Source organism: Coccinella septempunctata, chromosome 8, assembly GCF_907165205.1.
Source record: "Coccinella septempunctata chromosome 8, icCocSept1.1, whole genome shotgun sequence".
Classification (NCBI taxonomy): Eukaryota; Metazoa; Arthropoda; class Insecta; order Coleoptera; family Coccinellidae; genus Coccinella; species Coccinella septempunctata.
This window is the reverse complement of record NC_058196.1, coordinates 2,113,202-2,185,002: the sequence shown is the minus strand read 5'-3', so window position 1 is coordinate 2,185,002 and position 71,801 is coordinate 2,113,202. Positions and strand designations below refer to the sequence as shown.

General features: G+C 39.5%; 7 protein-coding genes and 1 long non-coding RNA gene across 8 annotated transcripts; 4 read left to right on the top strand and 4 right to left on the bottom strand.

The window, feature by feature from the left end:
* Window positions 1-8,326: 8,326 nt before the first annotated feature.
* On the bottom strand, window positions 8,327-9,692 carry LOC123319236. The gene is made up of 2 exons (XM_044906107.1): window positions 9,531-9,692; window positions 8,327-9,243 (listed from the first exon to the last, which is right to left on the bottom strand). The coding sequence occupies exons 1-2, from the start codon at window positions 9,690-9,692 to the stop codon at window positions 8,539-8,541; spliced, it is 867 nt and encodes a 288-aa protein (XP_044762042.1). The 3' UTR covers window positions 8,327-8,538.
* A 45,474-nt stretch (window positions 9,693-55,166) lies between these two features.
* Window positions 55,167-56,372, bottom strand: LOC123318996. The gene is made up of 2 exons (XM_044905788.1): window positions 55,352-56,372; window positions 55,167-55,245 (listed from the first exon to the last, which is right to left on the bottom strand). Exon 1 carries the CDS (start codon window positions 56,293-56,295, stop codon window positions 55,591-55,593), a length of 705 nt encoding a protein of 234 aa, XP_044761723.1. The 5' UTR covers window positions 56,296-56,372; the 3' UTR covers window positions 55,167-55,245; window positions 55,352-55,590.
* A 273-nt stretch (window positions 56,373-56,645) lies between these two features.
* On the bottom strand, window positions 56,646-58,596 carry LOC123319233. Its single transcript, XM_044906102.1, has 3 exons — window positions 58,259-58,596; window positions 56,827-58,152; window positions 56,646-56,711 (listed from the first exon to the last, which is right to left on the bottom strand). Exons 2-3 carry the CDS (start codon window positions 58,027-58,029, stop codon window positions 56,646-56,648), a joined length of 1,269 nt encoding a protein of 422 aa, XP_044762037.1. The 5' UTR covers window positions 58,030-58,152; window positions 58,259-58,596.
* Window positions 58,597-61,042: 2,446 nt separating this feature from the next.
* On the top strand, window positions 61,043-62,248 carry LOC123318990. The gene is made up of 2 exons (XM_044905781.1): window positions 61,043-62,063; window positions 62,170-62,248. Exon 1 carries the CDS (start codon window positions 61,120-61,122, stop codon window positions 61,822-61,824), a length of 705 nt encoding a protein of 234 aa, XP_044761716.1. The 5' UTR covers window positions 61,043-61,119; the 3' UTR covers window positions 61,825-62,063; window positions 62,170-62,248.
* Window positions 62,249-62,599: 351 nt separating this feature from the next.
* Window positions 62,600-63,411, top strand: LOC123319004. The gene is made up of 2 exons (XR_006538438.1): window positions 62,600-62,950; window positions 63,030-63,411. It is a non-coding gene; the product is annotated as an uncharacterized LOC123319004 (long non-coding RNA).
* A 536-nt stretch (window positions 63,412-63,947) lies between these two features.
* LOC123319232 (craniofacial development protein 2-like) lies at window positions 63,948-64,580 on the top strand. The gene has a single exon (XM_044906100.1). It carries the CDS (start codon window positions 63,948-63,950, stop codon window positions 64,578-64,580), a length of 633 nt encoding a protein of 210 aa, XP_044762035.1.
* Window positions 64,581-64,727: 147 nt separating this feature from the next.
* LOC123319231 lies at window positions 64,728-65,690 on the top strand. The gene has a single exon (XM_044906099.1). The coding sequence runs from the start codon at window positions 64,728-64,730 to the stop codon at window positions 65,688-65,690; it is 963 nt and encodes a 320-aa protein (XP_044762034.1).
* Window positions 65,691-67,958: 2,268 nt separating this feature from the next.
* LOC123319229 lies at window positions 67,959-70,487 on the bottom strand. The gene is made up of 3 exons (XM_044906098.1): window positions 70,476-70,487; window positions 68,037-69,300; window positions 67,959-67,978 (listed from the first exon to the last, which is right to left on the bottom strand). Exons 1-3 carry the CDS (start codon window positions 70,485-70,487, stop codon window positions 67,959-67,961), a joined length of 1,296 nt encoding a protein of 431 aa, XP_044762033.1.
* Window positions 70,488-71,801: the final 1,314 nt, after the last annotated feature.

Below are 71,801 nucleotides of genomic sequence, written 5' to 3'. Positions count from 1 at the left end.
ATATTTTGTAATGTTTCTGTAGTCGTCCACAGTCGAGGCTACGATCCTAATTCCGTCTTTTACGACGGTTGCTCTGTTGTAGCTGAATTTCTTCATGTAGAGAGCTTTTGAGATCTCTACCCAAACGGCTGTACCCATCGTCGTGATGGGTGTAATTTTATCTTTTTTAGGTAACTCCGTTGCTTTTTTGCGGTCTCTTCGTCTGAAGATGAACTTTCTTTACGCGCGCGTTTTGTGGGCAGCGCGTTCTGGGTTTTTGCAACTTGAGTTGCAAAATTTTTCTTCTTTTCCGGTTCTGGAGCTACTTCCTCTTTGGAGGAATTTTTGGGGACCGCTACCGGCTTTGCAATTTCTGCAAATGTGGGGAATTTCTGTGCCGTAATCTGTTTTTCAATTTCAGCAAAACTAAGGGATTGAGGCGCTTTATTAAGATAAGATAAAATAAGATATTTCTTTATTTCAGATGAATTCGCAAAAAAAAAATTAGTTCACTCAGTAGCTTCAAAATAGTCCCTGAGGTTGTATGGTTCCAATGCAATCAGTAGATTTTTAACTTTATTTCTGAACGCTTCATAGTTGCGTTTTACATCATTTGGTAACTTATTGAAAGCTCTGATGCTCATATAAGCAGCGCTCTTCTCAGTTAATGTTAATCTATGGGTTGGAAACATTATATTTAAATTTCTTTTTGTTGGAGAAAGAATCAATTTTTGCAGTGCGAGATGCCCTTCAATATGGAATATTTCAGCTTATTTCGTGAACAATTACAATCCACTACACTCACGGGGAGAAAGGGTTTTTTTACTGAGGTTTTTCCCTAAGCTCTTGTATCATACACCAATTTGTATGGTACCCCGTTACGCTAACCTCTGCTAAAACTGTATCTCATACACATGCTATAATTATTGTTTGGTGTTCAAGATTGTAATGCTCTATATCAAAAGAATATATATATATATATATATATATATATATATATATATATAACTATTCACATTCTCAGATATGAAACTACTCCTATTTTTATGTAAGAACATAAGGCATTCCAACAAATACAGGCCATAAACAGTGAAAATTCCTCTAAGTCTAAAAGTTCCTCTACATGATTCCCTAAATTTCATTTTGTAAATTATTCGAATTGCTCTCTTCTGAATTAGGAATATTTCCTCTAAGTTTTCATTTGTTCCCCAGAAAATTATTCCATATTTGTAGGTAGATTCAAAGTTTCCAAAGTATACTGTTCTTAAGGTTTTCTCATTCATATATTGGGCTATTGATCTTAGTGCAAAGCATATTTTACTCAACTTCACTGAAATGATTTCTGTGTGTTGACGCCAATTGAGGAATTGATCAATGTAGACTCCCAGAAATCTGACGTAGTTTGATAGTTGGTAGTTACAGTGGGATAAGGTTACTGAATCTGATTTTCCCTTGCTTGACCTACTTGTGTCAAAAAGAATGATTTTTGATTTGTCATCATTTAGAACTAGGTTATTTTGGTTGAACCATGTTCTTGATTTCAAGAAGATGTGGTTTGCTTGTCTCGAGAGCTCTTCAAAATCCTCGGCACTGGTTAATAGATTTGTGTCGTCGACAAAATTCACCATGTTTCCTTCATCTTGCAGTACTATGTGGCCTAGATCGTTCAGGTATACTGAATATAGAATACGAGTGTGCCGATGACGCTTCCTTGGTCGATTCCTATTGTTCTTATTAATATTTTTGACTTTGATTGATTTTTATTTTGTGTGATGGTAACTCTTTGTTTTCTATAAGTCATGAATGAATCAAGCCATTTAATTGTGTTTCCTCTCACTCCATAAAACTCTTATTTCTGAAGAAGGTATTCTTCGTTTAATGAGTCATAGGCTTTAGAGAGGTCTAGGAAAATACCCAGAGCCATCTTACTGTCCTCAAGTGACTCCAAAATGTACTGCAAGAATTCAGAGATAGCTGTCTGTGTTGAGCGTCCATGTAGAAATCCATGTTGGGTATGTGAAAAAAGGTTGTTTTCTTTAAAGTATTCAGTTAGTCTTGTCGAGACTAGTAATTCAAAAATTCTGGAGAATGCTGGTAGTAAACTTATGGGTCTGTAGTTGTTGAGAAGTTCTGGGTTGCCTGTTTTGAATATTGGTTTTATGAGAGTAGTTTCAAGGAATCTGGAAATATACCATGTTTGAATTATTTATGATGTATGATAGTATTTCGCTGACTGTTGGTAATGATAACTTGACTATCATAATAGGAATTTCGTCATCTCCGCTGCTGAATTTGTTTTTGATGGTTTTTGTTAAGTTCTCTATTCCGGAAGGTGTTGTTGGTCTCAAGTAGAAGGACTTCTCTATATGCTTCATGTGAGAATAATCTATAGGTGTTGTAGATATGTTATTTAGGAGGGTGTTTACTGTGCTGTTGAAGTGATCGTTGAAATTTTCTGCTATTTCTTCTGGTGTCCCTTCCAATTGCCAATCTTCAGTGGATCTTGTTGTGCCAGTGATCTCTTTGCATATTTGCCACATAGTTTTACCTTTATTGTCTGACTTGATTATTCTTTCCTCATATGTTTTGGTTCTCTGGTTTTTCAATGCATTGTCATATTCTTTTTTTGTTTTTTGGTAAAGATCAAGATGTTGTTGGTTCACTCTACTTAAGACTAAGAGGATGTCTTATTCGTTTTTAATTTTTTCAATTTCAGGCGTTTTGTGAATATAGGCTCGCTTTTTGTTTAGAGATAGTTTTTTGGGAAAATTCTCTTTGAATATATTTATGAATTCAGACATGAAAACATCCCATTGTCTATTCACTTCGGATCTATCTATCTCTCGCACAAGGTTCCAGTTTTGGTTAAATAGTTTTTCCAAAAAATGCATCTTTTTCTTGCTGGCCATAAAATCTTCGGAAATAGATGGTATTTATCCTTACTTCTTCTGTAGCAAAAATAATTTTTTGTGCTGTGTGATCTGACATATGTATATTAATGACCGAACTTTCCCAATGTTGGATATTTGTGAAGATATTATCGATAGATGAGCTTGTTTTATTCGTTATTCTAGTATCCTGATTTATGACATGTTTGAGGTTGAAAGATCTCATAAGGTTTATCAGTTCTATTCCATCTCTATTTGTTTTTCGTAATTCTATGTTGAAATCACCAGCTACTATTATTTGTTTGTTTTCAGGTATTATTTTGCCAAAATGGTTATATTTCCTCTCTTTCTGATCCATTCACCTGCAGCGCATTCAAACTCTCCAATTTGAGAAAACTTTTGTAATTTGGTTCTTGTAATACTTTTAAGTCTTTTGTGAAAATATAGTGCTGAACCTCCATGTTTTCCTTCAGGTCTGCAGAAGCTTCCTACTATATTGAAATTTCGTATAGTGAATGTGGGTAGTTGTTCGTATGATTTCCAGTGTTCTGTTATGCATAATATTTTGCACTCTTTATGTTCATTCAGTCCATATTCTAATTTATTCAAAGCATTTCCTATAGATAGGGTATTTTAGTGGATAAGGTTTATTTTAGGGGGGCTGTTACACAGAAACTTTTCAGTTGTCCTGGTTTTGTTTGTAGTTCGGTTACTGTTATATTCTCATTTTCGAAGCCAGGTTGTTTTTTGATATGCTCTTGAACCATTTCACTTGTCACATGATTGTTTACTCTATATATATTTAGCCAAACTTTTCTTTCAGGGCCTGCGAAACCAGATTCAATAACTTCGTCGGAGGCTTTTCCCGTTCCTAACCTTTTTTTTGTGTGGCGTTTTCTTTTATGTACTTCTATGAAGTCTGATTCATGTTGTGTATTTGTTTCTCTATTAGATTCGGATCTGTTGTTCAATTGTTCTTTTAATAATTTATTATTTTCTTCAAGAATTAAGTTATATTCTTTCAGTATTTCGTATTCTTTCGTATTCTTGTTAACTTCCTCTCTCAAGAGGCGGATCTCCCCGACCAACTGAGACACGGTTTTAGTCAGTTTATTTATTTGAGCCTTCAACTGCCCATTCTCTTCTTTGAGCCTTACAAGCTCCTCTGCTTCTCCATCGATGAATTATTCGGTGTCCGTAGCTTCCATGTAGGAGCTCTTATTGTCTGAGACCTCAAACATGGCTTTTTGTCCGTATTGAACTAAATGAGGTATTTCGGAATAATAATGAATATTGGAAATCCTCACTACTATGTTACCATAATATTAAGCTATGTGGCTAAGTTATATATTTTCTATTCTATCAGAAAAATAAATCGACTCACCAGTGATATCCGTAGAACCAGCGATCTTGGAAATGATCTGGACTCTGACACTGAATACACTGAATTTGAACGAATTTCCGCTCTATAACACATACACTTATAGAACTCACAAAAAACTTCGGAAGTTTCATGGAATCAAAAATTCCGTAGCTTCGCTAGTGTACACTCTCCCTTCGACTTTCTCTTCCACTTTCTCTTTTACAACACGTCCGCTTTTGTCGAGTTCTCACGCAACAATTCCTATACAGACGCTGACACGTCCTGAACAGGTGGGCCCGTTCTTGGACCCGATTAAGGACCCGCCTCGGGTCTCTGCCTGATGTTCGGGCGGTCTCTGCTTCCTCCGACGGATACCTGTGGAAACAGATACCGCAGAGAGGCGTCAACCTCTCATCTGACCTGCTCTCTGGAACCACTGATATTTGGTACTTGACTCAGCCCATACAAGACCTCGTCATTCTCCGACCTTCCACCTTGGTCATGCCAGTAGTCATGAAGGAAACGGGATGTAGCACCTCGTGTCTGCGGAACGAACTCAGCCGCGTCTGGGTTCATAGGCCCACGATTGAACGAGGCCGGAGCGACTAGCTCCTCCTCAACCAGAGTTCCCGCGGGCAGGACTTGGTTGTCCCTAGAGGTGACCAGCAGCGCTACCGACTCGCTCATCCCCGAAATACTTCGAAAGCCTCGCGAGAAGTTCCGCTTACGCCTTCGTCGCGGAGCCTCTGTAGGATCTCCCTATACCGGAGCGTTCTCCGACCGACGGTTCTTGATGAAATCAAGATTCCGATCGGGGTAGAAAGGCATGAGAAACTGGTTCACATGCCTCCCGGAATAGGTGAGTTCCCGCCGAGCAAGCTCGACGTAGTCCTCATCCGTCCAGGGCTCCCCTCTCCGGTTACCCTCGTACCTGTCCTCCAACTCTCGGTTAAAGGAGTCAGGGTGTGCCCTTCTCATATGCAGCCTCATACCAGTGTAAGTACTGAAATCAGCCGCGCAGATTGGACACGTACCCGCGTTGTCGGAGGGAGGCCCGCGACATCGACGCCTCCTGATGTGAGTCCTTAGATTGGCGTCGGAGGAGAACTCCTTGCCGCATTGGCAGAGTACCATCGCACCTCAGCGCAACCCACTAACTCTAGTATGGTGTGGATCACTAGTGGAATATAAAAAACTTACCAGCTGTGTAAAAAGGAAACGCAATCCACACCCAAAATGCGTCGATCCGTGACTCTGCTAATCTGGATCGACGAAGCTCGGTACCCCCTAATACTCAGGCGTGGAGGTGGGCCAACGGTATACCAGACCTTTATATACCGCCGATGTGTGAGCCACTTAATGCCTGACCTGAGTGCGCGCCTACCCGTTAGCCGATCCAAGACCGTTACCGGGGTTCACCACTGGGAGGTGGGTAAGCACTTGCCGATAGACTCGTTGGAAACACCCACGAGTCGAACACAGTAAGAAAAACGCTCGCCCAAACGCTCGAAGATCTCACAGGAAGACTCAGGATGCAACCGCAGGGTTTCTCGACCAACGAACCCACGAAGTGAGCAAATTTTACTCACGCCGTTTACCAAAAAAAGGTGCCCGGGGGCACGTTTATTTCACTAAAGAGCACCAAATTGGGTGCTTGATATACAGGCATTCAAGATTACAGATAAGATTATATAATTGTAAGAGAGAATAAAAGATAATTATGTATAGAGTGGTTAGAGAGAACAAAAGTCAACATAAGTGGGCATCGTAAACAATTTCCTAAACACTGAGAGGATTATTGTCGCAAGGTGTTAATCACTCGAAGGTGCCACAATACACAGACACTTGGCACGCTTCATTACCTGCTCAGGCCGCTACTGTCTCCGTCGATAAACAGGTAGTTAAACAGGTTTTTATTGAGGCGGCACGTTTAGGAATCCATGTCGGTTAATTGTTCACACATCGCACACAATTGTTTATTGTCCGAGTACACATTAACACATTTACAGATTGAGAGTTGCAGAGTCGAAGTAGCAACATGTGATCTGGATTTGAAAGGGCCGGTGCTTTTTATCACATGTGTAGCCACGGATATCCTAGATCCAGAGTTCGTTGGACGGATTTGCATCCGATAAAATATTAAATATTTCTAGGTTTTCTAGAAAGGGAATATGCTCCAAGTTTGGCGGCCAGGTGTGTACTTCCTCGTGTATAAGCTCTTGGGCATTCAGGTATTATGGGCAGTCCAATATTCTGTGGCGCGGGTTATCAGATTGGCTGGGACAAACGTCACATTCATCGTTTTCACTTTTTCCAATTCTCTTCAGGTGACAACCGAACTGCCCGTGTCCGGTAAGCACCTGGGTTTTATTAAAGTGGATTGCGGGTGTTACTATATTTACATCTGGCAGAAAATCGTGGATGATGCGTCCCTTGTCCGAAGTATCCCATCTTTGTTGCCATATATCTTCGGCCTTAAGTTTTAGATATATGGACGCGTGCCGGAGAGTGTCGAATTGTCCTGGGAAGATCGTTTCGCCTTGGAAAGTTGATACACGCTCTCGTCGCAGCTCGCTAAGGCAGTTCCTCATTTCCAGTTCCAGGTCGAGCGGTAGAATTCCGGCGATTACTCCTGCGGCTTCCGCGGAGACTGACACGTAGCTCTGCGAGATTAACCGCGAAACTGTGCCGTATATGGACCTGTATTTCCTATTAATTTTGGAGAACGGCATCCGGTTCATCCACACCCGGGATGCATAGCCCAATATCGGAAGAAGTGCTCCGCGCTAAAATGTTCTTATGGCGGCCTCGGTGCTCTGTCCCCAGTTCCTACTAGCTTTTTTCCAGATTGCCATGCAAATACGCCTCGCCTTTGTCACAGAGTAAGCCGCGTTCTTCTCAAAATTGAGCATTGGATCTATGATTACACCAAGATACTAGTACTCGTCAACTTTCTTGATTATAGATCCGTTGATGTTCAATCGAATATCTCTGTGGTGCACACGCGGTGGCGATTTGTTTAACATGACAACCGTTTTGTCTTCCGATATTCGCAGTTTGTTAGAGCAAGCCCAGGCAACTATTGTGTTTATTGCGTTCTGCACGAGTATTTTGAATTCTTTTCTGCGGTGGGACTCAATTATAATGACAAAGTCATCCGGATATGCTAATATGGTGATTCCATCCGGCCATTCCATGTTCAGCAGTTCGTCCAGAGTCAGGTCCCAGAGGATTGGTCCCAATACAGAGCCCTGTGGACATCCTTTAGTTGTGCGTTTCCGCACCATGCACGTTTTCTGGGTAAAGATAACCTCACGTTCCGACAGGTAACTTTTGATGAGCGCAATCAGACTGTGGGGTGCATTCCGATTCCGGAGTATCCGAATAAGCGCCGGCCACCACACGTTATCAAGAGCCCCTTTAATATCCACAAATATTGACATGATGTATTTCGCGTCAGAGTCCTTAATTTTGTCCCGGTATCTGGTTAGCGCGTCGGTCGTGGACCTTCCAGGGACAAAACCGAATTGATTATCACTGTGCAGCGGGATGAGGGTTCTTTGTATTCTCCGCTGCTCCATGTTTTGGATGACATTATTCACCTCGGGATTGTCGTCCGGAAATATAGTGTTGACTATATGTGTCATTGTGCTCTCTGGTGTTAGGGTAATTTTACCATCTTCTTGTTTGAAAGAGCTGAGTACACCAGTACGATGGAATTTTTCAGCCGCGATCTTATAAACTACGCCCCAGGGATTCTGTTTCAGGTCGTTTTCGGCGAAAATAAACCAGCTCCGCTCCCTTGCCTGCTGAAGTTTCTTTTTGAACCGCCGCTTCATTTCCGCCATCTTATCATGAAGATTCGTCGTGTATTCGTTAAACCGGTTTCGGTAGAAAAGGTCTTTGGTTTTGAGATAAACCTTCCGATGCCTTTCTACCTCATCCGTCCACCAGTCCGGGCGATTTGGGTATCTTTTTCTCTTCGCGGCTTTCTTGAGAACACTTTCGCGGATTCCGTTTTGGAGCCGGTCAATCGCAGAGTCTATAGCACTACATGAATTTAGGTCCGGCACTGTACAGTTAATGGTTTCAACCAATTGCAACATATCTTCACTAATAATATCCTCCTTAATGCGGCTTACGTCCACTATATATCGCGGTTGATTGTCAGGATCACCTTTCTGGCTGGTGATTTCATATGTGATGGCTCTATGATCTGACGTTATAAGATCAATATGAACGTTCCAATCACATATGAAATTTTCCATATTCTCCGAGGTTAAGGTTAGGTCAATGTAACTGGCGCCATTAACCGTGCCTATGTTTGTAGATCGGGCAGCAATCCTGGGCAGTGTGATGATTCACCTCTTTCGCGCCACCACGGACACAATTCGCGCACTTATGTTTAGCGGGATTATCGCGAACATCACAATCCCGGTTCTCATGTTCCGTTGAGGCGCAGTATCCACACTGTTTGGTGGATTTACAGTATTTTGATATGTGCCCAAACCGTTGGCATTGGAAGCAGCGGGATACTAGGAGGAAGTCGCGAATGCCGTGTGATCTCCAGGCCGTGAAGATTCTCCTTACTTTTGCGAAGTGACTCCTCGCCGCTGGGTGCAATTCCACGATCCAGGAAGTTGTTGAGTTCCCCTGTTTCCGGCCATATTTAAACATCTTCCCGACAAAATCCTCGGGCACTGATTCGGGAAGTGGTTTTATGTCCAGGTCTCTCGCGAGTTCTTCCGCGGTCTTGGATTCCGGAACATCTAGTATTTGCATTCGAGGCCAGTTTTTATTGACGCGACTGGCCTTGAGATTTAAAGATTTTAGTAACGCGGAGTCAGCCAGTTTTAAAACAGAGGGGCATGTGGATTCCACCAGGATGGTGATTCGATCGACGCGGACATTAAAATCCTGCGGTTTTTTGGACATAAGCAATTTTTTAGTGTCCTCTGCACATTTTATTCCGGTACACTCGGCGGTGGGTTTTATAATTACTTTGTGCTTTTTCTGCGTTGCCGTCGAACGCACTATTTTGGCGGTCGATTTCACATTCCTTGAGGCCACTTCACTGAACGACGGTGCCGGTGTCGGCGTTGGCGCGGAAATGCCCGGTTTTCAGCTAGCGCGGATTTCACTAGTTCAGTAATTCGTTCTGCGTCAATATAACTTGCGGAATTGGCGGAAGGTGCAGTTAGGAGGAACTGTAGGCCTCGTTGGAGTAAGTCCACTGTCATAAGGCAGTTTTGTTTTTTACCGACGCTTTCTTTACACGAGATCAAAAAGTCCCGAATCACCGTCAGATTTTGGGTGCAAACGTCCACTATCTTTCGCGGATCTTCCTCGTCACTCTCAGTAAATTTAACTGGCGTACCCAGCACGGTCGCGACACTTTCCTCGGATCTCGAGGCCGTAGAGATTCTCCTGCTTTTCGCACTGGCACTCGCAGCACTGGCCATTTTTCGCGAAATCCTTTTCAGGATAAAGCACTATTCACTAAAGTCACTGTCTTTTGAGTTGATTGAAATCCACTGTCGGAAGAACTTAACTTCACTTTATGAACTTAGGAAGGCACACCACACTAGTTTTCACTCGGAGCGATCTACCTGGGATGTTACCAGCTCGGTTGCCGAAACACGACTGACGCCGTTTACCAGCGCGTATTTACATCGCCTATATTGAGTGAATTCTAATCTCGTCGTTCAATCGCTGGTATTCACATCGTCTATATTAAGTGAGCGAATTCTACTCACGCCGTTTACCCGCGCGTATTTACATCGTCTATATTAAGTGAGTGAAATCTACTCCCACCGTTTATCCGCGGGTATTCACATCGCCTATATTGAGTGAATTCTAATCTTGCCGTTTAACCGCTGGTATTAACATCGTCTATATTGAGTTAGTGAATTCTACTCAAGTCGTTTACCCTCGCGTATTTACATCTTCTATATTAAGTGAGTGAATGTCTTCTTCCACCGTTAATCCGCGGGTATTTACATTGTCTATATTCAGTGAATTCTAATATCGCCGTTTACGCGCTTATATTTACATCGTCTATATTAAGTGAGTAAATTCTACTCTCACCGTTTACCCTCGCGAATTTACATCCCCTATATTGAGTGAATTATAATCTCGACGTTTAACCGCTGGTATCAACATCGTCTATAAAACTCTCTTTATTCAAAAAGGTACAGCTTGCTGGGCCATATAAAAGTACATAGGGGCCGCCCTGCTCAGCCCATTATGATCATTATAATAGAAAAATTAGACTTAACTTTATCAAATAACAATAACAATCAGAAACATAAGAAACACAAAGAACAAAAGAAACACGAAAGCCAGGCGAAAACGAACACAGCTTCACGCACCCCGCGCACAGCAAGGGAGATGTTGCCTCTGCGTTATTCGCCAGAGGTAGCACAGAGGGACAAAACCCGCGCACTGTCGGCACTTAACAACGAACAATATTAACTCCACACCCTCCTCATGAAGTCCCCGTGGATGTACCAACTCCCACGCATAATGGTCTGCACCAACTCTCTCCTGAGACTGACGTTGTTCACACCCAGCTCCTCCAAATATTCAGTGCTCTGGCGACACCACATACCCCGGGCTCCAATAACGGAGGGAAGGATCTTGATAGTTCTCTCTGGGTATCTCGTCTCAAGGGCAGCTCTGAATTCAGGTTGCTCGTACACCAACCTCTTGAACTCCCACGACTCGCTTAAATCGCGCGGCGTCTCCCACGATACGGAAACATCAATCACAACCACCTTCTCGTGATTCGAGAAAACCAAGTCAGGTTTGTTGTGGACCCCACGGGTGTTCCTAATGTGGGGCTCCAATTCAACGCACCATCCCCTCTTTAGTTCCGCGGTTTTTATTCTGGTGGCAACGTGGTTATGCCGTTGCATTATAGCACCATTAACGATCGAACATCTCTGGAGGATATGTGACAAACTCTCGGCGCGGCCACATCCGGTCCTGCACATCCTTTCTTCAGGGGGTTTATAGGGTAACGCCCTAGTTACCCTAGAAAATTGTTAGTCCGAAGTTGTATGGACTTGATATAATCTTGTCCGGACCAATACTTGGGGGGGTTATCTATGACATATTTGGAGGCAGAGTCTTTTTGAAATTGTAGTGTGCCTCCCCTATAGTATGATTGATTGAAGGTAATCCCATTCTTCCTATCAATCTGCTCCTTGGTCGTCGCATCGGGCTTGATCATCTTGTTAATCCTGGCGGGTCCAATCCCTGGCTTCGTCTAACAGGTATTTAAAATCAGTAGATTCTCTAGACACCGACAGCCATCTGTTTTTGATTATGACTGGGATTTTTTCAACGAAGGAGAACACACCAAGACCTCCCATCTTAGCTGGCGAGTATATTGCAGAGTCGATGATGTCTAGTGGATGATGTGTCCAAGTGTCCTCTCTTCGTGGCCAATTCATCTAAAAGCTCATCGAGCACCGCGTTGAAGACGATGGGAGAGAGAGGATCACCTTGCTTCAGACCTCTTTTGATAGGGTACGTGGCAACCTCCTGACCTAAACACGATATTATGGTCTCACATCCATTCAAGTTGTTCATGACGTAGTTGATCGTTTTTTCGTCGACTCTGAGTCTCTGCAGGGCCCTCTTTACAGAGTGATGTGAGACAGTGTCGAAGGCCTTTCTGAGATCAAGGGTTAACAATACCACGCTCCTGCCTGTCATGCGTTTCCTCTTCATAATGGTGTGGACGGTGAGATTATTAGCGAAACACCCGTCAATCTCAGAAAATCCTCTTTGGTTTTCATTGAGTGGGATAACTTTAAGTCGCTCCGCCATCAAACGGTTGAGTGTTCGAAGTAGTATGGATGATATGGAGATGGGTCTCCATCCATTTACCTTTTTAGGGTCGCCTGAATTCTTTGGGATCAGGGTAGTTCTTGATTTCTTCAAGCAGTCGGGGACATGCTGAGTATATATCAGGATGTTGTATAACAGCTCAAGACGGACAGCGGGTATTCTTAATAGGTCGTTTCTTGTCATGCGAATTCTACTCTCGCCGTTTACCCGCGCGTATTCACATCTTCTATATTAAGTGAGTGAATTCTACTCACGCCATTTACCCTCGCGTATTTACATGTGAGTGAATTAACTCACGCCGTTCACCCTCGCGTATTTACATCGCCTATATTGAGTGAATTCAAATCTCGCCTTTTAACCGCTGGCATTAACATCGGCTATCAATTATTTATTATCGTACGAATACATCATAAATAACATTATGCCTGGTAATAAGTACCAGGCAGATAAATAATAATATGCCCGAAAACCTAACTACAATACATTAAAATAAGAATTAATTAAATGAATTGAATAACTGAATAATCCCTAATACAAAGGTTAGATATGACAAAATAAACAATGCATCAAATTCACAAACTCCGCTCCATCCCATAATCCATATAATTTTCATTCCATTTCGGTCGTCGCCAAGCCCATCCGTGTCTCGCACCATACACGTCTTCACCCAATTCCTTGCCGCCGTCTTGCACCACATCTGCCGCTATACATGGATGTTGACTTAGTAAAAGTATTCCAGGCAGCTACGGACCCGACAAGGACCCTGGAGGACACCACGGGAAGATCTCTTCTCTTAATGAAACCTAGGCTTAGAAGATCTTCAGCTGATTGTTTCGACCATACGCCTCTCCAGTTTAGTGTAATGGCGTAGGTGAGTACCAAATCCGACCCATATTTCGATTTGAGTAGAGATCGAGCGAGGTTTTGTGCTCGTTATAGTTGATCTTATTTGAGTTTAGTCGTTCCAAGTTGCTTTGTTCACTCACGACTTGTGCATCAAGTATAAAGCTGGTATTGCCCAGAGTAGCTATTATGTCTGGTTTTCTATTGCCCTCTGATGTTGCGAATGCTGGCTCGCATTCAACTTGGTAGCCCTTGTTGATAAGACTTCGAGCAACGTAGTTGGCAACAGCGTTATGCCTTCTTGCGGATGCCATGTGTTCTCTTACAGACCTGGATGACGTGGTTGTTTGTTTCTGGTAGATTACATCCCGCTCTACATGCTGTGTCTGTGGGTCTGCCTCTTGTTGTTCGAGAGACAGACGGAAATGCGCCAATTCTTGCTTTGTTGCAGTTGACGAAATCTCGCCCCGATAGGAATTTGGTGGGGGAGTTGATCCAGGCGTGCTGACCTCTCACATCAGTTGCGTGTCTTAGTGGACCTCCGTCTATGGACTTATAAAGAATTTCGGCCCACATCTTATCAAGTGCTGCTTTTGATGTTATGGTGGTGTTATTATTTGTTTTGAGCCTTTTGAGCGTGTTTACGGGTATTCTGTTGAATATGTAAATATAAATCTTCGATTTATGAATTATGGAACTAATTAAAGGAAACTTTGTATCAAACTAAATTAAATGATTATAGAGACTCAACAAAATCAAGTCCAATACCTGTCCTCAGAGCACTCAACAATCCATCTACATATAGATTGAAGACTATTGGTGACAGAGGATCGCCTTGCTTCACGCCGTTCACCCTCGCGTATTTACATCGCCTATATTGAGTGAATTCAAATCTCGCCATTTAACCGCTGGTATTAACATCGGCTATATTAAGTGAGTGAATTCTACTCAAGTCGTTTACCCGCGCATATTTACATCGTCTATATACAGTGAGCGAATTCTACTCACGCCGTTTACCCTCGCGAATTCACATCGCCTATATTGAGTGAATTCTAATCTCGCCGTTTAACCGCTGGTATTAAAATCGTCTATATTAAGTTAGTGAATTCTAGTCAAGTCGGTTACCTGCTCGTATTTACATCGTCTATATACAGTGAGTGAATTATATTCTCGCCGTTTACCCGCGCGTATTCACATCTTTATATAATAGGTGAGTGAATTCTACTCTCACCGTTTATCCGCGGGTATTTACATCGCCTATATTGAGTGAATTCTAATCTCGTCGTTTAACCGCTGGTATTAACATCGTCTATATTGAGTTAGTGAATACTACTCAAGTCAAGTATCTGTATTTTGTCCTCCTCATGTCTCGTTATGCGCGTTTGGGTCGCCCGCTAGTACATGTTTCGTTAGATTGTTTCCTGTCTTCAGTATGTATTCGTTCAACCTTTTATTTTCATGACCACCGGGTTCATCGTTCAGTGATGTTATTAGTATGTTATTTTTCTTGTCTTTTTCATCTGTTATTTCCACTGTTGTATAGTTTTGGTCCGTTAAGTCTATTCTGGTGATTATGTTTTTTTATTGTTTTCCTTTTAATGATTTGTGTTTTTGGCTGTGATTGTGTTAATCGTATTCGTATATTTCAATGTGTCTATGGTATGGTTCCTGTATTAGTACTATGTCTACGTCTTCTCCTTTTATTTTCTTTGTCATTAGTGTAGTCGCCTCATGTCCTCGCTCTAGGTTTATTTGTAAAACTTTATATTTCATAAGTGTTGACTCGTTTGTCCATAGTCTATCGTCTGTCTAGTCTGTGTCTCTTTCCTTATATATATTGGACATTTTTTGTCTCTCGCCGAGTGTCTTCTTTGTTCGAGTTTGATTTTGAAAGTTCTGCAATTTGGGCAGTCTAACAATAACGCTTTGCAGTCGGTGCCTGGATGGTTGTCACCGCATTTGTGACATATTGCCTTTTCTTTGCAATATTTCGCGACGTGTCCATACTTGTGACAATTGAAGCATAAAGCCACATTAATTGTCTCCTCTTTTCTTATCTTAACCAAGTCAAGATAAATATATCCTCTCTCTAGCAAGTATTTGGCTATTTCACTACTTGTTTCCACCTTTATATTTTCTTTATATTCATTGCGGCACGTTTTTCTTGCCAGGATCCTTGTTTTCGTTTCGAACTCGCCTTCAAATTTTTGTTTTATTTCTATGTTTTCATCAGCTATTAGTGCTATTATTTCTCGATCCTTTTGGTTGAACAAAAAAAGAAGCCTGGAATTTCAAGCCAGTGTTTTAGGTGCCAAAGGTACGGACATGCAAAATGAAGATTTGGAAGACCTGGTTGAAGAAAATTATGAAGTGTTAAAAATTGGAGTAATTTTTAACCCAACTCTATCACTCGGTGCACAACTCTATCAACTCAGTGACTACGTTTATCGTTACATGCTTCTGTGAACGTAACCTTTAAATCGCTGTCAATCAGCTGTTCAAAAAAACCGGTGGAACCTGTTGAATCTGCTCAATTCAATTAATTCTTCTTAGATTCTTCGTTCGCTGAAGTGAATTGGAACTTGGTCTAAATTCTTAACGTGATATTTAGTGCACTCTCAACTTTTTCAGTCAGCTCAAATCTAATTATATTATTTTATATTATAATAATCAATCGATCAACATCTCAAAAAGGTACAGTACTTTTTTCACTCAACAAAAAATGTAATCATTTTTTTGTATATGTCACGTTATAATGTCATTCTACATAATTTTCCTCTCAACATTCACTCCATCGCTATGCATTTTCTCACAATTACATTTGCAATATTCTGCTCTACATCTCTCTATCATAGTTGCATGTATATTTTCTCAATTTTCTCCAAATCTCTCAATTAACCACGTGCTCAATGTACCTAACTGCCTCAACCTCCTCAAAATGCATCGATATTCCATTCGCTTAAAATCACATCACCACGAAGACCACTCATATTTTAATTTCTCTAATTTTAGCACCAAGTTCACATTTCACACCACTCTATTAGAAGCTTATATAATTGTATTCACTCTCATTTTGTATACATGTCACCTCAGATTAACTTTACACCTCTTACGATCAGACTTCTCAGGCCTCTTAAGTTTCAGGTACCTCTACGCTCAAGTTGGACACTTCGAAGGCTTCTCATAGACCAGATCGAGATCCATCTCACTACACTCAGAACTCTGAATAAAGGAATACACTTAATCAACTCTCTTGGACAGACTGGTTAGTGATAACGCTCGAGGAGGTCCAACCTGATTTCAACTCAATAAGTATAATTTATTATAAACTTTTGCATGACTCTATTACCTGAAAGTTATGATGCCTTATTTCTATTCTCTAACGTTATGAACTGCTCTTCTTGTTTCATCTCAATTATGAATACTACTCATTAATTCTTTCTACGTTTACAATATTTCATTTCTCTACATTGCATTTGTAACACAACTCACCTCAATTTATGTACTCTCATAAAACACCTTCTGCTTTTCTAATAGATTTGCTATTCCTGTAAAAGTTGGTAATCATCTCTCTCATTCTGTCTCATTACACCTATCTCACTACATTACATATCTCTAACTTCTCAATTTGTCACTGCAACCTTCTGTTTTTCTGATAGCGAGACAGTTTATGAAATCGTAAACTCTATCACTGTAAACGTTGTGCTTGCATGATGACACTCACATCAATTCATAACTATCAAGCTCAATTATTATGCAACTCAAAATACATAAACACGTTTTGATGTAGATCTATCCCAATTCTCTCAATTCTTATCAAACACATAATAATTGAACTTGTTACTCGATACATGAAATTCACTCAACCTGCTCTTTCTCTCAAGCAAATACAACGTTGATTTTCTCGTTGAAACATTACTCTCAAATTCTCTCAATATCTTCTCAATACTTGTAAATAGGTTCACTCTGTTTAGATGTTGTATATAATTTTACTTCATGCGAGTGTCTATTTATTATGTGACGTGTTTGATATACAATAAAGATTTTATTTTACCATCTCCAACTCAATCATTTGGTAACAGTCCACTTTCAAGTAATTGCCAAAAATCTCAACACCCAGATTTTTGAACATTTGGTCCTTCGAGCCGGATGGTTGAGTTGGAATAATCATTCATTCATATCACATTCTTCTCAAAAAAGGTCATGTCTCAAAAGTAGGGAAGATCTTCTCCATCTCCAAAAGAGGATGACACTCAACTCCAGGTTCCGCCTACTCGATCATCCAGATCTTCCACATCTTCGCAGCCTGATGTAGGACCTCAAACTAGCTCGGCTGGTCTTCCCACCAACATCAAATTTAAAGTCGCTACTCAAATGAGTAGACTGCAACTCATGAAGGACATCTTCTCCAAGCTGTCCAACGTCTCAACATGGACTGTGCAAGACCTGTCCCACACTCAAGAACAACTGCAAGACCTTCACAAGAACTTCTCAAACACTCATTCGTATTTTGAGTCAGCGTGGCCTGAGTCTTGTCTCGACCACGAATACTTCGCATCCTCAGTCTTCTTCGAGGAATACTCTCTATTCCAATCAGCCATCTCGAAATTAATCCAACTCAATATGTCACTCAATCCTGAGGATTCACAGCCATCCACTTCTGCTCAAGCCCCTCAGTCTTCTCAAACTCGTCCTCGATTGCCTGACATCTCAATTCCCACCTTCTCAGGCGACTTCTCAAAATGGCCTGCATTCCGAGACCTCTTTCAATCACTCGTTATCAATAGCACCTCAATTTCTGACATTGAAAGGTTACATTACCTTCGGACATGTCTCTCTCAAGAACCTCTCGACACCATCTCTAGTCTTCCCTCAACGGAAGTCTCGTTCCCCATAGCTTGGAAGAAGCTTATGGATAAATATGAGAATAAAAGGCTGCTCCTCTCTTCTCAATACGCAAAACTTCTCTCCTTCTCATTGGCGAATCAGAAAAATTCTACCGCCTCATCTCTTCGTCAATTTATTGACAGCATCGTCAATCCTCTCCAAAGTTTGAAAGCTCTAGGTGAAGATCTAGAGCAGAACAACAATCTCTTGGTGTTCCATATCATCAATCGTATGGATCACGCCTCTCGAACTCATTGGGAAACTCTCATCTCCTCTAATACCGAATTTCTCTCCTTCGCTCAGTTGATGGAGTTCCTCCAATCTCGCTCCAGAGCTCTAGAATGGACTGAGTCCAATCAGAGACAGTCATCTCAAGAATCCTCTCGTTCTCGCACAACAGTGCACACAATTTCTCAAAAGGTTACAGCTCAAACTAAACCTACTCCGTCACTCACCTCAAGCAAAACAGCCTCCTCAAGCACTCCACTCTCAAATAAAGCCACTTCTTTTTTTTTGTTCAAAAATCTGGGTGTTGAGATTTTTGGCAATTACTTAAAAGTGGACTGTTACCAAATGATTGAGTTGGAGATGGTAAAATAAAATCTTTATTGTATATCAAACACGTCACATAATAAATAGACACTCGCATGAAGTAAAATTATATACAACATCTAAACAGAGTGAACCTATTTACAAGTATTGAGAAGATATTGAGAGAATTTGAGAGTAATGTTTCAACGAGAAAATCAACGTTGTATTTGCTTGAGAGAAAGAGCAGGTTGAGTGAATTTCATGTATCGAGTAACAAGATCAATTATTATGTGTTTGATAAGAATTGAGATATATTTACATCAAAACGTGTTTATGTATTTTGAGTTGCATAATAATTGAGCTTGATAGTTATGAATTGATGTGAGTGTTATCATGCAAGCACAACGTTTACAGTGATAGAGTTTACGATTTCATAAACTGTCTCGCTATCAGAAAAACAGAAGGTTGCTGTGACAACTTGAGAAGTTAGAGATATGTAATGTAGTGAGACAGGTGTAATGAGACAGAATGAGAGAGATGATTACCAACGCTTACAGGAATAGCAAATCTATTAGAAAAGCAGAAGGTGTTTTATGAGAGTACATAAATTGAGGTGAGTTGTGTTACAAATGCAATGTAGAGAAATGAAAGATTGTAAACGTAGAAAGAATTAATGAATAGTATTCATAATTGAGATGAAACAAGAAGAGCAGTTCATAACGTATCATAACGAAATAAGGTATCATAAGTTTCAGGTAATAGAGTCATGAGAAAGTTTATAATAAATTATACTTATTGAGTTGAAATCAGGTTGGACCTCCTCAAGCGTTATCACAAACCAGTCTGTCCAAGAGAGTTGATTGAGTGTATTCCATTATTCAGAGTTCTGAGTGTAGTGAGATGGATTTCGATCTGGTCTATGAGAAGCCTTCGAAGTGTCCAACTTGAGCGTAGAGGTACCTGAAACTTAAGAGGCCTGAGAAGTCTGATCGTAAGAGGTGTAATGTTAATCTGAGGTGACATGTATACAAAATGAGAGTGAATACAAGTATATAAGCTTCTAATAGAGTGGTGTGAAATGTGAACTTGGTGCTAAAATCAGAGAAATTAAAATGTGAGTGATTGTCGAGGTGATGTGATTCACAGTGAATGAAATATCGATGCATTTTGAGAAGGTTGAAGCAGTTAGATACATTGAGCACGTGGTTGATTGAGAGATTTGGAGAAAATTGAGAAAATATACATGCAAATATGATAGAGAGATGTAGAGCAGAATATTTCGAATGTAATAGTGAGAAAATGCATAGCGATGGAGTGAATGTTGAGAGGAAAATTATGTAGAATGATATTCTAACGTGACACATGCAAAAAAATGATTACCTTTTTTGTTGAGTGAAAAAGTACTGTACCTTTTTGAGATGTTGATCGATTGATAATTATAATATAAAATGATATTATTAGATTTGAGCTGACTGAAAAAGTTGAGAGTGCACTAAAAAATCACGCAGATTCAACAGGTTCCACCAGTTTTTTTGAACAGCTGATTGACAGCGATTTGAAGGTAACGTTCACAGAAGCATGTAACGATAAACGTAGTCACTGAGTTGATAGAGCTGTGCATCGAGTGGTAGAGTTGGGTTAAAAATTCCTCCAATTTTTAACATTCCGGCCGCCATAATTAACGTAGTTGATTATAATCGAGTAGATCTTCGTGAATTATCCGTTGTGAGGAAGTTGAGGCAATCCATCACTCCAGTGTCTGAGCTACTCAATCCACCCATAACTGGAGCGAAAAGACTGCTTTCAATCCTCAGAGTCCACCAGGATTGGTAATATGCATAACTTTGCAACGGGTCGACGTAGAGTTGTAGTGGGAGTCTTTAAGGTGACTACTCTTGTCAGTCCGTCATGCCCAGGGTGCATATCGAGAACTCTTGCCAAAGGTCACTTGCAGGGAGGTGTACGTTCATCTGTAATTAGAACTAAAGAACCAACCTTTACGTCATTGCGAGGATGGCGCCATTTTGAGATGGATAGCTGGCGTTGCAAATATTGTGATGACCATTGTGTCCAAAACTGTTGAGTTCGTTGTTGAACAAATTGCCATCTTGAGAGTCGAGAGGTGGAGAGATGTTCAAGAGATGGTTCTGGAACAGCTGTTAATGGAGCGCCTATGAGGAGATGTCCAGGTGTGAGAGCTACGCAATCGTCAGGGTCGTCACTGAGCGGTTCGAGCGGTCTTGAGTTGAGAATCGCTTCAATTTGAGAAGTTAGAGTCATTATTTCTTCTAATGTGAAGGATACATCCTTGACAGTTCGAATGAAGTGGTGCTTGAATGACTTGACGACAGCCTCCCATTTTCCTCCCATATGAGGAGCTGCTGGGGGGTTGAAACACCATGTAGTGCCTTCGTTGAGGAGTAGATTGGAGAGGGTCTGATTTTGACTGGAAGCCTTTGTGAGAAGATCCTTGAGAGCGTTGTCTGCGCCAATGAAGGTGGATCCACAGTCCGAATATAGAGTGTGACATATTCCTCGTCTTGCTGTGAACCTGCGAAAGACAGCGAGAAAGGAATCAGTTGAATAATCGCTTACAACTTCGAAATGAACTGCTGAGGAGGCAAAGCAGACGAAGACACAAACCCAGCCTTTGTGTGTTTTGGAACCCCTTCCTTTCCATGTCTTGAGAGTGAGTGGACCAGCGTAATCTACACCGGTGTGGAGGAATGGACGAGATGGCTGCACTCGAGATGCTGGTAGCTGTCCCATGAGTTGTTGAGCGCGAATACCACGGTGCCTTGCACACAGAACACATTTCAGTATATGGGATTTAACTGGGGCTCTTCCTCCAATGATCCAATACCTTTGACGTATCGTGGCTAGAGTGAGTTGAGTGCCTCCATGTAGAGTTTTTCGGTGAGTTTCATCTATAACCAAAGAAGTAAATTGAGAGTGTCGAGGAGGAATAATTGGATGCTTGCTATCTGGGTCGAGTTGAGAATGGGAAATTCGTCCGCCTACACGAATTACACCATTGTTGTCGAGGAATGCAGTGAGTCTACTGAATACATGTGAAGAGAGAAGTGGAGTGTGTGATTGAAGAGCCTTGAGTTCATGTGAAAAGTAGACTTTTTGAGTTGCCTTTATCCAGAAAATTCGAAATGCTTCCAAGTCAGTTGAAGTCAGGTGTGTGAAGTGTGCTGGATCCAGCTTGCGTTGGAGTCGTGCGAGAACCTTTGAACAAATAGAGGTGATTCTTAAAAATTTATTCAAACTGGAATACCTGTAGATGAGATCCCATGAGTAGTCTGACGTAGTGGAGGTGAGTATGGAGATGACTGGTCTTGCTTCTGATTCATGGTCGGTTGTCGGTGCCGGCTGACGATTTGGCCATGAATCTTCTGACTTGGAAAGCCATGGTGGTCCCGTCCACCATAGCGAGTGGTTGCGAAGTTGAGATGAAGTTAACCCTCGTGATGCACAGTCAGCAGGATTGTCTTTGCCGGAAATATACCTCCAATGGGCCCTTGGAGTTAGATCTTGGATTGTTGCAACTCTGTTCCGTACAAAGTCCTTCCAACGTGAAGGGTGAGTGTTGATCCAAGCTAGAGTGATTGAGGAGTCCGTCCATAGAGTGGTTAAGTGAATGTTGAGAGCTAAAACATTATGCGCATAATTAACGAGTCAAGAGAGGAGAAGAGCAGCTGATAATTCGAGTCTCGGGATTGTGAGTGGTTTTAAAGGCGATACTTTGGTTTTGGAGCAAAGCATTGTAACTTTGCATTCCTTGGACGGAGTTCGAACGAGAAGATAGAGAACGGCTGAAATGGCGAGTTGAGATGCATCAGAGAAGCCGTGGAGTTGGATGAAAGAACCCTCTTGAGTGTTAATCCATCTTGGAATTGTGATGCTGGCCAGCTTGGAGAGATCTTCACTGATGTCGTACCATTTCTGGCTATTTCGAGAAGTTGATGTTCAGTATCTGCTCCACCACAAATATCATCAACATAACGACCTTTCGTTAATGGAGGAATGGCTAGTGGAAAGTTGTGACCCTCATCTTTGAGAAGTTGGAGAAGAACTCTGATTGCCAAAAAAGGAGCTGATCTAGTTCCGTATGTGACCGTTGTGAGATGGTATGTCTTCACGTTGTTGTTTGAGTCGAGCCAAAGGATGCTTTGAAGATCCCAATCATCAGGATGAACAAGAATCTGTCTGTACATCTTTGTGATATCTGTAGTGAAGACAAATTTAAATTTACGCACCCACATAAGAACATCTATCACGTCGAGTTGCAGTTTCGCTCCGGTGTTCATAATATCGTTGAGAGAAATACCAGTTGAGGTGGGGCTGGAGCCGTTGAAGACTACTCGCAGTTTCGTTGTAGAGCTGTATGTTTTGAGAACACCATGATGAGGAAGAAAATATCTTGAGTTGACCTTTTCTGACGAGACTGGTTGCATGTGCTGGAGGAGTTCATATTCATCGAGAAATTGGTGGTAGAGCAGAGAGTAGTCAGGATCCTTGTCGAATTTCCGAATAAAGGCTTGCAGACATCGGAAGGCTCGTTGTCTGGAAGAACCTAAGACGTCAATAGATGATTTCAATGGTAATCTTACCATGTATTTCCCTGAGGAGAGCCTAGAGTGAGTGGAGACAAAGTGGTTTTCACATTCTTGCTCGTCAGAGGTGAGATGTGACGTAGACGTTGGTTGAATTTCTTCCTGTTCCCAAAACTTAGTGAGGAGATGATGAAGGTCTTCATCTTGAACAGTATGAAACATTGGAGATTGGATTGGAAGGCGTTCCTGTTCTTGACACACAGGGCCTAGGATTAGCCAGCCGAAGATTGAGAGTTGCGCGATTGGAGATGATGGAGGGCCTTTTTTCATCTGAGGAAGAACAACTGAGCCATATACATCAGCACCCAAAATGATGTCGATGGCTCTTGAGATGTGGTATTCTGGATCAGCTAACTTGAGATGCTGGAGATGTAGAGATTGCTGAAAACATGTATAGAAGGAAGGCAAATTAGAGAATGATGATGAAAGAATGTGAGCCTCAATATTTATGGTTTGATGGTCATACGTCGACTTGAGAGTGAGGGCAAGAGATCCTTGTGTCTTAGAAGTCTTTCCATGAATTCCCACAATTACAACATGCGACTTCCTTCTAGAGATGTTGAGTTTTCTGGCTAGATCTTGAGAGATGAAGGTCAGCTCGGATCCACTGTCGATGAGTAGTCGAACCGTGTGTGATCCTGTTGAGGTGATGAGATGGGCGATGGCAGTGGCGAGGAGAGTGTTGAGTCGTGGTTGAGGTAGCTCCCTTTGAGCAGATTTTTGAGATGTGAGAGCTGATTGAGGAAGCACTCGAGGGGGTACCGGTGGAACTTTTCAGTGTGGTTTACTGCTGAGAGGAGCATCATGTAGAAGAGTGTGATGACGACTTCCACAGATTTTGCAGATCTTTGTCGTTCTGCAAGAGTGGCGATGATGTCTACCGAGGCAGTTAGAGCAGAGAATGCGATGTAATACTACATCAGCTTTTTCTTGAGGTGATCGTTTGGAGAAGCGAGGGCAATCTGCTATGAAGTGGTCGTGTCCACAATCATCACAGGTGTAGCTGGGCATAGAAGAGACTTTTGAGATTGGAGTGTTCGAGGAGGCCGATTTGCTTGAGATGAGTGACGGAGAAGGTTTACTTTGAGCTGTAACCTTTTGAGAAATTGTGTGCACTGTTGTGCGAGAGCGAGAGGATTCTTGAGATGACTGTCTCTGGTTGGACTCAGTCCATTCTAGAGCTCTGGAGCGAGATTGGAGGAACTCCATCAACTGTGCGAAGGAGGGAAATTCGGTATTAGAGGAGATGAGAGTTTCCCAATGAGTGCGAGAGGCGTGATCCATACGGTTGATGATATGGAACACCAAGAGATTGTTATTCTGCTCTAGATCTTCACCTAGAGCTTTCAAACTTTGGAGAGGATTGACGATGCTGTCAATAAATTGACGAAGAGATGAGGCGGTAGAATTTTTCTGATTCGCCAATGAGAAGGAGAGAAGTTTTGTGTATTGAGAAGAGAGGAGCAGCCTTTTGTTTTCATATTTGTCCATAAGCTTCTTCCAAGCTATGGGGAACGAGACTTCCGTTAAGGGAAGACTAGAGATGGTGTCGAGAGGTTCGTGAGAGAGACATGTCCGAAGGTAATGTAACCTTTCAATGTCAGAAATTGAGGTGCTATTGATCACGAGTGATTGAAAAAGGTCTCGGAATGCAGGCCATTTTGAGAAGTCGCCTGAGAAGGTGGGAATTGAGATGTCAGGCAATCGAGGACGAGTTTGAGAAGGCTGAGGGGCTTGAGCAGAAGTGGATGGCTGTGAATCCACAGGATTGAGTGACATATTGAGTTGGATTAATTTCGAGATGGCTGATTGGAATAGAGAGTATTCCTCGAAGAAGACTGAGGATGCGAAGTATTCGTGGTCGAGACAAGACTCAGGCCACGCTGACTCAAAATACGAGTGAGTCTTTGAGAAGTTCTTGTGAAGGTCTTGCAGTTGTTCTTGAGTGTGTAACAGATCTTGCACAGTCCATGTTGAGACGTTGGACAGCTTGGAGAAGATGTCCTTCATGAGTTGGAGTCTACTCATTTGAGTAGCGACTTTTAATTTGATGTTGGTGGGAAGACTAGCCGAGCGAGTTTGAGGTCCCACATCAGGCTGCGAAGATGTGGAAGATCTGGACGATCGAGTAGGAGGGACCTGGAGTTGAGTGTCATCCTCTTTTGGAGATGGAGAAGATCTTCCCGACTTTTGAGATAGACCTTTTGAGAAGAATGTGATATGAATGAATAATTATTCCAACTCAATCATCCGGCTCGAAGGACCAAATGTTCAAAAATCTGGGTGTTGAGATTTTTGGCAATTACTTAAAAGTGGACTGTTACCAAATGATTGAGTTGGAGATGGTAAAATAAAATCTTTATTGTATATCAAACACGTCACATAATAAATAGACACTCGCATGAAGTAAAATTATATACAACATCTAAACAGAGTGAACCTATTTACAAGTATTGAGAAGATATTGAGAGAATTTGAGAGTAATGTTTCAACGAGAAAATCAACGTTGTATTTGCTTGAGAGAAAGAGCAGGTTGAGTGAATTTCATGTATCGAGTAACAAGATCAATTATTATGTGTTTGATAAGAATTGAGATATATTTACATCAAAACGTGTTTATGTATTTTGAGTTGCATAATAATTGAGCTTGATAGTTATGAATTGATGTGAGTGTTATCATGCAAGCACAACGTTTACAGTGATAGAGTTTACGATTTCATAAACTGTCTCGCTATCAGAAAAACAGAAGGTTGCTGTGACAACTTGAGAAGTTAGAGATATGTAATGTAGTGAGACAGGTGTAATGAGACAGAATGAGAGAGATGATTACCAACGCTTACAGGAATAGCAAATCTATTAGAAAAGCAGAAGGTGTTTTATGAGAGTACATAAATTGAGGTGAGTTGTGTTACAAATGCAATGTAGAGAAATGAAAGATTGTAAACGTAGAAAGAATTAATGAATAGTATTCATAATTGAGATGAAACAAGAAGAGCAGTTCATAACGTATCATAACGAAATAAGGTATCATAAGTTTCAGGTAATAGAGTCATGAGAAAGTTTATAATAAATTATACTTATTGAGTTGAAATCAGGTTGGACCTCCTCAAGCGTTATCACAAACCAGTCTGTCCAAGAGAGTTGATTGAGTGTATTCCATTATTCAGAGTTCTGAGTGTAGTGAGATGGATTTCGATCTGGTCTATGAGAAGCCTTCGAAGTGTCCAACTTGAGCGTAGAGGTACCTGAAACTTAAGAGGCCTGAGAAGTCTGATCGTAAGAGGTGTAATGTTAATCTGAGGTGACATGTATACAAAATGAGAGTGAATACAAGTATATAAGCTTCTAATAGAGTGGTGTGAAATGTGAACTTGGTGCTAAAATCAAAGAAATTAAAATGTGATTGTCGAGGTGATAAGATTCACAGTGAATGAAATATCGATGCATTTTCAGAAGGTTGAAGCAGTTAGATACATTGAGCACGTGGTTGATTGAGAGATTTGGAGAAAATTGAGAAAATATACATGCAAATATGATAGAGAGATGTAGAGCAAAATATTTCGAATGTAATAGTGAGAAAATGCATAGCGATGGAGTGAATGTTGAGAGGAAAATTATGTAGAATGATATTCTAACGTGACACATGCAAAAAAATGATTACATTTTTTGTTGAGTGAAAAAGTACTGTACCTTTTTGAGATGTTGATCGATTGATATTTATAATATAAAATGATATTATTAGATTTGAGCTGACTGAAAAAGTTGAGAGTGTACTAAAAAATCACGTTAAGAATTTAGACCAAGTTCCAATTCACTTGAGCGAACGAAGAATCTAAAGAGAATGAATTGAATTGAGCAGATTCAACAGGTTTCACCGGTTTTTTTGAACGGCTGATTGACAGCGATTTAAAGGTTACGTTCACAGAAGCATGTAACGATAAACGTAGTCACTGAGTTGATAGAGCTGTGCATCGAGTGGTAGAGTTGGGTTAAAAATTCCTTCAATTTTCAACACCTAGCTACACCTGTGATGATTGTGGACATGACCACTCCATTGCAGATTGCCCTCGCTTCTCCAAACGATCACCTCAAGAAAAAGCTGATGTAGTATTACATGGCATCCTCTGCTCCAACTGCCTCGGTAGACATCATCGCCACTCTTGCAGAACGACAAAGATCTGCAAAATATTTGGAAGTCGTCATCATACCCTTCTACATGATGCTCCCCTCAGCAGTAAACCACACTGCAAAGTTCCACCGGTACCCCCTCGAGTGCTTCCTCAATCAGCTCTCACATCTCAAAAATCTGCTCAAAGGGAGCTACCTCAACCACGACTCAACACTCTCCTCGCCACTGCCATCGCCCATCTCATCACCTCAACAGGCTCAAACACGGTTCGACAACTCATCGACTCTGGATCCGAGCTGACCTTCATCTCTCAAGATCTAGCCTGAAAACTCAACATCCCTAGAAGGAAGTCGCATGTTGTAATTGTGGGAATCCATGGAAAGACTTCTGAGACACAAGGATCTCTTGCCCTCACTCTCAAGTCGACGTATAACCATCAAACCATAAATATTGATGCTCACATTCTTTCATCATCTTTCTCTAATTTGCCTTCCTTCTATACATGTTTTCAGCAATCTCTACATCTCCAGCATCTCAAGTTAGCTGATCCAGAATACCACATCTCAAGAGCCATCGACATCATTTTGGGTGCTGATGTATATGGCTCAGTTGTTCTTCCTCAGATGAAAAAAGGCCCTCCATAATCTCCAATCGCACAACTCTCAATCTTCGGCTGGCTAATTTTAGGCCCTGTGTGTCAAGAACAGGAACGCCTTCCAATTCAATCTCCAATGTTTCACACCATCTCACAACAGTCACATACGGAACTAGATCAGCTCCATTTTTGGCAATCAGAGTTCTTCTCCAACTTCTCAAAGATGAGGGTCACAACTTTCCACTAGCCATTCCTCCATTAACGAAAGGTCGTTATGTTGATGATATTTGTGGTGGAGCAGATACTGAACATCAACTTCTCGAAATTGCCAAACAACTCCAGAACCTTTGCATGGCGGCCGGCCTTCCGCTAGCAAAATGGCAGTCAAACGTCTCAAGTCTATCTCACGACGTTCAAGAGGAAGAATCAACACCCACTCCAATCTCATTCGATGAAGATTCTCACTCAACTAAAGTGTTAGGTCTAATCTGCTACCCTCAAGAAGACTATTTCACTTTTAAAGTCAGCTCCAATCTATCTGGGTCATTGGTCACCAAGCGATCAGTTCTATCTCATATTGCTAAAATATTTGATCCACTCGGTTAAGTCTCCCCTGTTACGATTAGGGCTAAAATGTTGTTGCAGGAATTATGGCTTCAAAAGTTATCATGGGACGAACCTCTAACTCAACTACTCCAACAAAAATGGTACGACATCAGTGAAGATCTCTCCAAGCTGGCCAGCATCACAATTCCAAGATGGATTAACACTCAAGAGGGTTCTTTCATCCAACTCCACGGCTTCTCTGATGCATCTCAACTCGCCATTTCAGCCGTTCTCTACCTTCTCGTTCGAACTCCGTCCAAGGAATGCAAAGTTACAATGCTTTGCTCCAAAACCAAAGTATCGCCTTTAAAACCACTCAAAATCCCGAGACTCGAATTATCAGCTGCTCTTCTCCTCTCTCGACTCGTTAATTATGCGCATAATGTTTTAGCTCTCAACATTCACTCAACCACTCTATGGACGGACTCCTCAATCACTCTAGCTTGGATCAACACTCAGCCTTCACGTTGGAAGGACTTTGTACGGAACAGAGTTGCAACAATCCAAGATCTAACTCCAAGGGCCCATTGTAGGTATATTTCCGGCAAAGACAATCCTGCTGACTGTGCATCACGAGGGTTAACTTCATCTCAACTTCGCAACCACTCGCTATGGTGGACGGGACCACCATGGCTTTCCAAGTCAGAAGATTCATGGCCAAATCGTCAGCCGGCACCGACAACCGACCATGAATCCGAAGCAAGACCAGTCATCTCCATACTCACCTCCACTACGTCAGACTACTCATGGGATCTCATCTACAGGTATTCCAGTTTGAATAAATTGTTGAGAATTACCTCTATTTGTTGTGACGAGGCAGATTTTGCCACGAAAACGAAATTTCTTCACCTATACTTGTGTAATACGACCTATTAACCGAAATATTTTTGAAGAAAACCGTTGTATCATCATAGGGGGTCTTTACCGATTGATATTATGTCATTGTTTTCCACTGACCAGTCCCATATTTGTAGCGGAGACCGTAAATGTCTTTTGTTTTCAGAATTCCTATATTTTATAATTATTTCCGTTCAACCGTACATTTTCTGAGTCGAGAGCGGTCTTTCAACTTGTTCAGTTTTTTTTCCTTCTCTTCAGTTGTTTCTGTTTCTTTCCGAGCCGGCTGAGTGACCGAACAATAGTGGGGCAAGTTTCCCAAGGAGAGGGGAGGTACTTCTTCGGCGCAGGGCGCTGAAGCGGCTGAAGGTCGGGGGAAAATTAGTGGAGATCGAGCTGCCGAGGAAAGTGCGTAAGGTGTTATTACCGTGAGTTGGAAATTACGTCAAGAACTTTGAAACTTTAAGGCAAGTCACTTGTAGTATTATTATTCCTTACGTAGTGCATACCTGAGGGCTATTTTCCGCTTTCTTTAGTCCGTTGGACTGGCTGAAAATACTTACCTACCGTTTTGAACTTGATCTAGTGATCGTAGACTGAGTGTAGTGCCGGCTTCCGCGTCCGTTATCCGACCGCCGTTGGGTCCCAGGAGGACTTGGTGTTCCTACCGTATTTTTGGTGCTTATTTTGTTAATAGATTGCCGACTTCCGACCGATCAAGTTACAGGTTGACAGTTCCTTCCGACCTGCTGTCTGACTGGCAGCCATTTTGAGGACCACAGAGAGAGAGAGAGAGAGAGTTAGAGAGAGGGAGAGAGACAGCACTGCAATTGGACTGAGACCAGCCACGGTACCGATTTCCGCCGACAGAGGGTAACAGAGAGAGAGAGAGAGAGAGACAGGGTGCACTGCCATTCGACTGAGACCAGCCACTGTACCGATTTCCGCCGACAGAAGGAGTGACTTGCCAGGATCTCAACAGACCGTAACTACCGTCTATTTTTGCCGTATTCCTCTGGAGTGACCGTACAAAATTTAACCGTATTTACCGTCTACTTCAACCTTATTTTCCTGGAGAGACCGTGTTTCATCAGCCGCCCCACACTGACCAGGACGCCGGTTGACATCAATATTTGTTGAGACTTGTACATTTCTGTATATAATTTAATCCAGTAGGAATAAAGGACTAAACATTTATTTTGTTGCCAGTTATTTTTGCCAGTGAGAGACAGTTCCCTAAATCAGTTGGAACTTGATTTTCGTCAGAAGAGGTAGGTACTCTTTTTGAACGATTAAAAACCGTCAGAAAGCAGAGACAAAGAAGACGCTACCACCCTAGTTTTCACTGCTACCCTTCTCCACTGATCATTCAAGTCTACCCGGGCTCTCTAATTTTTGGAGATTCTGTGAGAGACGTGGGGTTCCACTGATTGCCCCACTGGCGTCCGAGCAAAGGTAAGGAGCGTCCAGGGTGAGAGAAAAAGCCCATCACATTGTTCAAAGATTCTCGCACGACTCCAACGTAAGCTGGATCCAGCACACCTCACACACCTGACTTCAACTGACTTGGAAGCATCTCGACTTTTCTGCATAAAGGCAACTCAAAAAGTCTACTTTCCACATGAACTCAAGGCTCTTCAATCACAGACTCCACTTCTCTCTTCACATGTATTCAGTGGACTCACTTCATTCCTCGACAACAATGGTGTAATTTCGTATCGGCGGACGAATTTCCCATTCTCAGCTCGACCCAGATAGCAAGCATCCAATTATTCTTCCTCAACACTCTCAATTCACTTCTTTGGTTATAGATGAAACTCACCGAAAAACTCTACATGGAGGCACTCAACTCACTCTAGCGATACGTCAAAGGTATTGGATCATTGGAAGAAGAGCTCCAGTTAAATCCCATATACTGAAATATGTTCTGTGTGCAAGGCACTGTGGCACCGCTCTCAACAACTCATGGCGTAATAATTGCACCCCGTATCTAGATCAGTAGAAGAGCGGCTTTCCGCTGATCATAGGGTGATTATTTTTAGATGTTAAATACACAAAAATTGAAGGCCCTCGAAAGGAGAAAAATAATGAGGATCCGGCCCGTCGCACGAAGGACAGGTCTTGAAGTTGAATATTATTATTTCTGGGGAGATGTTTAAATGAAACTCATGAAAAACTTTAACAATTAAATCTATTGAAAAAATAAAATTGGAACTTCTCTACAAATACGTACTCGGTCGAAGACGACCAACAAAAATCTTCAATTTCTTAAACACATGCAAATAAGCGCAAAACAATAAAACATACTTTCATAACCAAAATCTTGGGTTAAAATTCAACTTCCCAACTTAGCGCTCAATAATAAATCAATACTTTATCAATGAATTTTAGAGGAGCTTTCAAGACTCTGGACGAATAAAATTGGAACTTTCTACCTTTTTCTGCGACTGCTGTTTGTCTGACGCTGCCGATGAAAACTTTTCGACAACAGACTTTACCCGCACTAATCGGCGAATTCTTTACACTCAACCGAACTTCCCGCACTTTTCCGTCGCAAACGTTTTTCGCTTTGAGTTTCCCTATCAAAAATTTCAACACAAGTTTATATCTGGTCTTACTACGAATCAAGAAAATTAACGATCACTCCTCGAATGTTACTTTACTGACTTCCGATAAACTGACTTTAAGTTCAAATTATTTCCGTTCTCTTTAACTACCTATTTCCCGATATTCCGTTTCTACTTGAACAAAACCAACAAAACAAAGGACTGGACTTTTCTTTAAACTGTACTTTTCCAAATATTTATGAGCCGACCGAGTCTCCGATTCTATTCCGTGATCTACCTATACTTTTCTCTTACTTCGTGAAAACCTATTTATTCTAAGTCCCTTTTCTCTTTCTTTAATGACCTCTACTTATCCGTACCGACACGAAGGGGTATATTTTCGATATTTTTCAGATCACGTCCCCGGACCGACTTTAAGGGGTATTATTTTTGATCACGCTCCTCGAACCGACTGACTAACTTTTTCCGAGGTACTTTTTCCCCGGTCTTTCTCTCTCACGCTATGGGTGGTACGAAAACGTCCCAAAATCGAAATCATTGGACGATCATTCTTGCTGAGTTGAAAAATCAGCGTTCCCAAGCTCGGCGGTTACAAGAAAATTTCGGCTACTTCGAATTCTGAGAACTGTTTTCCTCTCAGGGTCTCCAGACTAATAAATCTTTCTTAATCTACATGACTGACCGTTTTCAACCGTTCTGAAGTCCTTATCACCGGATATTGGAATCAATTACATAGGCCGGCGATCGCCGGTTGCTCTCCGAAAACGTACATTGTATCAATACCTGCAGAATTTCTGACTGAGTGACACTAACTTTTTCAACTCCTATCGAGCTGGTTATTATTTAAATTCCCGCGACTTGATACCGCCTGATCTCAAGCGCCTCAAGGTGTCATATTTCCAACTAAAAATCGCCTCTGCAGCACGGCTGCAACAATGTATGGAGGTTCCAGCGATACCTCGTTTCAATTATCTCAAATTAATTCGAATTTTCTTATTCCGATTTATTACAATGGCACAACTACCAACATCTCAAGTGCAGCCATCTCATCCATTCCTCCACACTGAGGATTGAAAGCAGTCTGTTCGCTCCAGTTATGGGTGGATTGAGTAGCTCAGACACTGGAGTGATGGATTGCCTCAACTTCCTCACAATGGATAATTTACGAAGACCTACTCGATTATAATCAACTCCGTTAATTATGGCGGCCGGAATGTTAAAAATTGGAGTAATTTTTAACATAACTCTATCACTCGGTGCACAACTCTATCAACTCAGTGACTACGTTTATCGTTACATGCTTCTGTGAACGTAACCTTTAAATCGCTGTCAATCAGCTGTTCAAAAAAACCGGTGGAACCTGTTGAATCTGCTCAATTCAATTAATTCTTCTTAGATTCTTCGTTAGCTCAAGTGAATTGGAACTTGGTCTAAATTCTTAACGTGATTTTTTAGTGCACTCTCAACTTTTTCAGTCAGCTCAAATCTAATAATATTATTTTATATTATAATAATCAATCGATCAACATCTCAAAAAGGTACAGTACTTTTTTCACTCAACAAAAAATGTAATCATTTTTTTTGTATGTGTCACGTTATAATGTCATTCTACATAATTTTCCTCTCAACATTCACTCCATCGCTATGCATTTTCTCACAATTACATTTGCAATATTCTGCTCTACATCTCTCTATCATAGTTGCATGTATATTTTCTCAATTTTCTCCAAATCTCTCAATCAACCACGTGCTCAATGTACCTAACTGCCTCAACCTCCTCAAAATGCATCGATATTCCATTCGCTTAAAATCACATCACCTCGAAGACCACTCACATTTTAATTTCTCTAATTTTAGCACCAAGTTCACATTTCACACCACTCTCATTTTGTATACATGTCACCTCAGATTAACTTTACACCTCTTACGATCAGACTTCTCAGGCCTCTTAAGTTTCAGGTACCTCTACGCTCAAGTTGGACACTTCGAAGGCTTCTCATAGACCAGATCGAGATCCATCTCACTACACTCAGAACTCTGAATAAAGGAATACACTCAATCAACTCTCTTGGCCAGACTGATTAGTGATAACGCTCGAGGAGGTCCAACCTGATTTCAACTCAATAAGTATAATTTATTATAATTTTTTGCATGACTCTATTACCTGAAAGTTATGATGCCTTATTTCTATTCTCTAACGTTATGAACTGCTCTTCTTGTTTCATCTCAATTATGAATACTATTCATTATTTCTTTCTACGTTTACAATATTTCATTTCTCTACATTGCATTTGTAACACAACTCACCTCAATTTATGTACTCTCATAAAACACCTTCTGCTTTTCTAATAGATTTGCTATTCCTGTAAGCGTTGGTAATCATCTCTCTCATTCTGTCTCATTACACCTGTCTCACTACATTACATATCTCTAACTTCTCAATTTGTCACTGCAACCTTCTGTTTTTCTGATAGCGAGACAGTTTATGAAATCGTAAACTCTATCACTGTAAACGTTGTGCTTGCATGATAACACTCACATCAATTCATAACTATCAAGCTCAATTATTATGCAACTCAAAATACATAAACACGTTTTGATGTAGATCTATCTCAATTCTCTCAATTCTTATCAAACACATAATAATTGATCTTGTTACACGATACTTGAAATTCACTCAACCTGCTCTTTCTCTCAAGCAAATACAACGTTGATATTCTCATTGAAACATTACTCTCAAATTCTCTCAATAACTTCTCAATAATTGTAAATAGGTTCACTCTGTTTAGATGTTGTATATAATTTTATTCATGCGAGTGTCTATTTATTATGTGACGTTATTGATATACAATAAAGATTTTATTTTACCATCTCCAACTCAATCATTTGGTAACAGTCCACTTTCAAGTAATTGCCAAAAATCTCAACACCCAGATTTTTGAACATGAAGAAATGGATGAATTACCAGCGGCTGCTGAAATAGACCAGCCAACATCGCCAAATGAAATCAGGGAAATAATTAGAAGTTTGAAGAAGAGGAAAGCTCCCGGAAGCGATAAAATAACGAATGTTATGTTATAGAAATTACCTAGAAAAGGTATAGCCGCCCTAACAAATATCGCGAATGGAATCATGAGGACAGAACACTACCCAGAAAAATGGAAAACAGCGGCAGTCATAGTATTCAATAAACCATTCAAAGAAAAGAAGTTCCCACAAAACTATAGACCGATAAGTCTACTCTCGGCGTTAGTAAAAGTAGAAGAAAGGATTATCGCCAGGAAGCTGAATGAGGAATCTGAAAATCTGAAACTGATACCACCAGAACAGTTCGGATTCAGAAGAGAGCATTCAACAGAACAACAATTATTAAGGCTCACAGAATACATTACAGAGGGATTCCAAAATGAACAAGCTACAGGTCTTGTTTAGTAAAACGCGACGTCTAGTAAGACGTCGCCAGAGCATTCGACAGAGTATAGCATGAAGGATTAATATATAAGATGAGATGTGCTGGATATTCGATCAAAATATGCAAATTGATCAGGAATTATCTCAAAAATAGAAGATTTTACGTGAAAGTGGGAGGAGAATGCTCCTCAACAAGAGATATAGAGGCTGGAGTACCCCAAGGATCAGTACTTGGGCCACTTCTGTACAACATATACATCCACGATATTCCGAAAAATCCAAGAACCATGCTAACGTTATATGCTGACGACACAGGCATAGCAACTCGACACCGCAACCCAGAAGTAATAGAACGAGTTCTACAAGAGACGATTGACGAAACAAATGACTGGTGCATAAAGTTGAAAATCAAGCTCAATGGACTAAAGAGCCAAGCAATATTACTGCAGAAGAGAAGACTGCGACCCACAACGAAACTGGATGTTGACGGCGAAGAAATCGACTGGAAAAATGAAGCCAAATATTTAGGAATAACGCTTGACAAAGGCCTTACCTGGAAAAGTCATATCAAACAAGCAATCGACAAAACGGAAGCAGCGATGAATAGTCTCTATCCTCTGATAGGAAGAAGAAGCCATATGTCGAAAGAGACAAAATTGAAGATAATCAAAGCCGTTGCTAGGCCTCAACTGACTTATGGATCAGTTGCCTGGGGTTTCGCGGCAAAGAGCCATATCAAAATAATTCAGGCCACTGAAAACGAGCTGCTACGATGTGCAGTAGATGCACCTTGGTTTGTCAGGAATAGACAGATTTATAAGGACCTGAAATGGGAAACCATAACGGAATTCATGAACAGAAAAGCAGAGAAATTATTCGAAACAGCGGAAAAACCATCCGAACAAAGAACTCAGGAGACTAGTGGACTACGACCCAGAGGAAGACAAAAGGAGAATGCGAATTTACCGAAGGAGACCAAGAGATCAATTAAAAAGAGATTAAAATAACAACGGAAACTTATTGAAAAATTCAATAAAGTGTTAATCCAGTGTGTATGTATCCTCATACACACATAAATCCCAGCACGATAGTGTGCGAGAAGAAAACCGACCAAGAGATGAACGGTTTATAGGCAAATGCCCGGAACCAAAATTCAAGAAGCAGTTGAGGGTTTTTAGTGGGTCTCGAGCTCAGGAGAGTAAGGAACCCCACACTGTTACCCCTCAGGAGAGGGTGGTTCGTCTGTATTGCAGATTTTCCCCCTGCTACACCAAAAAAAAAAGATTTACATGGTACGCTACCTCTGGCATCACCTACAGAGCGTAATCAATCTTGTGCGTGTTTGTGTAATCGTGCAGATTTTCCCCCTGCTACACCAAAAAAAAAAAAAAAAACTGGGGCCGATCATTAGTTCGCGGGATCCCGCGCCCCACCACCCGACATCGCGAACGATCCCAACGACTTGAGCAACCCCTCAGATACTGCCATTTTGGGTCTTTATACAGTGAGTGAATTCTATTCTCGCCGTTTACCCGCGCGTATTCACATCTTCTTTATTAAGTGGGTGAATTCTACTCACGCCATTCACCCTCGCGTATTTACATCGCCTATATTGAGTGAATTCAAATCTCGCCATTTAACCGCTGGTATTCACATCTTCTATATTAAGTGGGCGAATTTCACTCACACCGTTCACCTCGCGAATTTACATCTTCTATATTAATTGAGCGAATTGTACTCACGCCGTTTATCCACGGGTATTTACATCGCCTATATTGAGTTAGTGAATTCTACTCAAGTCGCTTACCCGCGCGTATTCACATCTTCTATATACCGTGAGTGAATTCAACTCACGCCGTTTACCCTCGCTAATTAACAACGCCTATTTTGAGCGAATTCTGACCTAGCCGTTTAACCGCTGGTATTAACATCGTCTATATTAAGTTAATGAATTCTACTCAAGTCGTTTAACCGCGCGGATTCACATCTTCTATATTTAGTGAGCAAATTTTACTCACGCCGTTTACCCGCGCGTATTTAGATGTTCTATATTAAGTGAGTGAAATCTACTCCCATCGTTTATCCGCGGGTATTCACATCGCCTATATTGAGTGAATTCTAATCTCGCCGTTTAACCGCTGGTATTAACATCGTCTATATTGAGTTAGTGAATTCTACTCAAGTCGTTTACCCGCGCGTATTTACATCGTCTATATTAAGTGAGCGAATTCTACTCCCACCGTTTATCCGTGGGTATTTACAACGCCTATGTTGGGCCTGTTCCGATATTGCTGGTAGTACTGGCCCGCAATCGAATAACAATAGAACTCGAACGACTGGGCCAATAGGCATCGTTTCTGAAATACTGACAGTACTGTTCAGGAATATCGGAACAGACGGATTGAGTGAATTCTAATCTCGTCGTTCAACCGCTGGTATTAACATGGTCTATATTAAGTTATTGAGTTCTGCTCAAGTCGTTTACCCCCGCGTATATTCATCGTCTATATACACTGCTACCTGCCTCTCGGCATAAGCATTCCCTATCCGGCAACTTTCTCCGTTCTTTAGTCTCTGTCGTAACTCTGGGTATTGCATCCAGGTGTCTTTTAGACGGATGGCTCCTATTTATCGTTTTGGTTCTGGCATTTTGTATTCTTTCTTTGTTTGCTTGCCAGTTCTTATTATTCATTTTTGCCTCTAACCACCAAGGTGGTGTCCCTGCCATGCACTGTAACGCAAGCGTTGGTGTTGTTGAATATGCTCTGTTTATGAATAGCAGTAATGGCCGCTGTGCTGCATTTATATGTCTTTGTTGTTGGTGGTTCTCGGCTTTTCCGCCCCATATTTCCGATGCATACATGATCGCTGGTTTCATAACTGTTTCACTTATTATTCTTAACAGTTCTCTATCATGTCCGTAATTTTTGCGAATCATTCCTGCCATTTTAAGTGTCATCTCGTTTATTTTCTTTCTAGTTTCTTTAAGGTGGGGTATGTATGTCAAATGCTTGTCAATTATGAGACCTAAGTATTTTATTGTCTCATCACTCTGTACTGTGACTTACTGCCTTATGTTGCTTTTGGCGGGTATAAACATAGTCTCGGTTTTCATCAGTAGTAATATCCCTAGAACATTGATAATAGGCGAGATAATTTTATGACAATCGAAAGCTCGTTCCTTGGTAACAGCGCTCAACCTTCGGCTTCGGGCTGTTACCAAGTAACGTCCGAGGGATATTCGGCGGAAAATTTTTTGACAAAAAAATTTATAACTCAACACAACAATTATGAAAGTACAGTTAGTGAAAGTGCAATTATTAAAATTTAACATAAAGCCCGTTTGCAACAGCCGAGAATTCTCTAGAAAATTTACTCGAGATTTCATGCGCCGTGAATTCTTCATACCGTTACATACGCACTTTCGGTAGAATTCTGGTCATTTGCATACAAAATATTCTGTGCCGTTTTCTTACCAATATTTGGTAGAAAATTTTATTCATCTGTCAAATTTGACAGACAACAATGTTCCGACTAATTTTTGATTGTTGTTTTAGCTAATGAGCATACAATTAGGCGATAATTTTGCATTAGTGCAAATTATCGATAATTTGCAAAATTATCAGGTCCTTTAAAATAAATGCAGTCATAATTATAAACGTTTATTACTTATTAAAGTAACATGAAAACTGTTGAACCTAGTTATTGAAATTCTCACAATTAAAAACGCAATTATTGAAATTTATGATTGAACCAGTCGAAGTTTGTTGTTGGTCAGTAACAACGTTACTTGGAGCAGAAGTTGAAACTGAAGAAACACTAATCTCGTTGTTTTTACTGTTTCTCATTTTTCTTATTATTTCCTCGTGAAACTCTTTATCGTGTTGTAAATAAGGTTTTATTTTCCATTTTGCGATCTCGTTTCTGCCAACCAGGATATTCTTGAACCATATATTATTATTTTGCCATTCTCGATTCGGTGTAAAGAAACAGACGGTTCGTCTTCACGTTAGATCCTCGTTTTGACAAAAGTTTTTTGTATAATCATAAAGAAATAAAGCTTTGATAAGAAAAATTGAATAAGAAACTGTTAATTTAACCTACCGTACGGGACAGATGTCTTCATTAGTAGTGTTTCTGATTAACCATTTACTGTCTGTTAATCTGCGGCCTCCTCCTTGGCAGGTTTTTGAAAACACTGGATTATATTCTATTCTATTTGTGTTAGTTCCATCATTAAACTTCTCTTCTTGAAAGAAATCCGTCAAACAGTTGGCTGCCTCACCTCCTCGAAATGCTAGCTCATAAGATATGATATGAAAAATTTTTTTCTGCAGACCCTCCGGCTTGTTTTCATCGAAAAGCTTCAAAGTTTGCAGCAATTTTTTGTGAGTAAAAGCCGATGATCTTTCTTTTCTCTTTTCCGGGTTCATTTGTAATATTTTGCGAGCAGCATCTCGTGCACCCCTAGCCGATTCAAATCTTACATCATTAAATGGATCTATTGCAATGCCGAAATCTTCGCGATATTTTTCCTGAACAAGTTTTGCTGTCACATTCCACATTGTTTTCACCACACTTTCTTTATAAAAGGATCCATCCGTTTTGTGCATGTTGCTTGCCCAGTCCTTTAGAATGAAGTTCCTCGTTCTAATAAGTGATTTCTTTCGGCACAAAACTCTTGAAATTGTCTCCATACTAACGTAAGATTTGTCAATATTCTTATCAATATCTACAGCAGAAGCGTTTCCAAATCGCGACATTGAAGTTAGAAAATTTGACAATGGGTTTTTTATAATGCGTCGTTTACTAAAAAATGTTTCATTGTCCGTAGCAACAATTTTTTCCAACAGCTCCTACGTGCCTGCAATGCGTATAAATTATACAATTATCGTCGCTACTGGTGACGCAATGTGACAGCAACTGACAACGACACAATACGATTTGATGGATTCACAAAATTTTCTTATTAAATTTAGCTCTTGCAATGAAAATGAATCGATAATTTTTGACAAATCTGCTCTCATGAAAGTTAAACTGTAAAAGGCACTCGAGCGCTCCGCGCACCCATGCTCTTTTTCAACTTAACTTGCATTCACGCATCTTTCTCAAAAATTTTCGATAATTTTCATTGCACTAGTTCAATTGCAACTGAGAATTCTCCAGAGAATTCTTGGCTGTTACAAACGGGCTTAGCATTAGATTCGTTGCTCTTCTCTGCTGTAGAAGGTCTATTACCGAGCATAATATTTATGATCTTGTTGTGGTATTCTTTATCGAAATTTGAGTATGGTTTGATAGAATTTTGATTGCCATCAGTAATTTTCAACAATTGTTGTTCTTCTACACCACTTTTTGCCAATTCGCTAACAGCAGTTGATCTATTCGAATGATTTGTTATTTTTCTGTCCTTTACATTCAAGTCAATTGCCTCAGCAGCAGATTCAGTCCATCCATTTATAGCATTTCTTCCAACAGGTACATTATCGTACCATTTGTCAGTTTCATTTTTCTAGAGTCGATTTGGTTTTAGGAACAGTCGTGGTGAGGTAATATTTTCGCCTCGTTTGGATATTAGTTTATGAAAAAGACGAACAGGGCAGCTTTGTTTTTCACTATTGGAAACCAACCATTTACTACTTGTGCAGCTTTTAGAACCACCTTAGCACGTTTAAGGAAACATCGGATTGTATTCAATGCAATCTGTTGGAGAGTCATCGTTATTTTTCTCGGTTTGAAAAAAATCAACCAGGCAATAAACTGCCTCTACTCCTCGCAGGCCAATTCTACAGCAGCAATATGGTAAAATTTACGCATAAGACCGTCAGGAGTATTTTCATCCCATAGCAATATTGTTTTGTTGATTTCAGACAAATTTAACGAAACTGAACTGGACTTACGTTTACTTGGATTAGCTTGTAGTTTATTTCTGATTGCATCACGAGCATCTCGGGTTGGTTTGAGTACTTTATTTTTAAATGGGTCAATCATGATATTATGGTCATTATAGTACTTTTCTTGCAAAAGTTTGCACGAAACGTTCCACATTGTCTTAACCGTTGCTTCTTTAAATTCGGTCCCGTCTTTCTTTATCATATTGACCGCCCAATCTTTAACTATCAACGACAATTCTCCTAAGCTCCTATGTTCAATCAATTCATTTTCGTTCGCAGCAAAATTCCATAAATATTCCCCGAATATATATATGACTGTAGGTTGTATTTCTGGGAGTTTTTTCTTTGATTAGCTCATTTATACTTTGAACATTCGCATTGCCAAAACGTGACATTTTGAAATTTATTTGGAATGAAGTTGTCAAGCGTTGTCATAGTAATTGATAATTGCACTGAATGCAATTTTCAATGTTATGTTGACATGATGGGGTGAAATTGTTTCACATGATACAAAATGCAAAATTTGAATGGTTGTTAGAACTGTCAACAAATTTTCAGTGTAATGTTGACATGATTGGGTGAAATTGTTTCACATGATACAAAATGCAAAATTTGAATGGTCGTTAGAACTGTCAAAAATGTTTCATTGTATATGACTCCACTGTGCTTTTGCAATTTTTTGCATGTTTCCCATATATATGTCCATTTTCTTCGATTTCCCTAGCAGATTTTTCTGTTATCACGATGAATTTGTCATCAGCGTATGCCAAAAAAGTTGCTAATTCATCTATAAACTTTGGCTCCGTACTTTTTCTTTTGGCTTCTTCTTTTTTCCATTTTTGCATACATTCATTAATCATTCGGAACCAGCCTTGCATCACCATCAGCCATAATGTTGGCCTAAGGCTTGATCCTTGCGGACATCCTTTAAACATGTCTATCGTTATGGGACCACTTGTGATCCTCCTGTCTTTCAGGAAGTCCTCACATATCACTCTCAACGCTCTTGGATTTTTTGCGTTCTCGAGTTCTTCTTGTACGTGAGGTATCCAGGCACTGTTGGAGGCATTCTTCAGGTCTAATGCGACCAGCAGCTGGTGTTTGTCCTGTTTTTTATTGTCTCTTATATCTTCCATCAATTTGTCAATAGCGTCCATTGTCGACCTGCCTTCTCTGAAGCCATACTGCCTCGTGTCTAGACCGTCATTGTGCTCCAGCCAATGTTGTAGCCTTTTATTTATCAATCTATCTAGTATTCTGCCTAATGCTGGTAACAGGCTCATAGGTCTGAATGAGTTATTCTTTTTAGGAATCCACACCACTTTTGCATGTTTCCATCTTTTGGGAAAGTGACCGAGTTGTAAGCAACCATTATATAGATTAATCTATATAATTTCGGCTTTGTTCAATTCTGGCTCTATTGAGTTATTGTATGTGTACGTTTTATGTCTGTAAAATTTCATTTTTCTGTATCTTTTGTTTGGTCGTCCTGTGGGATATACTTATCTAATAGATAGTAGTTTTTCTCTGTTTCATTTTCTGTGTATGTGCCATCTTCTTTAATGATGTTAGTATTCGGCTTGTTTTTTTTCCTACTAAAGAATTCCCATAATTTATCCCACGGATCTTGTTCTCCTATCTCCTTTATCTTGTTTTGCAAATGTTGAGATTTAGCCATTCTTATGTTTTTTTTTGTTTTCATTTTTTTGCATCTTATACTCTTCCCATGCATAACTACGGTTATTCGTTTCTTGTTCCTGTTGTGCGATTCTTCTCAACATTCTCATTTTTTGTCTTTCTCTTTGTAATTCGATCGTCCACCAGCTGTTTTCCTCTCTGGTTCTTGTTTTCTTGATGTATCTTGAACATGTCTGTTTGCATATTTCTTGTAGTTTCTAAGCTTTTTCCTCTAATTATTCCTTACTTGTGAATTCCCATGTTTCCTTTTGTGTTTTACTTCTAAGCTTTCTCTCAAATCTTCCCCAGTTTGTGTTAGCAAAATCATATTTTATAATTTTTCTTTGCTGTTTCGCAATGTTGGTGTTAATTTCATAGGTAATGTATTTGTGTAGACTGAATGTTTCTTCTTCTATTATCTTCCACTCTTTTATTTCTACGCCCTTTGACATAGTAAAATCTATATAACTGGATCCTCTGGGTCCACAAAAAGTTGGTCCTTGTGTACTGTCGTTTTGTATGTCGCATGTGTTTGCTGTGGCCCATTCTATCAGTTTATCCCCTCTTGTGTCAGTGTTATTCCCTCCCCATGCTTGATTGTGTACGTTAAAATCTCCCGCTAACACATGTTTTCGTTGTTTTTGTCTGAATATTCGAGCAAATTGGTTCAATCTATGGTTCTTTTGTCCTCCAGGCTCATCATAGATTGATGTTATATCACATTTTTATTTGCGTCATTGTTGTCCGCGATCTCGATCGTTGTAAAATTTTTGTTTGTGAGTTCTTGCCTGGTAATGATATTTGTTAGTGTTTTCCTTGCTATTATCTGAGTTTTTGAGTCACTATTATGTCTGTGTGTCACATAGTCTTCGATTTCTATGTTTTTTCCGTATGGTTCCTGCACTATTGCCAAGTATATATCGTCCTCTCTTATTTTGTTGTGCAACCGACCGACCAGAGAGGCGTACTGCCCTAATCGATAAGGAACTGCAACGAACATCCATTGCAATAGTTGCTTTAAGCGAAACACGCTTTTCGGACGAAGGTAGCTTGGTAGAACAAGCGTATACTTTTTTCTGGAAAGGCTTGCCGGAAGGCGAAATCAGACAACATGGCGTAGGCTTTGCCATTAGAAACGACCTGGCCGCCAAACTTACCGAAAATCCAGTTGGTATCTCAGAACGTTTAATGACCCTACGTTTTCCTGCAGCGAATAACACGTTTGTGAACATCATTGCAGTATACGCACCCACTTTGAACTCCTCTGACAACTTGAAGGACACTTTTTACGAAATACTCGTTGCTACATTAAGAAAAATCCCAAAACGGGAACGAATTATTCTCCTTGGAGACTTCAACGCCAGAGTGGGCAGAGGTCAAGACTCAGAACTATGGCCGGGAATAATAGGGAAACACGGCACAGACAGCATTGATTCGAATGGAGAACGTCTGCTGGCTCTTTGTGCAGAACACAATCTGTGCATAACGAACACCTATTTTATTACGAGACCCAATTCAAGGGGGACCTGGCGACACCCGCGCTCAGGGCATTGGCATACCCTCGACTATGTGATCGTGAGAAGGAAAGATCTGAAAGAGGTGTTGGTCACTAAACCCAGAGCAGATCTGGAGTGCTGGACTGATCATAGACTGGTAATCTCGAGAATGAAAATCTCAATGCGCCCAAAATACCAACGCAAGCCAAAGTATCTAAGAAAGCGCCTTCAAATCTCCAAACTACAAAACCCTTCTACAAAGGAAAGATTCACAGCTGCCGTCAAAGATAGCCTAACACCACCGGATTATAACGACGACATTGAGACTCATTGGCTACGTTTCAAGTCATCCCTTACAAATACAGCGAAAGAAATACTGGGCACAGAACGCTCCCGAAAATCCCCAGACTGGTTTGCCGACAGCGAAACTCATATCGCACCCCTTTTGGACGCAAAACACAAAGCGATGAAAACCGCAATTAACAAGCCTGGCGATGTTGCAGCCCAAATAAGTTTCATAAACCTAAAACGCGAGGTCCGTCAAGAAATAAGAAAAATCAAGGACAGCTGGTGGAAAGAAAAAGCTAGGGAAATACAAGCTTACGCCGATAACCATGACTACAGGCGTTTTTTCGAAGCTATTAAAACTGTTTACGGTCCAAGCAGAAAAGCTAGCTTTCCTATAAGAGATGCTCAAGGAGCTTTTCTAACTGATGATAGAAAAATTCTCGAAAGATGGAAGGAGCACTACTCACAGGTCTTGAATCAAAATAACGACTCGGATTTATCCATTTTAGACCTGCTCCCCGCGTATAGTCCGATGACATCGCTTGATGACGAAATCTCAATGTCGGAAATCATAAGTGCGATCAAAAATATGAAAAATGATAAGTCACCTGGTCTAGACGGCATTCCGGCGGAGATATTCAAAGCCTTAGATGAAGACATTCTCAATAGTCTCCTAACACTATTCCGCAAGATCTGGAAACAGGAAGATGTGCCACAAGACTTCAGAGACGCTTTAGTTATCAACCTCTATAAGAACAAAGGCGATACGTCGAATTGCAACAATTACAGAGGCATATCGTTGCTTAGCGTGGCCGGTAAAATTCTCTCGAAGATTATGGCTAATCGTCTGGTTCCACTCTTAGAGAAGCTTTTACCTGAATGCCAGTGCGGCTTTCGACCAAATCGAGGTACGGTGGACCTAATTTTTACACTGCGACAGCTACAAGAAAAGGCCCGTGAACAACAAACAAGGATTTATACAGCCTTCATCGATTTAAGCAAGGCATTCGACTCGGTGAATCGGAGAGCGCTATGGAAAATCATGGCACGTCTAGGAGTACCCGAAAAATTCCTAGCAGTGTGTAAAAGCCTTCATACCAACAACACCGCTAGAATACAGCATAATGGCTCTACAACCGACCATTTCTCAACCAACTCTGGAATAAAACAAGGCTGCGTATTAGCGCCTTTACTGTTCAATATTTTCGCGATAGCTGTATCGATAATTGCTGACATGAGCATGCCCGTAAGAGGTGTTGGGATAAGATTCAGATTTGATGGAGGCCTGTTTAACCTGAAGCGCCTCAGAGCAAAAACCCGTACCAAGTTTATCACGGAACTTCAATATGCAGACGACTGTTCACTCATCGCTAGCAGCTCAGAGGATCTACAGATAATGATGGACACCTATAAACATATATACGAAGCTTTAGGCCTTAGACTCAATATTGATAAGACCAAAATCCTGGTGAGTCCGCCAGAAAGCCTTCAAACAGATATCAGCCTGGACAATGAAACTCTAGAACAGGTCGAGCAGTTCAAATACTTGGGAAGCTTCATAAATACTAGGGCTAACCTTGACACGGAAATACACAACCGTATCAATTCGGCATCACGGGCATTCTGGAAGCTGAAGGACAGAGTGTTTCAAAATCACGACCTCAATCTGAAGACCAAGACAGCTGTTTACAGAGCAGTGGTCCTCCCAACGCTTCTTTACGGAAGCGAAAGCTGGACTCCCTACAGGCGACATATTAAACAGCTTGAACAGACGCAGCAACGTCATCTAAGACAGATAATGCACATCAGATGGTTCCACAAAGTTTCGAATGCAGAAGTCTTGCAGCGCGCGAGTTGTACAACAGTTGAGACTCAAGTAACGAGGGCCCGACTCAGATAGAGCGGCCACATTCTGAGGATGCAAGACACAAGACTTCCCAAGGTAGCTCTATACGGCGAACTCACTGAGGGAGCCCGGAAACCAGGAGGCCAGTATAAGCGGTTTAAGGATACACTACATCAATCCCTAAAATCAGTTAATGCCAACCATAACTGGGAACAACTAGCGTTAGACAGGTCACAGTGGAGGTCTTTGGTAAACAGATATAATGGAGAATCGAGAAGGATACAGCGGCGGCCAGATCTGGTTGGTGACTATCCATGCCCTGAGTGTGGAAGGATCTGCAGGTCACGGTTGGGTCTCTTTAGTCACAGGAGGGCACACAGTCGCAACTAAGAAATTACTTATAATAATAATAATATAATAAGTCTGTTCGAATTTTTTTTTTTTTTTTTTTTCTTCTTCTTCTTTTTGTAGATTCATTCCCGGTAACGGGATACAGCAATGAATGAATGAATGAATGTTGTGCAAAAGAATTGTTGCCTCTCCTCCTCGGTCAACGTTTATTCGTAATATTTTCAGTTTATGTTTGACTATTTTGTCCATAATCTATTGTTTGTCTGTATTGTTGTTCCTTTTTTATGTATATCGGGCACTTTTTGTCCCTTGCCGTATGTCTTCTTAAATCTTGCGGTATTTTGTTCATTTTACAATTCGGGCAATCAAGATTAGTTGAGGTACAGTCTTTACCATTATAGTCTTTTCCACATTTATGACATGTCGGTTTTCCCAAACAGTACTTGCCGACATGTCCGTATTTGTGACAGTTGGAGCACAAAGCCACGTCTACTACCTCCTCTACTCTAATTCCCATTATATCCATGTAAATGGATCCTTTCTTTAGCAGATGTTTTGCTATATTGATGTCAGTTTCAATTTTTATGTTTTCTTTAAACTCGTTCCTGCACGTTTTCCTTGTTAATATTCTTGTTGCTATTCTTAAATTTTCTCTGAACAGAGTCTCAATGTCATTTTCATTTACAATTTGTTCTTAAATTTCCTCATCAGTATACCCTTTTGTTATACCGGTTATTAGTATGGAGGGTTTTCTAGTTTTTATTTCTTTGACTCGTATGTCTTTATCCGTTTTTAGTAATTCATTCAATTTAATTTGTTGATCTTGACTTTTACATTGCAGAACTAATTTGCCACCCCTTAGTGGTATTATGTTCTGTAGTTCTTCTTTTTGCCAAGCGTCTTTAGTTACCTTTTTTATTTTTCGGATGAAATCTTTGTGTTTGATTTCGTCACTCGTGCTTACCACTGTTTTGTTCGTTGGTTTCCTTTCTGGTGTTTTCCATGATTTTGTGAGTCTTTGCTGAGTTATTTGTGCATAAGTCTTTTTTCTTTTCTTGTATCTTGTGGTATCCCACTCTTCCTCTGTTTCTGTTTCTGTGTGTTTATCTGTATCTGTATGGTAAATCATTTCTACGTCTGATATTTGTGGATTATCGATTGTTTGTCCAATTTGTTGATTAATATCAATTCTTTCATTTTCGCCCTTTTGTTTTGCCTTTCTTTCAGATAGCATTTTTATTTCTTTTTCATGTCTTTCGACTTTTTCGGTCAACACTCTTATCTGTTTTTCCATCCCCTCCCTTTTTCCTACTTCGTATGCCATGTTGATCATGATATTCGTGAGGTCGTCCATCTGTTTTTGTACAGTTATTTGTTCTTCTTTGTTAAATTGGATTTTTGATCCTGAATATCTGGTTGTTGCCTTAATTATCGTATCTTTTATCTCTATAATACTTGCAATCATGTCACAACTCTTTACATCTTTGTATCTTATGTTATTGTCTTCATTATAAAATATGAATAAAAAACATCCTCCGATCATTGTGAAATTACCGACTACTGATGAATGTAACAAGATCTTATATAATAAGAAGAGGCTTAAGGGATCAAAAATCACTATATCTGAGGATTTGACTAAGCCGAGATATGGAATTTTCGTTAAGGCACGAGAGATGTATGGGAAACAAAACGTGTGGACTCAAGGTGAAAGGATATGTATTTTTTTTTATGGTAAAAAACATTGAAGAGTGACACTGAATTCAACCAACTTCTTTTAAAATAAATTGTCGGTTCGTCGATTTATTCTACTCAATTTGGCTCGTAATATTCAAGTAAAAAATTGTTCATTTATATTCTAGGGTTAAGTTTTCTAACATATTTTGCGGTGAAAGGGGAGAAACGACATACTTACTGTATACGTTCTTATCATTTACTGATTATAGGTAATTGTTTTTGTACCTGGCATTATCTAGTTTTTCTAGGGAACGTTTATGAAATATTTTATTGTTTATTATTTTGAGAAATTGTATCATATTTAGCTGGAGATATATTCAATTTGGAAATATATATTGTTTACTATTTATGATCGAATGAATGAATAACTATCTCATATTTAATTTCATTGCTTGAGGGGAAAATTGTTTCAGTGAAGTTATGTATCATGTTGAACATGTTAATTAACAGTTAGTAATAATTGTTTTGAAATGAAAAATGACTAAAGGCATGAAATTGTGTCATTTAAATGTTCGGTCACTTATGGCCCATTTTGATGATTTCCGAGCGTTGATAAATGATTTTGAGGTGGGGGGCGTTTCTGAAACATGGCTGGAGGAAGTGGTAGATACGAGGTTGATTTCTATTGGTGGTTTCACTTTTTACAGATCGGATCGCAGACGTGGACGAAGAGGCGGGGGTGTGTGGATTTACGTATCGGATAAATTCAGATCCGTATCATTCATTTTGAGTAGTGTCAACGACCATTGCGAGCAAATATGGGTTAGGGTGAAGATGAACAATACCTTCTTAGCAATCGGCTGCGTCTATCGCCCCCCTAAGGGTAGTTTACCTTCTTTCATTGAAGCTTTCGACGATTCCTTACCCTCAATCGTTCCCACTGTTGATGAGCTAATTTTGCTTGGAGATGTGAACATGGACTTGCTTACGAACGGGACTTTGGTAAATTCCATGGATGCTTATGGTTTCAGGCAATTCATAGATGAACCTACAAGAATATCTAGAGACTCTATGACATTGTTGGATCCAATTTTCGTTACCAGCCCAGGATGCGTTTTGAATTCTGGTGTCGTGAATGCGGATGTTGTGTCTGATCACAAAATGGTTTTCTGTGAGCTGAGCTTTGAATCGTCAGTGACGAGGCCAAGAATGTACTATTACAGAGACTTCAAATTTTTCCAGTGGCGTAGCTTGCCTTAGAGGGGACCTGTATCAAAATGTGTTGAGGGGCCCTAAGGAAGGGTGAAGTAAAAATAAAAGTGGCAAAAAATGTTGGATCAGTATCGAAATGATTGTATGTACTTATAATTAAAAGTTCTCACTCATACATGCGTTAGGAGCGAAATAATATACAAAAAAATAACATACAAACAATATAAAATGATATACAAACAACATAAAATGATAAACAAACAAATAATAAACAAACAGTACAAAACATTAAAAGTAAACTTTTCTAACATTTATTTCAACAAATCTCAGATTATTTTTTATGAGTTTTAATTTTGAAAAACTCCTTTCAGCGGTTGCAGTTGTAACCGGAAGGGTCAAAAATAAAAGGCATACAGTAATAACGTCCGGAAAACTGGATGCAAGGCTTTTGGATTTTATCAGGACTAATTCTAGAAGTTCTTTGATGGCACGAATTTTCTGAATTTCAGATTTTGAGTATTCGTATCTATCTGAATGATCAATTCGGTGTAATGAACGGGATTTTGAAATGAATGGTTATCTTAGCAGTTATTCTCAAATATGCTATTGTAAAACCTGTAAGAGTTTTTGGATAGAATTTTTAGGAATTTTTTGCTTACAGACATTCGGGGGCCCCTAAAGCCTGGGGGCCCCGTATCACTGATACCGCTGATACCGCGGTAGCTACGCCCCTGAATTTTTCGATATAAACTTATTTCAGAGCGACTTGCTGAGGGAACCTTTTTACAATATTTTTACTATGGATGATATCGATGAGAAGGTGAAGTTTTTCTCCAGTCTGGTTCTGGGGGTGTTCGAGAAGCATGCTCCTCCAAGGGCTGCTCGTATGACAAGGAAACATGCCCCATGGTTAACTTTTCTATTAAAATGATGAAGGAAAGAGATTCGGCGCTAGCGAAATTCAAAATAACTAAAGCACCCGATGATTGGCATCGTTATAAGAGATTAGGTAATTTTAATTTGTTGTCCTTAAGACGGGAGAAGAGGGCATATTATGATGGTATTTTCCAGGCAGGAGATTCTAGGTTATTGTGGAAGAATCTGAGGGGGATCTATCCTGTGAGGGGTAATATTCGCTCAGCCTGCAGCAGCCAGAACTGGCCAACAATTATTTCAGTTCCGTTTTTGTCGATGGGCCTGTTGGTGATGATCTTTTGCGTTTCTACTCTACAGAGAGATATCCCAAATTGAAGAAGCCTGAAAATGCTTTTGAGCTACGGTTGCTTTCTGTTGATGAGGTGGGGGAAATTATCTCGACCATAAAGTCGAATGCTGTCGGTTTCGATGGTATAACTATCAATATGTTGAAGTACTGTGGTCCTCTACTTAATGATTATATAACACATATTGTGAATTGCTGCATTGAAAAGAATTATTTTCCAGAGTCATGGAAGGTTGCGGTGATTACGCCCCTAAGTAAAGTTAATGACCCTAAGCAGTTTTCAGATCTCAGACCGATTAGTATTTTGCCCGCTATTTCAAAGATCCTTGAAAGGGCTATTCATCGTCAAATTACAGTGTATATTACGGAAAACAATGTTGTTCCAAATTGTCAAGCAGGTTTTAGGGCTGGACATAGCACGTCGACTGCATTAGTTCAGGTGACATATGATATCGTCAAAAATTCTGATGGAAAAAACATAACAGCTTTGATAACCCTGGATTTTTCAAAAGCATTCGACACCATCAATCACACATTGCTCTGTTCTGAGCTGAAATATTACGACTTCTCTGAAAAATTCATCTCTTTCATCCGCTCTTATCTAAATAACCGTTCTCAGAGGGTTCTAATAGATAATGTTTTATCTACTTCACGTAGAGTCACTTCTGGAGTGCCGCAGGGGTCCGTTTTGGTTTTAGGACCGCTGCTTTTTGTTATTTATACGAGTGATATCCTTACCTCCATTAAATATTGTAGATATCAAGCCTTTGCTGATGATACTCAGATTTATTGTGACTTGAATGCGGGCAACTTTGTTCAAGTTCGAGATAATATTAACAGTGACCTTGAAACGGTGAGTAATTTGGCTGGGAGACACAATCTGAAGTTGAATGGGGGTAAGTGTAAAGTAATGTTGTTCGGGAATAGGAGATTGAGGGTGAGTCTGTCCCAGATGTTTCAGGTGCGAATTAATGATTTTGTCTTGCCCATTGTTGACACCGTCAGGAACCTGGGGATAACGTTCGATTCTGAACTCAAGTTCACTTTTCACGTAAACAACTTGCTCAAGACATCATTCTGCATCTTGAAAGTAATGTATTCTCATAGACATTGTTTTAACCGTTCTATTCGTAAAATTCTCAGTGAATCCTTAGTTCTGTCCAGATTCTATTATGGAGATGTTGTCTATGGAAATTATTTGACGAAGTTCGAGCAGCACCGCATTCAGAAGGTACAGAATTTTTGTTGTCGTTTCGTGTTTTCACTGAGGAAATATGACAGGAGTCTCTCATAAAATCAGAGAACTGGGTTGGCTTCCAATGTTTGTTCGAAGAAAATATAATTTTTGTGTTTTCTTATACAAAATAGTCAAATATAAAATTCCCGTCGAACTCTATAATAAACTTGTTCCTAGATCGGCTGTTCATTCAGTTGTAGTGAGGGGCAGAAATCATCTTAGCATTCCTCGACACTCCAGTGCTGTGTTTCAGCAATCTTTGAGTTATCAGGCCGCCAAAGTGTTCAATTCACTTCTCGTTGATTACTTGCATGTTTCCGAGTTTCGGTTGAAACGTGTTCTGAAGGCCAGACTTCTCGACTTATTGTGGTAGTGTTGGAATAACGTTTTATTGTCCTGATGCTTTTTTCCCTCTCATGGTGTGAATATTTGTGGTTTTTTCCTCTGTAACCTATTGGGTATTCTGTACACTCAGAAATGTATAATCATGATTCTTGAATGTAGATTGTAGAGCGCTGTAATATTTGTATGTTTGTATGACAGAGGTTAAGAGTAAGAATAGCCTTAGACTAAACTTCGCCTGTGTTATATTGAAAATGTGAATGAATGACGTTTATTAGGTATTATTATTACTATATGTGGAATTTTCAGAGTCCGAACGAGTTTCTTATATGAAGCGTGACCTATGGTTTTTATCGTCGATTTGGGTTGAAGTAGGTGAGATACTACTTCCTACGAAGTTTTCCGTTCATACCTTTGCTAATTTTTGAAAAATAAGAAAATTATGTTTCTTCATAAAATTTCATGTTTATACCTATACATTCATATAATTTTTTGATGTGAACAGTCAACGAAGAAATGTTTGAACCTTTTTAATTGTAATATTTTCAACCTGACCGAGTGCGGAAAGCAAAAAAAAAGCTTAGAGCACGCGATGTTCCCAAGCGGTCACCCAATTCAATTCAATTCAATTCAAAACGTTTATTGTGCCTTTTTGTTACAAGTACCTATGCATACATTACATTTATAATATTGGTTCATACACATGATTCCTACTTTTAAGTATTATCCACGTATGTGGTTCAGCATGTCTAAAAGCTATAAATAATTGGTAATTACATTTTATACTTTGATATGTTACATTTTGTTTGGACGCACAGGAAAAATAAAAAGAGAAAAAAAACTGTTTTGGTCAATGGAGGGGGTGGGGGCTATGTACAATTATTTACATTATATACAGTATATACCAGTGGCGGCTCGTGGTCATGAGAGCTGAGGAGGCTAATAGTTTTCGAGGAGTGTTGGAACAAACTCTTATCAGTCAATAAAGTATACTTCTTCAATATAATGAAAAGTTGCCAGTTCTAAGACTAATTTTCAATGCAAGGGGATGCTATATGCTCCTTTGACTTGTTATGCCTTTCGATAGAACGCGGTATATTTTTCAAATCTGAAAACCCCGTTTTGAACCATGAAGTATATTCTGTTTGATGGGAAAATAGTAAATATGGCCAGCAGAATAATTTTTCCCGTTTGATCTATCCAGTTAACCAATCACATTTTTCGTACCAAACAACACTGAAACTTCTATTCTGACGCTTTCGGTAGACTTTAGTGTAATTAAATTTGGTGGAGGTCTTGTAAAGGTTTTAACAACGTGTACAGTTAATTCTCAATATTCAATTCCATTTTATTTTTTGATCCGTATCAGTACTTACCCCTAACGCCCTAACCGGACAACCTATCTTGACAAGAATATATCACAAATTTCCCGAAGTTCCAGTTCTCCACGAAGTCGTTACATTCAAATTTAAAATTGAAAATTGAAATCATAACAACTACCGCCGGACAACGCCCCTACCGCCGGAGATCAAGCGAATATAGTCGAAGACGGCACGAAAGAATCGATGGAGAACAGGGGAGCTGTGCCTCCTCTGGTACATTTTACGGGCGAATATGGTACAGTAAGTCAGCTGAATTCTTGTTCGGCTAGTACCTATGTGAGTCCAGAGAACGTATGCGTGAGTTGCACTATCAACGGAAGCAGCAGGCCCAACAGCCTCCGTCCGAATAGGCAGTCCTAGGAAATATTCACATTCGACGCGGCGGACGCGTACGCGGCCGGTGGATTGTATGATGCTGGTTTTTTATGAGCGGAGGAGCGAAAAATGAACTAATTTTTATCCGAATATCTAGTTCAGGTGTTCGGAAAATTTATATAGAAATTACTTTCTGAAAATAAGGACATGCCCAAAATGAATGTATTTTAGCTCTAAGCTTTATGAGGAGGCTTAGCCTCCCTTTCCTCCTCTGACGAGCCGCCCTTGGTATATACATTATTTACAATTCATATCTATTTGAAAATTTTAATATTGGTTCAGCGATCCTTGTCCGCCCGGCCGCCATTGGCTAGGCGCGCTTGACCCCTCCCTCAGTGATCCCTGGCAATCCAGCTGTCGGTCTGATACCTTGTGGTTGGTCCGGTTTCGCTGGGGGAGTGGTCAGCGCGCGCCGTTTATCATGGCGGTACCGTCGTTCCAGGTTCGTTGCCTAATGGTACAGTTCTTATTGTGTAATATGAAAGATATTATTTGAGAGATATTTTCAGGAAGGGGTTGGGGGAGGTGATTGGGCTGGGGGGTGGGGTTTGAGGAAGATGGGAAGGTTCTGATAGGGTAGGGGGTGTGGGCTGTTGGGATCAATATTATTGACTCTTATTTTTGTTATGTTTTTTACGAAATCGCTCGAACGACAATGGAATTCGTAGAAATTTTTTGATATCCGATCGAAATGGTCTCTGATTGTTGGGAGATCTGTAATTTCGTGGAGGTTAGAAATTCTCGTGTAGCTGTCCCTGTTCGAGATGAGAGGAAGCATTTTGTTCTGGAAATTTTGAATGGGCCTGAGGGGAAACGGCCGGAGATGGCAAAATGCTGGGGCGGCGTATGTGACTAGGGGTCTAATTAGGGATGTGTATAGGAGTTTTTATTCTTTTGATTTAATTTGCTGTTTTTGTTGAGCAGGGGGTAGAGGTTTTTCTTCGCCATGTATGCTTTGTTAAGCGATTTTTGGATGTGGCTATGAAAGTTCATAATCTCATAAAATCCCATTTTGAAGTGCTGGGTATGAAGAGGAAAAAAGAAAAAAGTCTATAAAGCACTTCAGTGGTGGAACCTTGTATTCAAATCATCCGGTTACATGTTTCGGCTTGCGCCATTATCAAACCAAGGATTCTGAAAATTGTTGCTTGTAAGTACAGAATATAAGGTTGAGCAAAAATTAAGGAAAGGTGAAAAACAATAATCTTACAATTTAGTTAAAATGCTCACTGAAACTTACGATTTAAAGGTTCCATTGTCATATGATAAACATCAATCAGAAAAGTCACAAAACAAAAATAAAAATAAAATATATACGGTCAAAAGGCATAATAATATGGGACCCCAAAACACAAGAAAAGACAAACAAAACAAAACACAAACAAGCTGACGTTCGTGCTGACAAAATCTTCTTCTTCCAGCCAAGGTTAACTCAAGTGTTCAATTTTCTCGACGATACAGTGGCGTCCCCCGGGGGAATCAATATAAGATTTTATATGTGTCTTTCACGTTGTTGGTCAACATCGCATTTAGTGTCCTGTATTCTGTGTTCTTAAGGTGTTTAAAGATTTCTACCTCCTCTAGAATTTCCTGTTTGTAGCCAAAATCGCAGTGATGAATAAGTTTGGTGTTCTCTTCAATATCGAACCTATGTCCTTCTTCCCTTATGTGACAACCGAAGATAGATTTATCGTTGTTTGGATTTTTAGCACTATTTAGATGTTCTCTTGTCCTCGTTCGAATGGATCTGCCACTCCTGCCCACATAAACAACGTTGCAGCCTGGTTCACCGCACTCCAATCTGTAGACGCCCGGTTTGTCCAAGTTATCAATAGGGCTCTTATTCTTAATTATGAATTGGCTCAAGATGTTATCAGATTTAAATGTTACCTTGGAGTTTTCGATCTGTCTAATTACGTTGGCGATTTTATGTGAAATGCCGCCATAGAAAGGGATGCAGCAGTATTTATTGTTCGAAGGATCTGAAGTCGACAAGTGGGGTTTTTTCATGCCTTGTTTCTTCCTTCTCCTGTCAATTAGCCTGTCAATGACATCCGGATGGTAACCATTCTCCCCTGCCAGATACCTCAGGGTGTTCACCTCCTCACTGTAAGCATCTTGACTCAAAGGAACATTGAGCAGTCTAGTGATGTATGTGTTGAAAGCCGCCATTTTATGGCCCATGTAATGGCATGAAGTTTTGTTGATTTTGGTGGATGTTTGAGAGGGTTTCCTATATATACTAAAAGTTAACTTATTTAGGTGTCTATTAATTGAAAGGTCTAAAAAGTTGATCCTCCGTTCTGACTCGAGTTCCAATGTAAAGTTGATGTTCATATGAAGTTTATTGATCCACTCATGGAACTCTTTTAGTTCTTCCTCACTACCAATCCAAGCTATCAATATGTCATCTACATATCTGAACCAAAAAAGAATTTTATCCTTGAAAGGATTGTTCGGTATGAAAATCAGCTTCTTTTCGAAATATGACATGAAGAGTTCTGCGAAGAGAGGGGAAAGGCAGTTGCCCATACTCAAGCCTTCCCTTTGTGTAAAAATTTCTCCTTCAAAGTTGAAAAAGTTTTGTTGAAGGCATAATTCTGTGAGTTGGAATACACAATTAGTCAAGTCGTCGGACATCGAAGAATCAATCAACTTGTTTTTAAATATCTGCAATGTCTGCGGGACTGGTACTGTCGTAAACAGATTGCTCACATCAAAAGAAGCCAGTATAGTGTTGTTTGGGATTCGTAAATCCTTAATTTTACTAATTAGATCCAAAGAGTTATCAACGCTGAATTCCGACTTGAAATTGATGGCAGACATTAGAAGCTTATTCAGATGTTTTGACAGTTTATAGGCTAGACTGCCACAGAACGAAACCACCGGTCTGATAGGGATGCCTTCTTTATGGATTTTCGGAAGACCATACAGTCCAGGGGTGGTGAATGACATAGGCATAAGTGACCTCCAGTTGTTGCACAGCAATGGACCAAGGGATGAAAGTTTATTCTTAAACTTAGCGTTGTATTTGTTAACATTTGACCTCGTTGTCTTGTTGAAACCGTTGTTGGAAAGGAAATCATGAACTTTGTTGATATATGCAGTCTTATTTAGAACTACTAAACAATCACCCTTGTCTGCTTTGGAGAAAAACAAGTTATTGTCCTTAATCTTTTTAGAGATAGCTGTGAGATTCCGTTTAAGATCAACTATATATTTTGGTGTCCTGATTCTGGACTTCTTGAATTTGTCTAAGATTGAAATAATATGACTACGAATTATATGAGGATTAATCACTCTGTTGGATTTCAGGAAAGTCTCAACTGCGACGACCAGTTTTTCGGTGATCATTGACTTATTATAATTTGAGAAGGAGAATTTTAAACCCAAGCTCAACAGTTTGGTTTCTGATTCGTTGAACGTCGTATCTGACAAGTTGAGTATTGGCTCTTTGAACTTTATTCCATTCTTAAGAAAAACACTTGAGCTTTGAGACATGTCCTGCTTTGACAACTTATCAATTTTTTGTCGTTGGATTCTAGTACTTTTAAGTTTGAGACTGTGAAGTTTTGACTTGTTGTGATGAATTAAATTGTTGAAAGCTCTCTCCGTCATCTTATCTCTAAGTATCCCCGTAACTATACTCAGTTTCTTATTATTTGTGTAGAGTCGGCTGTACCATTTCCTAATCTCCCACTTAAGTAGTTTTCTTTTTAGCAGGTGGATTTGATGTTGTGCAACCCTATCGTCTCTCCTAAATCTGATCTTTAACCATGTTGGTGTCAAGTCCTCCCTCAGACATGTCCTACAGAACTCGATGTGACCCATGAACCTTTGTGACTTCAATGATAACCTACCATATGTTCGGGAAAGTAAGGCCAGACTCGCCGTTAACATAATCTCATAAAATCCCATTTTGAAGTGCTGGGTATGAAGAGGAAAAAAGAAAAAAGTCTATAAAGCACTTCAGTGGTGGAACCTTGTATTCAAATCATCCGGTTACATGTTTCGGCTTGCGCCATTATCAAACCAAGGATTCTGAAAATTGTTGCTTGTAAGTACAGAATATAAGGTTGAGCAAAAATTAAGGAAAGGTGAAAAACAATAATCTTACAATTTAGTTAAAATGCTCACTGAAACTTACGATTTAAAGGTTCCATTGTCATATGATAAACATCAATCAGAAAAGTCACAAAACAAAAATAAAAATAAAATATATACGGTCAAAAGGCATAATAATATGGGACCCCAAAACACAAGAAAAGACAAACAAAACAAAACACAAACAAGCTGACGTTCGTGCTGACAAAATCTTCTTCTTCCAGCCAAGGTTAACTCAAGTGTTCAATTTTCTCGACGATACAGTGGCGTCCCCCGGGGGAATCAATATAAGATTTTATATGTGTCTTTCACGTTGTTGGTCAACATCGCATTTAGTGTCCTGTATTCTGTGTTCTTAAGGTGTTTAAAGATTTCTACCTCCTCTAGTGCGGTGAACCAGGCTGCAACGTTGTTTATGTGGGCAGGAGTGGCAGATCCATTCGAACGAGGACAAGAGAACATCTAAATAGTGCTAAAAATCCAAACAACGATAAATCTATCTTCGGTTGTCACATAAGGGAAGAAGGACATAGGTTCGATATTGAAGAGAACACCAAACTTATTCATCACTGCGATTTTGGCTACAAACAGGAAATTCTAGAGGAGGTAGAAATCTTTAAACACCTTAAGAACACAGAATACAGGACACTAAATGCGATGTTGACCAACAACGTGAAAGACACATATAAAATCTTATATTGATTCCCCCGGGGGACGCCACTGTATCGTCGAGAAAATTGAACACTTGAGTTAACCTTGGCTGGAAGAAGAAGATTTTGTCAGCACGAACGTCAGCTTGTTTGTGTTTTGTTTTGTTTGTCTTTTCTTGTGTTTTGGGGTCCCATATTATTATGCCTTTTGACCGTATATATTTTATTTTTATTTTTGTTTTGTGACTTTTCTGATTGATGTTTATCATATGACAATGGAACCTTTAAATCGTAAGTTTCAGTGAGCATTTTAACTAAATTGTAAGATTATTGTTTTTCACCTTTCCTTAATTTTTGCTCAACCTTATATTCTGTACTTACAAGCAACAATTTTCAGAATCCTTGGTTTGATAATGGCGCAAGCCGAAACATGTAACCGGATGATTTGAATACAAGGTTCCACCACTGAAGTGCTTTATAGACTTTTTTCTTTTTTCCTCTTCATACCCAGCACTTCAAAATGGGATTTTATGAGATTATGTTAACGGCGAGTCTGGCCTTACTTTCCCGAACATATGGTAGGTTATCATTGAAGTCACAAAGGTTCATGGGTCACATCGAGTTCTGTAGGACATGTCTGAGGGAGGACTTGACACCAACATGGTTAAAGATCAGATTTAGGAGAGACGATAGGGTTGCACAACATCAAATCCACCTGCTAAAAAGAAAACTACTTAAGTGGGAGATTAGGAAATGGTACAGCCGACTCTACACAAATAATAAGAAACTGAGTATAGTTACGGGGATACTTAGAGATAAGATGACGGAGAGAGCTTTCAACAATTTAATTCATCACAACAAGTCAAAACTTCACAGTCTCAAACTTAAAAGTACTAGAATCCAACGACAAAAAATTGATAAGTTGTCAAAGCAGGACATGTCTCAAAGCTCAAGTGTTTTTCTTAAGAATGGAATAAAGTTCAAAGAGCCAATACTCAACTTGTCAGATACGACGTTCAACGAATCAGAAACCAAACTGTTGAGCTTGGGTTTAAAATTCTCCTTCTCAAATTATAATAAGTCAATGATCACCGAAAAACTGGTCGTCGCAGTTGAGACTTTCCTGAAATCCAACAGAGTGATTAATCCTCATATAATTCGTAGTCATATTATTTCAATCTTAGACAAATTCAAGAAGTCCAGAATCAGGACACCAAAATATATAGTTGATCTTAAACGGAATCTCACAGCTATCTCTAAAAAGATTAAGGACAATAACTTGTTTTTCTCCAAAGCAGACAAGGGTGATTGTTTAGTAGTTCTAAATAAGACTGAATATATCAACAAAGTTCATGATTTCCTTTCCAACAACGGTTTCAACAAGACAACGAGGTCAAATGTTAACAAATACAACGCTAAGTTTAAGAATAAACTTTCATCCCTTGGTCCATTGCTGTGCAACAACTGGAGGTCACTTATGCCTATGTCATTCACCACCCCTGGACTGTATGGTCTTCCGAAAATCCATAAAGAAGGCATCCCTATCAGACCGGTGGTTTCGTTCTGTGGCAGTCTAGCCTATAAACTGTCAAAACATCTGAATAAGCTTCTAATGTCTGCCATCAATTTCAAGTCGGAATTCAGCGTTGATAACTCTTTGGATCTAATTAGTAGAATTAAGGATTTACGAATCCCAAACAACACTATACTGGCTTCTTTTGATGTGAGCAATCTGTTTACGACAGTACCAGTCCCGCAGACATTGCAGATATTTAAAAACAAGTTGATTGATTCTTCGATGTCCGACGACTTGACTAATTGTGTATTCCAACTCACAGAATTATGCCTTCAACAAAACTTTTTCAACTTTGAAGGAGAAATTTTTACACAAAGGGAAGGCTTGAGTATGGGCAACTGCCTTTCCCCTCTCTTCGCAGAACTCTTCATGTCATATTTCGAAAAGAAGCTGATTTTCATACCGAACAATCCTTTCAAGGATAAAATTCTTTTTTGGTTCAGATATGTAGATGACATATTGATAGCTTGGATTGGTAGTGAGGAAGAACTAAAAGAGTTCCATGAGTGGATCAATAAACTTCATATGAACATCAACTTTACATTGGAACTCGAGTCAGAACGGAGGATCAACTTTTTAGACCTTTCAATTAATAGACACCTAAATAAGTTAACTTTTAGTATATATAGGAAACCCTCTCAAACATCCACCAAAATCAACAAAACTTCATGCCATTACATGGGCCATAAAATGGCGGCTTTCAACACATACATCACTAGACTGCTCAATGTTCCTTTGAGTCAAGATGCTTACAGTGAGGAGGTGAACACCCTGAGGTATCTGGCAGGGGAGAATGGTTACCATCCGGATGTCATTGACAGGCTAATTGACAGGAGAAGGAAGAAACAAGGCATGAAAAAACCCCACTTGTCGACTTCAGATCCTTCGAACAATAAATACTGCTGCATCCCTTTCTATGGCGGCATTTCACATAAAATCGCCAACGTAATTAGACAGATCGAAAACTCCAAGGTAACATTTAAATCTGATAACATCTTGAGCCAATTCATAATTAAGAATAAGAGCCCTATTGATAACTTGGACAAACCGGGCGTCTACAGATTGGAGTGCGGTGAACCAGGCTGCAACGTTGTTTATGTGGGCAGGAGTGGCAGATCCATTCGAACGAGGACAAGAGAACATCTAAATAGTGCTAAAAATCCAAACAACGATAAATCTATCTTCGGTTGTCACATAAGGGAAGAAGGACATAGGTTCGATATTGAAGAGAACACCAAACTTATTCATCACTGCGATTTTGGCTACAAACAGGAAATTCTAGAGGAGGTAGAAATCTTTAAACACCTTAAGAACACAGAATACAGGACACTAAATGCGATGTTGACCAACAACGTGAAAGACACATATAAAATCTTATATTGATTCCCCCGGGGGACGCCACTGTATCGTCGAGAAAATTGAACACTTGAGTTAACCTTGGCTGGAAGAAGAAGATTTTGTCAGCACGAACGTCAGCTTGTTTGTGTTTTGTTTTGTTTGTCTTTTCTTGTGTTTTGGGGTCCCATATTATTATGCCTTTTGACCGTATATATTTTATTTTTATTTTTGTTTTGTGACTTTTCTGATTGATGTTTATCATATGACAATGGAACCTTTAAATCGTAAGTTTCAGTGAGCATTTTAACTAAATTGTAAGATTATTGTTTTTCACCTTTCCTTAATTTTTGCTCAACCTTATATTCTGTACTTACAAGCAACAATTTTCAGAATCCTTGGTTTGATAATGGCGCAAGCCGAAACATGTAACCGGATGATTTGAATACAAGGTTCCACCACTGAAGTGCTTTATAGACTTTTTTCTTTTTTCCTCTTTATGAAAGTTCAGCCTGCTATCCAGTTCGATGACTAGATATCTAACGGAGTTTTTGAGGGTGATTGTATGATTGTTAATTTTGAGTGAGGGGTTGATGATTTTGTCGTTGACCCTTCTGCTAAACACGATCTGTTCTGTTTTCTGTCTTGCTTTCGTTGAGTTCAATTTTCCATCTTTCAAAATATTTAAGTAGTATTTCAAGAAGTGCTAAAAGTTTCGACAAATCGCCTCGGAAAATGGATGGATCAAACAGGTATCGACAACGGCTACGGAAAAGGATTATGAAACTGGCTACTTGGAATATACAAGGACTGTAGCGTTCAATTTCATTGCAGCACAAAATACTTCGTATAGTAATTTGGGTTGCCTACTGATTTCGAGTTCGACGAATTTAAATTATCTCGGGGAATGTTTATCGGTTTTTTTTTCCATATGTGCCAGATACGGTAATTTCATTCAAGAAAGAATTCACTTTCGTACTCCGAAATTGGGAAAGTAGATATTTCGATTTATTCTGTGGAAATCCAAGAGTTTTGGGATAAAAATATTTTCCTGATTTCTTTCAATATTGTATTGCGAGTTGGTTATTTGATGAAGCAATATAATACCCAAATTTGGGGATCATTGGAGTGTATTGAAAGAGTATCTTTCTCCATTAGGCCACACAACATCAAAGTGAGTTTTTTTTCATACATTCGTTAATAGTTTATATCTTCATCTAGAACGATTAATATCGTACATCCCATTGTTCTAGGGCCTTTTTTTTCTTTTCCCGACTTTTTCTTCTTGAGTTTACGTTTGGAATATAACGTAAAATATAAGAGTGCTGTCGACAGAGAATTCAATTTACCTAAGATCCAAGAACATCAAGGATACTGAACGAGCGCTGCAGATTTTTGGTTTATGTTCAATTTTTGTCTTCACGAGTTTGGACTCACAGGATTGAGAAGAATTGGTGACGTAGTTTTAATAATAGTTTCAATCCTGCTGTTCATCAAACTGGTATGTACAGATAATTTCGATTTCGATTGCTGGTACCAATCAAGAATACCTTGTGACATAGGAACTTTTCTAGTGAAGTTGATTTTGGAGTTTTGACATTAATAAGTGAATATCTGAATATCTGAACCTATAGAGTAAATACACATATCAATGATCATTACCGATTGTTTAAATACAAAATTTGTCAACTGATCTTGATCAATTGAGGTGCACCTTCAATATTTTTTTGTGAAAGCTTCAATATTATTACGTTTACTGCTTAATGTTAGGCTCAAGATTTTGTTGGAAATTTCGCTAGAATTGAGCTCAAATTCGACGTTACATATTAAATTCTTTTCATATTCCCCAGGTTCTTCTCAATTCTTTTTAATTATTTTTTTTATTACCTGTCACAATATACTTTTCCACCTTTGAAATATTCTGGTCGGTATTTACGTATTTAGCCGATGTGATATAGTTTTTCATTTTTGAAGAGTCACTTTATTCAAAATACGTTGGCGCCCTTTATAAAATCATTGTGAACCCACGCCGTCTACACTGACAGCTGACCGAGGAAAAACCCAAGTGAAACTCTTCTGTGTATTGGTTTTCTTTATTAATTTTTTTGAGTAAGAGTGACGCCACAGGACTTAGAACTAAACAAGAAGAAGTATTCCGGGAAATACAGAAAATGGATGTTGACATCTGTGTACTCACCGAAGTGAAGAAGAAAGGGAGAGGAAATGAGATTATAGGAGAATATATCCATATTTATAGCGGAGTCCCGAAAGATGCAAGAGCAAAAAGAGGGGTGTCCATAGCAGTACACAAAAAGCTGAGGAAGAATATAAGAAGCTGGGAAGAAGTCGATGAGCAGATAATAAAACTGGAGATATTTAAAAACGGTAGAAAAATTGTTATAATAGGCGTGTATGCTCCCAGTGAGGACTCAGATAGGGCAACAAAGGACCACTTCTACAACCAGCTATTCAACACCATATCTGACATCGAAGACAATAAAGAGATATTCATACTAGGAGACCTGAATGGTCGAATGGTAGGACAATACGGCGAAACCGCTTTGAACGGTAATGGACAGCGCCTGATAAGCTTCTGTCAAAGTTCATCCTTAAAAATAATGAATGGATATTTTGCCCATAAAGACATCCATAGATTCACCTGGATACAGGCCACTAGAGGATTACGCTCTATAATTGATTATGTACTCCAAAAACAGAACTCGGCACTCAAGACCATGGACGTGAGGGTGTACCGAAGTGCGGAATGTGGGTCCGATCACCATATGGTTGTGTGGTTGCTGTGAATTATAGACAAACGAACAGCGCGTTGCAGTCCGAAGGAAAAGAAGAACAGAGAATGGATAACCGCAAATACAACTTGCTAAGCATGCAATAAGACTGTGAAGTTCCTATATAAAATACGTGTAGCCACCAAATTAGAGACACTTAACATGAGTAGTATGGATGCGGAAAATTTGTACAACGAAATTAAACGCAGCATTCATGAGGCGGCAGAAGAGTCTCTAGGGCATCAAGAGCAAAGACATTCACGAAATCCGGAATGGTGGTCAAGAGAAATAGAACAATTGGTTGAAGAAAAGAAGAGAGCATACGAGAAATGGTTAGGCACGAACAATGTAGATGATAGAAGAATATATGCGCTGTGTAACAGAGAAGTAAAAAAAGCAGTTATACAGAGTAAGAACGAATTATGGGAGAAAAAATGCGAAGAGATAGAAAGATGCATGGGAGGAACAAGAGTAGCAGAGGCGTGGAAAGCAATTAAGAACCTGAGAAGAGAAAACAAGGAAAGTGCTGGAATGAGTCTAATAAATATGGAAGAATGGGAGAAATACTATAGGACGTTACTCACCGAAAAACGAAAAGATTTTGAGTTAAATAACGTCAGGGTCGAGCCGAGTACAGTTTCGCCAGTAGAGGAAATAACGGTGGAGAAAGTAAGGGAAGCATTGCGGAGGTCGAAAAATGGGAAGGCTGCAGGTCCCGGAAACATCCCAATTGAGCTAGTAAAATATGGACCGGACATATTGTTGGAGACCATAACTGGGTTGTTCAATAGGTGCCTGAAAGGTGACAGGGTTCCTGAGGATTGGAATTTGGCTTATATTAGCTCGATCTATAAGAAGGGAGACAAAAGTATGTGTAAGAACTACAGAGGAATAAGCGTTATGAGCTCGATGGCGAGATTGTACGGCCGAGTACTGAAACGAAGAATAGAGGAAAGTATCGTGGAAATAGAGGAACAAGGCGGCTTTCGAGCAGGAAGGTCTTGCACTGATAATGTTTTCGTTCTCCAGCAAGTAATAGAAAAAAGGAAGTCCAGAAATTGGCCTGAGTGGTGTGTATGTGAAGGCCATATGGAACCTGTATGTGGACGCTTAGAGCGCCGTTAAAGTGGGAAATACCACCTCAAACCCTTTTCCGACAACAAAAGGATTGAGACAGGGATGCAGTCTTTCCCCAACGTTGTTCAAAATTTACCTACAAGAAACACTTAGCCATTGGAGAAGGAAAACATCAGGAATGGGAATACAAATGTCTCAACACTGTTTGACGACACTGTTATTTGCTGATGACCAAGTAATTATCGCTGGAGATGAAGCAGACGCAGACTATATGTTAAGAAAGCTGCTGGAAGAGTATCATGAATGGGGGTTAAGTGTAAACATGGGAAAGACTGAGTATCTGAAAGTAGGAAACGAACAGAAGGAGGACACAGAACTGAAGATTCGGGAATTAAAAAGGGGTAAGGAGTTCAAATATCTAGGAACTATCATTTCAGAGGAAGGTACCACAAAACAAGACGACCTTTATAGGACACAACAGGGAAAGAAGGCTATTCGTTTACTTAACTCTCTTCTGTGGTGGAATAAGATCAAATTGGATACTAAAATGACAATCTACAGGACTATTGTGGAACCAATTTTAACATATGGCAGTGAGTGTTGGCAGTTCTCGAGGGAGGACAGGCAAAGAGTTGAAGTGGTTGAAATGGACTTCCTGCGGAGAGCCTGCGGGTTATCAAGGATGGAACACGTTCCCAATGAAGTAATTAGAAGGCGAACAACGAGGGTGTTCACAAGCGCTGACAGAATTGAATCGAGGCAATTGTTGTGGTATAGCCATGTAAAAAGAATGTCTCCGGAAAGATGGCCGAAGTTGGCAGAGGAGTATAAACCACAGAACAGGCGGAAAAAGGGAAGACCAGGAAGGAACTGGATGGATGGGATTAGAGAGACTATGAGGGACCGGGCGATAGCAGAGGAAGAATGGAAGGATAGAAAGACATGGCGGTCGAAATGCGGAATGCGTAAGAGAACGTAGGAACCCCGCGATATATATATATATATATATATATATATATATATATATATATATATATATATATATATATATATATATATATATATATATATATATATATATATATATATATATATATATATATATATATATATATATATATATATATATATATATATATATATATATATATATATATATATATATATATATATATATATATATATATATATATATATATATATATATATATATATATGTATATATATATATATATATAGTAAAATAGGTTAAGGGATGTCGACCAAGTAATAAAATAAAGAAAGATGTTTACTCTTTAATCATAGCCTAGCTTTCGAAAACTCTTCGTTTCTTCTTCAGGGCAACTGTAATGGCAAATAACAGTAAAATTAAAAAACAATGTTAAAATGAATCTCACAAACTTACTGAAATCTGAGGTCAAAACAAACACAAAATAATCATGGTTAAAATGGTAACAGTTTATGCTATTCTAATTCCAGGAGTCAAATATTCTTTCTATTCAAAAATCCACTAAATTACACAATCTAGGTTAAAAGTCAAAATCTCATGAAGTCAATTTTCTAGAAACGTCAAAAACCACAGAGCACAGAACAATCACCTCAACCCGACAAAAGACATTTCACGAGAATCTCATCCATCTACAGGACCGTCAAAAAATGGTATACGGGAGTACTCCAATAAGTAGGCATATATTGGACTTAGGTTTTGAGTGTCCGTTTTTTTATTAATTGAATTTTCTTGATTGTTTCTTATATGGATCATTTCCAAAATGCATCGTTTCCTGTAGTTGTTGTTCATGTCTAAAATTCTTGCATTTTCTAGGTCTGCAGCATGTGAATATCGATTGGCGTGAACAGACAATGCACATCTAGGGTTGTTTTTCTTTATATCACTTTTGTGTAGTGTTAATCTTTGTTTCAAGTGTTGGGATGTCTGACCAATGTATGTCTGGTGGCAGTCTGAACACTCTATTTCATATATGACATTTGATTTTAGATAATCTGGTATAGGGTCTTTTAATTTCGAGTAGAGTGCTGAAATTTTCTTTTTCGACTGGGGTACAATCTTTATGGAATTTAAATCCAGAAAACACTTCTTTATTTTACCAGTTAGATTCTGTATGTTGGGTAGGCTACGATATTTAATTGGCTCATTGTTATCTAAGATTCCCAAATCAGTATTCCTGGTTGGTGTTTCTCTTTCAGATGACGAAAAGAGCAATTTGTTTAACATTGCTTTGGGATACGAGTTGTCTGATAAAAGTCTGAACAGTTTTTTTAAGTTGGTATCAAGGAACATAGGATCACATATTCTCTCTATTCTGTTTTTCTGCTCTCTAATGAAATTTACTTTTGTGTTTATCGAATGGTCTGATAAGAAGTGTATAAATCTACCTGATGAGGTCTCCTTCCTATACCAATCAAGCCTAACTCTGTCTCCCACCCTGCACACTCTTGTATCGAGAAATGGGACGGAGTTGTTGTCATCCTCCATCTCGACAGTAAACTTTATATTTGGATCAAAGTCATTAAATACTTCTAGAATTTCATTTATCCCTGATGAAGGTAGGGATATGATCAGATCATCCACAAATTTCTTAATGAAGCCTAATATAAAGGTCAATCTCGGTATACTCTTGGTAAGTAGGTAATCCATAACATACAGTGATATAATTGGGCTGAGTCTGGAACCCATAATGCATCCAAACATCTGAAAGTAATACTTTCCATTAAACATGAAGTATCCCGAATCCATAAGAAATGTAATTATCTGCTTGAATTTTTCTTGTGGTATCGTGCAGTGTTCACTTATTTTATCCCAGCTATCATCCAATGCAGCAAGAACAAGTTCCCTGGAAATATTCCCAAATAAATTGACAACATCCAGAGAGATCAAAACATAACCTGGTGGTAGTTCAAAGTTATTAATCTTGGCTGAAAAATCAAAGGAGTCCTTAACATAGTAATTGTTGGTGTCGTCATAGGCTGATGTAAGAATTTGAGCTATATACTCAGATAGTTTGCAAGTTGGACCTTTTACATCCGAAACTATTGGTCTCATTGGAATATTTTCTTTATGGATTTTTGGGTTACCATACATTCTTGGACTAGTCGAATTATACGACTTCATTTGTTTGGCTTGGATGCTGCTTATTATCCCTTCAGTTTCCAGTGTGCTGATGATTTTGTTTGTCTTGGTCTGGATTGTGGATGTTGGATCTCTGGGTACCTCTCTAAAGTTGTCTGTGTTGACAATTTCATACATTTTGGTAAAGTAATCCGTTCTGTTCATGAGTACCGTCACTGAACCCTTGTCACTGTCAAGCACCAACAATTGGTTGTTTGTTTTGAGAAAAGATTTTGTCACATTGTATAACTTCCCTATGTAGTGGTTATTGTTTTCATTTTTGTGTAGTTCACTGGTGATTATACTAGTGACCTTGGCTCTGAGGGTGTTTCTCTTGTCTTCTTCGACTAAATCCAATATACTCTCAACATCGGCTATCAGATCTTTTACTTTCACCTCTTTGAGGTTAACAGGTATGTTGAATTTTGAACCCAGTGACAATGTGATCTTAACTTCTGGTGGTATCTCAGCTCCAGTTAAATTTCTGAACCACCTATCCTGCACTCTGAAGTTAACATTAACAGATTTTTCCTGGAGATTTCTTATTTTGCTAAGGTTTTTTGTTTTTACCTGATGGAAAGTTCTATTGAACAAAATTTGTTGACGTCTGAAAAATTCTTGTAGGGTGACCGATGGTATTATATACTTCAGTTTTTCATTTATGTTGCTGTTTCTCTTGTTTGTGTGTGTAATCTTCAATTGTGTGTGTTCGATCTCCAGAGAAAGTAGTTTTCTTGTCAAATTAGTGTTAAGACCTCATCAGGTAGATTTATACACTTCTTATCAGACCATTCGATAAACACAAAAGTAAATTTCATTAGAGAGCAGAAAAACAGAATAGAGAGAATATGTGATCCTATGTTCCTTGATACCAACTTAAAAAAACTGTTCAGACTTTTATCAGACAACTCGTATCCCAAAGCAATGTTAAACAAATTGCTCTTTTCGTCATCTGAAAGAGAAACACCAACCAGGAATACTGATTTGGGAATCTTAGATAACAATGAGCCAATTAAATATCGTAGCCTACCCAACATACAGAATCTAACTGGTAAAATAAAGAAGTGTTTTCTGGGTTTAAATTCCATAAAGATTGTACCCCAGTCGAAAAAGAAAATTTCAGCACTCTACTCGAAATTAAAAGACCCTATACCAGATTATCTAAAATCAAATGTCATATATGAAATAGAGTGTTCAGACTGCCACCAGACATACATTGGTCAGACATCCCAACACTTGAAACAAAGATTAACACTACACAAAAGTGATATAAAGAAAAACAACCCTAGATGTGCATTGTCTGTTCACGCCAATCGATATTCACATGCTGCAGACCTAGAAAATGCAAGAATTTTAGACATGAACAACAACTACAGGAAACGATGCATTTTGGAAATGATCCATATAAGAAACAATCAAGAAAATTCAATTAATAAAAAAACGGACACTCAAAACCTAAGTCCAATATATGCCTACTTATTGGAGTACTCCCGTATACCATTTTTTGACGGTCCTGTAGATGGATGAGATTCTCGTGAAATGTCTTTTGTCGGGTTGAGGTGATTGTTCTGTGCTCTGTGGTTTTTGACGTTTCTAGAAAATTGACTTCATGAGATTTTGACTTTTAACCTAGATTGTGTAATTTAGTGGATTTTTGAATAGAAAGAATATTTGACTCCTGGAATTAGAATAGCATAAACTGTTACCATTTTAACCATGATTATTTTGTGTTTGTTTTGACCTCAGATTTCAGTAAGTTTGTGAGATTCATTTTAACATTGTTTTTTAATTTTACTGTTATTTGCCATTACAGTTGCCCTGAAGAAGAAACGAAGAGTTTTCGAAAGCTAGGCTATGATTAAAGAGTAAACATCTTTCTTTATTTTATTACTTGGTCGACATCCCTTAACCTATTTTACTGAATACTACGACCGTTAATTGTATACTATATATATATATATATATGTTAGATTTAAGTAAGACACGTGGTTGGTACTTTTTATTCACAAAGTAAGATGGCGGTCGGTTATCTAGCACGTGGAGGTGCTCTAACAAAGGGTCAGGTACAAAGCAAGGTAGTTCAAGTAATTGTGTATTCGGCCTGTTCGAAGAGAGGGCAGGTAACATTGGAGCACAGAGTTCACAGAGCATAGGTTCTATACTCTTATTCTTCCTTCGACATTCGTCGTCGGACATTATCAGTATATTTTAAGGGGGGTCAAATTAACATTTGCTAACACGGCCATACTGACCACTGAAACGTCCTCGTTTCACTTACTAGGCATAAACAATATCTTAATATCAAACAACATTGTTAAAGGGAGCTTGTAAACATAAAACAGTTGAATCTTTGTGTACATGGCTCTGTTTGATGCGCTGGCTCGCGCTGCGGCATTATTATAGGTGGAAAAAAGAGCCAAGCGAGAAAAAAACCACCACCGCTTACTGTTTACAGATCAGGTCAGCAAAACACTTGGAATTTCAAAAGTTGATACAATTGTCATTTACAACATATAAACTGTTAAAATAGGTTTGTGACATTGCACATAAGTTAGCCTCTACTAGGGACTCCCGTCCGGGCCTTACTTGTCAATTGCACAGAAGTTAGCCTCACTAGCGACCTCCCGTCTAGGCCTTACTTGTCAATATCACAACTGTGAAATTGAACAGAGGTTAGCCTCAACTAGGGACTCCCGTCCGGACCTTACTTCTCAATTGCACAGAGTTAGCCTCACTAGCGACATCCCGTCTGGGCCTTACTTGTCAATATCACTACTGTAAAATTACACAGAAGTTAGCCTCTACTAGGGACTCCCGTCCGGACCTTACTTGTCAATTTTACATATTCGTATTTAAAGTACCGAAAACTTATCATGGAATTTCAAGTGCTTTGGAAAACATTCAACATAAAATGAACATGAGACAATACAATGGATCATAACATAACAATAAGAATCTCATAAGGAACAGTATAGGACATAAAATCTGATGGACATGAGAATATTTCACTTCATCATGGCGCATCATTGAAA

Bases quoted from the DNA above. Each gene is read 5' to 3' on its own strand.
- LOC123319236 (XM_044906107.1), bottom strand. From the start codon at position 9,692: ATGGCCAGTGCTGCGAGTGCCAGTGCGAAAAGCAGGAGAATCTCTACG. The intron at 9,244-9,530 runs GTGATTCGGGAC...ACGGCAACGCAG, and splicing joins TTTGCACCCAAAATCTGACG to AAAAAGCACAAAGTAATTAT.
- LOC123318996 (XM_044905788.1), bottom strand. From the start codon at position 56,295: ATGGGCCATAAAATGGCGGCTTTCAACACATACATCACTAGACTGCTC.
- LOC123319233 (XM_044906102.1), bottom strand. From the start codon at position 58,029: ATGGGATTTTATGAGATTATGTTAACGGCGAGTCTGGCCTTACTTTCC. The intron at 56,712-56,826 runs GTGAGCAATCTG...TCCAACTCACAG, and splicing joins CTATACTGGCTTCTTTTGAT to AATTATGCCTTCAACAAAAC.
- LOC123318990 (XM_044905781.1), top strand. From the start codon at position 61,120: ATGGGCCATAAAATGGCGGCTTTCAACACATACATCACTAGACTGCTC.
- LOC123319232 (XM_044906100.1), top strand. From the start codon at position 63,948: ATGGATGTTGACATCTGTGTACTCACCGAAGTGAAGAAGAAAGGGAGA.
- LOC123319231 (XM_044906099.1), top strand. From the start codon at position 64,728: ATGAGTAGTATGGATGCGGAAAATTTGTACAACGAAATTAAACGCAGC.
- LOC123319229 (XM_044906098.1), bottom strand. The intron at 67,979-68,036 runs GTAGATTTATAC...AAATTTCATTAG, and splicing joins TAGGAAGGAGACCTCATCAG to AGAGCAGAAAAACAGAATAG.